Below are 72,089 nucleotides of genomic sequence, written 5' to 3' on the forward strand. Positions count from 1 at the left end.
TTGGACACCAGCAGTGTGTACGAGAATTCAACTCAATTCTGCTACTATTTGCGTGGAGATAACATCAGATTCCACTTGTTAAGCATCCAGTCCTACAAGATTGCTCCCCCACCCACAACTTCAGATGTCAGTTGCAAGCCCAGGGTATTACCTATGCTTCTGACCAACAGCTATAGATTGGAAGTGTCAACAATCTCCTGTCACAAGTCCAGGTTGTTACCTGTATTTCTGACCAACTGGCTATAAATCAGAAGTTCTCACAACTCCCTTCTTGGGGTCCATTAATTTGCTAGAGTGGTTCACAGAACTCAGAGAAACATTTTACTTACTAGATTACTGGTTTATTATAAAAGGATATAACTCAGGAATGGCCAAGTGGAAGAGATGCATAAGACAAGGAATTTGGGAAGGAGCACAGAGCTTCCGTGCCTTCTGCAGGCTTGCCATTCTCCCCGTATCTCCACATGTTCATCAATCTGGAAGCTGTGCACAAACTGCCCTTTGGGGTTCATATGGAGGCTTTATTACATAGGCAGGATTAATTAAATCATTGGCTATTGGCAATTGATTCAACCTCCAGCCCCTCTCCCCTGCCCAGGGATCAGGGGTAGGACTGAAATTTCCAACCCTCTAATCACATGGTTAATTCCCCTGGCAACTAACCCCCATCCTTAGGTAGTGTCCAAAAGTTACCTCATTAACATAACAACAGACATCTTTGTCACTCTCAACATTTAGGATTCCAAGCATTTGGGAGCTGTGAGTCAGGAACCCCGGATGAAGACCCAATGTATATGAAAAATATATTTTGGTCATCTGAATGACCAAATACATATTTTTCTCATAAATCACAATATTGCACCCACCAATGTTCTTTTTTGTTTCATTCTTGCTTTATTTTGAATGAATTATTTTTACAAGCTCTGTATAATTCATTTTCATTTATAGCACCAACAATACACAATAGAGAAAGGAGAGTATCTTCAATAAATGGTGTTAGGAAAACTGGATATCCACATGCAAAAAGATGAAACTAGACCACTATTTTATGCCATACATACAATTCCACTCAAAATGGATTAAAGATTTAAATGTAAGACCTGAAACAGTAAAACTCCTAGAAAAAAACATACGGGGAAATCTCCTTGACATTGGTCTTGGCAATGATTTCTTGCATATGGCACCAAAAGTACCAGCAACAACAGCAAAAATAGGGCAAATGGGACATCAGAAAGAATGAAAGGCAACCTATAGAATAAGAGAAGATATTTGCAGATCATATATCTGATTGGGAGTGAATATCCAAAATATATAGGAAACTCCTGCAACTCAATAGCAAAAAAAAACAAAAAATCTGATTTAAAAATAGGCAAAGGACTTGAACAGACATTTCTCCAAAGAACACATAGTCAAAGGTATAGGAAAAAGATGTTCGACATCATTAATTATGGGGGAATTCGAAATCAAAATGATAATATGTTATCCCATACCTATTAGGATGGCTATTTTCAAAAACCAAAAAAAAAAATAACAAATTTTGGCAAAGTTGTAAAGAAATTAGAACCTTTGTACCTGTTGGTGAGAATGTAAAATGATATAGCAGCTCTGGAAAACAGTACAGAGACTCTTCAAAAAACTAAAAATAGAAATGCTATATCATCCGGAAATCCCACTTCTGGGTACACAGCCAAAAGAATTGAGATAGGAATCTCGAATGGATATTTGCACCCCCATGTTCTTTGCAGTATTATTCACAATAGCCAAGATATAAAACCAGCCCAAATGTCCACCAGTAGATCAAAAAATTAATAATAGAACTACCATAGATCCAGCAATCCCACTTCTGACTCTATATCAAAAATAATTAAAGACAGGATTTCTAAGGGATGTTGGCAAATCCCATGTTCACTGCAGCATTATTCACAATAGCCAAGATAATAGAAGCAATCAAAAATGTCCATTAACAGAGGACTGGATAAAGAAAATGTGGCATATTCTTACAATGGGATAGTATTCAGTCTTAAAAAATAAGGAAATTCTAGCATTTGCAACAACATGCTTGAGCCTGGAGGACATTGTGCTAAGTGAAATAAGTCAAAGGAGGCAAAATACTGCATGATTTCACTGATATGTGGTATCTTCAATAGTCAAACCCATAGAAGCAGAGAATAAAATAGTGCTTACCAGGGCCTGGGAATGAAGGAAACGGGCAGTTGTTGTGCAATGGGCATAAAGTTTTGGTTATGCAAGATGAGTAAGTTCTAGAGATCTTCTGTACAACCTGGTACCTATAGTTAACAATATTGTATGCTGCATTTAAAAAATTGTTTAAGAATATAAGTCTCACATTAAGTGTTCTCATCAACAGAAAGAGAGGGCACAAGGAAACTTCTGGAAGTGATGGATATATTTATTACCTTGACTTAGTAATGGTGAGTTGTTCAATGGGCAGTAAGTTTCAATTATGCTAGATGAATAAGTTCGAGAGATCTGCTCTACAACCTAGGGTCTGTAGTTAACAACACAATATTGTGCACTTTGAAATTTGTTGAGAGGGTAAGTCTTATCTAAGTGTTCTTATTACAAAAACAGAGGAGATGCAAGGAATCTTTGGGAAGTGTTGGATATATCTGTTACCTCCGTCATGGTGATGGGTCATAGGTGTTTGCGTATGTCCAAACTCATCAAATTGTATACCTTAAATATGTAGTGTTTTGTATATCAATTATACATCAATAAAGCTGTTAGAAATTGTTTTTAGATTGACGAATTCTATTTTTTTCTTTATCATTAAAAAGGAGGTAAGAAAATGGCTGTGTGGTAATTCTAAAAAAAGTCATATGCAAACTGAAGTTATATTAGTTCCAAATTAAAAGACACCTTTTTTCTTCTCCATCCTTTTCTTTTCCTTTTTTCTGTTATGGAAGTAATTGTCCCTGTGTAAGCCAACAGGCTATAATATTAGATTCCATTGTAGCATTGACCTATAAAATCATTTTAACTCAAGCTTATTTTACTGCAGATTTAGAATTACCCAAATTCAGGGAGTTATTCAATGTCTGATTCTTTTAAGAGATATTGTAAGGAAAATCTCTGCCCTACCTGGTAGAAAGATTAAGCAGAAATGTCTACAGAATCTCGTTGTTTTCCCATCCTTATTTGTCTTTTTTATTCAGACCCTCATTATCTTATTACACCAGGCTTATAAGTTGCTTCCCTTCCAGGAGTCTATTCTCAACTTCTATGCATTGTCTTTACTTTTGGAGAAAAAATCAGAGCTGTTCATGCTAATCCTCTGCTTAGAACTCTATTTTTGAACTTCATTCTCCGTAGGAAATATCCAAAATCATTAACAGGCCAGCCAGTGCCCTTCACAAACTGGTTCCAATCTAAATCATCAAGTACTCTGCACCCTAATATTTTAAATTTCTTATACTTCCTGCAGAAAAGTTGTTTTATTTCCTGCTCTTTGTTTTGTATGAGGTATATTTTTCTGTGCTTGAAAATGCTTTCCATTTTATTTACTACCAAAAAAAGGAGACAAAATATTTTACCCAGTGTTTAATATGTCACATAACAGCATTTACATTTAGTATTTCTTGATCTCCTTTATTAGACAGGATAAATTGCAGCTTACTTGATTGCCTAACGTTAAGATGTTAAGGCAAAAGTCAACTGAGAAATGAGTAAACGAGGTCCCCATTATCAGTGGTATTCTAGCTCAGAGACTACAATATTTGCCTGGATTAATACCTAACCCAACACTTTCCCTACTCTGACAGAGAAAACAAGAAATTTCTGTTACTTCTGCTCTATTATACTACATTGTACTTAAACTACTTTTTAGGAAGTCTGTTATTAATGTTTCTTAATACTGGCAATTGATTCTACTCAAAATGTTAAAAATGGCTTTTCTTTTGATTTCTGTTATTATAATCATTTGAACCTCAAATTGAACCTACCATAAGGACAGCATTTTATAATCTACACTGTAAATTATAAATATATCGAGTCTACAGTTAACAGGTTGAAGGCTGATAAGACAGGTGATAGTAACAGATTTTGGGAATGTCGTATAAGCAAGGAACATGAATGAATTGGGAGAGATTCTCAAATTAAACTGGCATTTTTGAATAATTTTTCATAATTTAATTTCTTTAGGAGTACTATAGTCAATAATAATAATCTTGCAATGATTACTCATTAAGTGCACGATATTTAAATTTTATTTAGATACCTCAAAATCAATTGATTTTAATAAATACATTTAATTCTTGTGATACTTTAAAATGCTTCAAATCATTTAGCTTATCTTAATAAAGTCATATTATTTAAATGTCAAGTACATGAGTTTAAAAAAAGCTTTCATGAATAATAGAATCAGGGAATTAACTTTAGAAGTACTTTAATGCTTAAGTAAAATAATACGCATATACTTGCTAAACTCTCCGTTCCTGAATCGCCGTCTTGATTTAGGCACTTTCTGTGTAAGGTAGGATTGTACTTTATGAGCAATCATTTTGATTTTATCTTGTGGAAGTGATCATTTACCAAAGGTATGATGATAAACTCCAATTAGACTCTTATTCATGTAGCAATTCATTCAGCAATTACCTTGAATCATTCTGTTTCTCAAGAGTAACTAAAATCAATTAAATGGAATATATTTCACATGTAAAGCTAGCTCTACATTTTTAGAGAACACATGATATATCTTGACATGATGGTTGTCTTTCATCTTCTTTCCTAAGGAGCTGAACAGACACTAATGGCATTGTCCCAAGTTTCCTCTTACCAGATTCATGTATTTTTAATGATTGTCTTTTTATTGTAAATTCTGTTTGAAAATATGTGAGAAGGTTTTGGCATGACCCAGAACAGAGTTACCTTTTAAAATCAGGATCTAGCAATTCGTTCAGAACCTCAAAAGGGCATACCTTTACAACAAAATAAACTTCAAAATATCTATACAGTACAAGAGTTTGTCTTAAATAAGAGCAATTTGTATTTATATTGTCTTTGTTTTTCAAAATAAAAAGTAGGCTTTTAGGTTGATATATTATCAAAATATTCATTATTATAGTTGCATACCACATTAAATAAAATATGACTATATAAATCCTTTAAGTAGGAAGTAGCACAAAGAGTTCTCAAAGGGGAAACCTATGGATACACTGCCCTCATTCCATTGACTAAGGCTTAGGTAGAGTCATGAGGTATTAGAAGACCTGGTCTACTTGGCAGGGAGTCAGAATAAAACAGCTTGGTGGGTATGTGCATCTCCCTCTTTGGGACTCTCCATGAACTGCCCATTGTGACTATACTTGGCAAGTGAGTAGTAGAGAAGCCATGTTGAGTGAAGTGCCTGGATTGATTGGCCAGAGTGTGGCCTGACAGATTCATAAATCTCCAATTTAAGGTTAAAAAAAAAGTTGTCTAAAATCTTTGGACCTAGTTGTCTAACATCGTTGAGCTCCTAATTCTGGGAGGACTGAAATTTCAAGTTACGGAAGTCCTAGAGGGAGAAGTGTAAGAAACCAAAGACAACTACAGTCATTGTCTATCAAAACATGAGCATACTGTTCAAAAGGCCAATTCCAACCAGTTTCACAGTAATAGATAAAGTGAAGACAGACCTCAATTCCAAGGAATAGAATGGGTGATACAACCTAACCAGAAAACAACAGCAGGCCGAAGAATGAAATAAGGGTGTGGACGACAACCCTGGAAAAATGGATATTTACTCACAAGTGACTAAATACTGGATTAATATTCTCACACTTGAATTTAGCATAAATCTCTTAATTGGAATAAATTCCAATTTAGTGATGCAATAAGTTGCTGATCTAGATTAGCTGGAGATTTAAGATCTTTTATAAGACATATTTTTGCATTATACTTGTAAACACGTCATTAAATGACTGATTATACTTCTAAAAATAGCAAGTAATCTCTTGCCTCCTTTTATTTAAGCTCTGAAGACGGATGTTCTTCCTCCACACTTTGCTCCATTATTGGTTAGAGAAGTACTCATATTGGCCTGAACCACGGCAGCATTGTGGTGGATGTGTGAGAAATATGCCCCTCCTTTAAAAAATTCTTTCAATTCAATCTGCAAACTTTGAAATTCTTTACTTTTGATATGCGGGTCAAATATATATATGAACATTTCAAATTAATATACAATTTAAAAGAGAAAGTCTGAAGACAAAAATATTGCAATCTGTTTAGTCAGATACCATTTTAACGTTTCAGGACAGGTCAGTAAAAGTTGGAATCTTTCAGATATCCACACAACCAATTAGGAATAATGTTAACATGACTAATTATCTCTCATATACTTAATAGAAAATCATACCAAGCCTCTATTTGAATAACGTACAGTCATTCTTTGGTTTTATATATTCTAATTTTACATGCACGTCTTTTCATTTATACCCACTGTAATTTTTTGTCTATATAGCCAACTCTTTAAGGCAGTCAGTCCAGAATGAAGGGTTAATCATAATCAATAAATATTATGATTTTATAGATATGCTCCCTGAGTGGTGTTATACATGAGAATCTTGAGGACACAGTAGTAGTGTTGAGATTATGATATCTAAGTAGGGAAACCACTAATTTCAGAATTCTACCATAAATAGTTAACTTTTTTGAGTTTTCTAAATATTAAATGTATATTCTTCTGTTGTTTTAAATTCTCCCCTCATGGAAAGAAATAACATTTATTCTTTTGCCAGCAGAAAGAAGGTAGGCAGAAAGATGTCATAGAAAGAAAATAGAAAAAAAATAAGAGATAAGTAATGATACAGAAATAAAGACCCAGAGCCTTATAAATCAGTAGGAAAGGGAGGCGGGGGGGGGGGGGGGGGGAGAGAGAAAGAGAGAAAAATTATTTACAGGTACATTTTCAGAGTGATATTGAGATCAGACTGCTAAATTTTCCAGGTATTTTGAGAAATTCAAGAAAATCACATCATGAAGTAGAGGGGGCTGATGAAGTGTAGGCCCTAAGGACCTGTTGTTGTTGGATAAGCCATCACAGAACCAAACAAACTTTTGCAAAAAGGAATTCAGCTATACAAAGAAGGCAGTGGAGAGACTAGAGACAGCTGCTGCTCTGCATCCTGGAGGTCTTTCACACCTTGGGGCCTCTGACACACGGAGCTGCTGACAAAGATGAGAAGGACAGTGAACAAAAACACCACCAAGCAAACCTCGCCACTCTCTTTCTTGACAGCAGGGGCTGGAACAGAGTCCCTCCAACTTTTTCCAGCTCCTCAGCCTCCTGAGAAATCTAGCCGTGAGCACATTCTCACAGCTCAGACATAAACAAAACAAAGGGAAAAATACCAAACTGTGTCTGTATGATGCATACTTGGAAAGTAGACATGTTTACATCACGTGCCATTGTTATTTGAAAACTTACAGCTATTGCTTTTTAAAACTGAGATCAAACAGTGAATAATGATGGTAAGTAAAACGGAGAAGTAAATGTCCTCAGAAGGTGTTGTATTAAGTGATAAAATTCAATTATGTCATGCAAATTGCCAAATATTATTTATTTTTTATTACCAAGAAAGATAAGACCAGTCGCCAAACAACAGCCATAAAAGACCTTGGTCAACCATACTCCAAATGAACAAAACTCACAATCCCAGGAAAGACAAATAAAGCTCAGTAGCAATAAAAGCCGGTGTACCTAGGCATCCTTTAGATGTGAGGACTACATTTAAGAGACTCAGTTAAAATCATGAACTGGATCCTTTATCCACAAACTTCCTTACATGTTACATTGTAATGTTACATTTAGTAAACCTTATTATAAAATGTGATTGTGATAAATGATATAGAGTCACATCACTTAACGATGGGGACACGTTCTGAGAGATGTTATTAGGTGATATCGTCATTGCACAAACATCAGAGAGTATATGTACACAAATCCAGATATTATGACCTACTACACACCTAGGCTATATGGTACTAATCTTATGGGACCACCATTGTATATGCAGTTTCTCATTGACAGAAACATCATTATGCAGTGAATGACTACATTTTATTTACTTAAGGTGAGACAAGCCATTTCAATTATAGCAATTAGAGAAAGATGACAAATATTTTAATTACAAAGAATAGCTATTTTAAATATATCTAACAATGGGCCAGCCCCACGGCCTAGTGATTAAGTTCAATGTCCTCTGCTTCGGCAACCCCAGTTCAGTTCCCAGGCATGGACCTATACCACTCATCTGTGGCCATGCAGTGGTGACAACCCACATACAAAATAGAGGAAAATTGGCACAGATGTTAGCTCAGGAGGAATCATCCTCAAGCAAAAAGAGGAAGATTGGCAAAGGATGAAATGGCAAATGGCTCAGGGTGATTCTCCCTCAGCTTAAAAAAAAAAATCTGATAAAAAATGTGCATATGTTCAGACTAGTATTTTGGTACCTCTTTCCACTCTTGGGTAATTTCTTATCTGCTTCAATAATCTGGTAACAAAATCCTTTCATATATAGATGCACCACGGGTCTTGGTTGCAGTACCTGTAGTAGCTACAGAAGACAAAATCTCACCGTATGTGATGCTAGTGGATCACTAATAATCTCGATAAGAAGATCCAATTAGAAAACTTGGAAAGAAAAATATAACCATTCAAATTAAAAAGAAAAAGAAATGAAGGGGTACAAAGAATGAAGTCATGTATTTTTATAAGATAATATACTTATCCCCATTTATACTAAAAAAATATAAATCTACATTGAATTTTCACTCATCGTATGGGGAGAGAAAATAAAAGTGGTGACTTTGGTTTAGTTTATGTTTGTGGGAATGGGTGCTCTCATATATAGTGGATGCCAGAGTATATGAGGATTCAGCAATGTATCTCAAAATACAAATATACAAATCCTGATAGAGCAATACTACTAATAGCTGATACATACTGGATATTTACTAAGTGCTAGACACTGATATCACTGTAAAGGACTGGCACATATGTATGTATCTATTAAGTTGGTAGTATTTTTGTCCTCATTATACAGAAGGGGTAACTGATGCTTAGAGGCAAAAAAATGCCCAAAGTTGTATCAGTCCGTACAATGGATATCAAACAGCTGTGAAAATAAAAGAGAAAAGAATTCATATTCTTATATGAATAATCTCTAAAATACACAAAGTAAAACAATTAAAATAAATCAGCTTAGGAAAGACCATATATCTATGGACATATTTGCATATAAAAGGATAAATTCTCTCTCAAAGTTGACATGTAAGTGGGAGAAATTAAGGAGGTAGATATTTTAAGTATACCTTTTACATTTTTGTATTTAGAACCATGTAAATATTAGCTGTAAACCATAAATAAATGAAAATGATATCAGTTCTCCTAATTTTTCTTTTTAATAACTTTTTTTTTTTTGCTGAGGAAGAGTGGCCCTGAGCTAACATTTGTTGCCAATCTTCCTCTTTTTGCTTGAGGAAGATTGTTGCTGAGCTATCATCTGTGCCAATATTCCTCCATTTTGTGCACAGTTTGATGAGCAATGTGTAGGTCTGTGCCCAGGATCTGAACCCACAAACCTCGGGCCACCAAAGCAGAGTGTGCAAACTTAACCACCATGCCACTGGGCTGACCGCATCTCCTAATTTTTTTATTTTTTTATTCTCTTGTTACTCATCATGGTTTTATCATGTACATGTGAATCCTTAAAGTATTATTTTGTTTTGAATTTTGGACATCCTTTAAATGATGTGACAAAAACTGCTAACTGTCCTCTTCTTTCTTTTAGTAATAACTCCTCACCACCACATGCACACATGACACCCCTAAGTACAAACAGATCATAGAGACCACATTTGTGATTCTCTCTTACTACTACCAGTGACCCTGGAACTAGTTTCTCACCAGTGAAATGTGACTGAATCCATGTGTGTGCCTCATAACACTACTTAACAGAAAATTGCTTGATCTCTACTCACTCTCTTTTGCTTTTTCTGGGTGAGGAAAGACTAGAGAGCTTATGTTATGGTTGTATCACAATCTAGAAGTATAACCTCAAGGTGTAGCTCCTCTCTCTGCACTAATAGTGACAGAGAAATAAATTTTAAGTGTTTAAGCCTTCGTAATTTTGAATCTCTTTGTTACAAGTGCATAAGCCAGGCCCTAACTAATATTAGTGGTATTCTAATATATTCTTCTATTACTGTCCTTTGGATTCCACATTCCATTGTGAGATTCATCTATGTGTGTGCCTAGAGTTTCTCATTTTTCCTGCTTCATAACAATATTACATTGTATGGTTAAAAAAATACATGTTATGGAGAAGAATATCATGCCTTTCAAGTAATTCATGAGTTACAGAAAGATACATTGTGAAATTTGTGATATATTTGTAACTAATGACGATAACAACACAAATATCAAGACCTCTGAGATGCAAACCAAGTGATATTTAGGGGGCTATGTGCAACCTTACAACTACATCAAATAAACAATACTGAAAATTGAATTGTCTTCAACTCATGAAACAAGGAAATAAAAAATAAATTGAAACAAAGTAAAGAATATTAAAATTAATGAAAGAGGAAAAAATCAGCAATTATCCACAAAAACTTTAAAAGCATAAATCACTTAACAATACTGTGGGTTGTCTGATCAGAGAAAGAAAGAAAGAGTGAAAGGAAGAGAGAGGTACAGTGTTTGGTGATGCATATGAAAACCCTTGTAAACATTAAGTAATTGAAAAGAATTATACCCTCTTACAAATGAATACATGGAATTGGGCTAAGATAACATTATAATAAGCCTATATTTTATGTTTATTCATTGTTCACAACATATAAGTAGCAATATTAGAAATAAAAATATATACCTATATTTTAATTAGTGCGATTTCTATAGAATCACTACCTTATATAAAGCAAGGGCTTAGTATGCATATAGAATAAATGAATGAAGGCAAGATTGAACAATAAAGCCTCAAAATTTGTGAGTTAAATATTACACAAAAGTAACTGGCATTTTGTCATTCTTGTTATTGGTTATTTTAATCCAAATGTTATAATGAGAACTGTAGCCATGCAGTTTTACTACTTATGGTCCATCTACCTATTTTTGCTTTATTTCTCATTCAATGCCCCATTGTTCCTCTGTTTCAGCTGCTTTAACAGTGAAAAATCAGTGGAATTTAGCTCTTGGATATTTGGCAATCTTAAAAAATTAAAGGAGCAATAAAAATTAGGAAGCTGTCATTTTGAGCTTTGTACAAGATTTTGATTACAGACGTGAAAGAGAAATCCACAGGCAGCTGAATTATCTCCTTCATTACTTTTCAACCATATGTATGTGAAGGAGCATTTTATTCTGATACTTGCCAATCACGTCAATACGCTCAACTTGCGCATTTCTTTAAAATCCAAAAACTCTGTCTTCCTTGCTTTTTTGTAATGGTGTATGCATATATATGATTGCTTCCTGTTTCTATCTTCCTCTCAAAACAGGATAGGACACAGCATAAAAGGAGCTCGTATAGAAAAAGCTAGCTTATGCAAAGATGAGGAAAAAACGAAAAACTAGGGAGATATAATGGGGCGCATAGAACTTACTCCATCATAAGGCAACTGCATTTAAGCCTGATTGGGAGAACGTTGTTCAATTGTTTCCCGGTCACCACAAAGTAAAACTCAGCTTTAAAGCTTGTTCCTCTTTGCTTTGCTCCTTCGTGTGTCTCAGTAAATCTAATTCCACTGATAATTTGTTCCGAAAGTAAAGCTGAATTGCATGTCAGTAGGAGGATATTTGCATTCCCGAATAGGGAAAACTAACGAGAGTTGAAATACAACTTTCAAGGAATATATAGAACCTCCTTTCAAAATGTCACATTTCTGACAAGTCTGTAGATGAACTAGTTGATTACGGTGACTGATAATATGTATATACATTTTATATGTATATTTTGTATATATATGTAACTAATAGAATTTTCTCTACTTAAAAAGGTAAACATTATGAAGGACAGTAGTGTTTCAGAGCTAGATTTCATGGTAGTTTTTGAAAATAGCCTCTATTTGTAGCTGGAGGCCGAGGATTCATAGATGACTTTCAGATGTTCCTTAAAATCTTTAAAATTACATGTACCTTTTATCTGTGTCTCGGCCTATGTGTATTTGGGGAGCAGAGGATCTGCTGTCGTCTTCACACCTTCTGTAATCCAAAGTAGATACCTGATCACAGAACTACCACATTCTCTGGGAATACAAGTAAATACAGGAAATTTTAGATTAAGGAAACTGAAAAGTGGCAAAGAATTTTCTTTAATGTAGCATGTGCACAAACATCCATTGTCATAGAAAATTATTGCTGGCATGTTTAATGCATCCAAAAAGAGCGTTTTATGTTAATTTATGATACTTCCTTATGTTATCGAAAACATAAAATTATCTTATTGGGGTATCATGTTTTGCCGATCATTTGAAAGCTATTTATCAAATAAATAGAAGGAGTTCATTTCAAACAGATCCTTCCCTATTATCCTATTAGAGAGCAGTCAATAAAATAAATGTCTCAGTCACCGCAGAATTATCAATCTTATTGGGTTATTTTTTCTGCTTTGAATCAGCAAACAAGTCGGCAATTGGAGATTCCTTGTGACCTTTAAAATATCAATCCATTTCACAGCAAGAGGCAGGAAAAAGGAGAATGGAGCAGTTTAAGAACAGGCGCATATACACACACATACTTTGTGTATATACATTACACATACATGCAATTTTTCTGCTAAACTGAAATATAGAGTTTTTTCCACAAAAGTCCAATGGCATCATTTGTTTTTTCCTCTTTAGGACTGATTTCAAGAAGAGAAATTAGTATAACACAACAAGTGAGAAGAGAAAACAAATGTGGATTCATGCCTTCTTCTTTTGCTCTTATACGAAAACTGTCCTTTTTCTCCCACTTACTTCTTGCTGACTTTTTCTCTCATCCTTTAAGCTATGGAGACAGGCTATTTACCTTAAAATTGACCAGTGATGAAGTTTGGTAACTGCCATCAAACAAATTTGGCAAAGAAACATGTTTAGTGGTTAGATATTTTCACCATTCTATCACTCTACATTTGGCACAGAAAGGAGAAGCAAGAGAGATGTTACCTATGCAAATAACTGGGACCTATTAAGGAATCATTGATAAAGAGGAACAATAGGAATAATTTATTACCAACCTTCCAAGGAATTTTTCTTGCCTAGTCTGACTTTTAGAAGGAAAAGAATGTAATTTTATATAGTAAATAACCTTGTAGCAGTACTATTTTACTTTAACATTAAATAAACGTAATTTTTAAATAATTTGTACTTTTTATTATGACTTAATGGGTCAAATTGTGTTTTGAATAAAGATTGAAAGATATATGCATTTTTTTCTATACCTAGGAATAATTTGTCCTAGAAGACTGAAAATTCATTATGAGAAAATGGGGTCTGTGTATGTCACATATGGTTTATTGAACATTAATGAATTAAATACCCAGTTTTCCCCAATGCATTACATACATAAAGGAAAGAATATATAATTTAGCAACAGCTGTAGAGATTCAAAATGACTACTGGCAATATTAGTTCTTTTTCTCCTTTGCAATAATTATGTTACATTAAAATAAGCCAACTGGTACAATGATGTTATTAGGCAGAAAATACATTCATAAAATTTGAAGTGGATATACAAATACAATTATGATATCCGGAGGCACCGAATGGTAATGCAAATTACACTTTTTAATTTTAGACATAAACATTTAACACAAAGATGATTAATTTTGCCAAGTCAAGCAAAATTACTTTGTTCTTCATTTGGAAAAGCACTAATTTGTAGCACTAAACCATTTGTTCTAAAATTTTGTAGCAGACTGTTGAGTAATTTTTTCTCCATTTAAATTTTTTATGCAATAGTAAATATGTATCCTATAAATTTTGGAAAAGCATAAAACAATAGTTTTTTTTCCTTTAAAAGGACTGACAACCATTTTCAAGCTATTATATTTTTAATCTCAAAAATGAACAAAGCATCAAATTCAAAAGGGCTCTTTCGCTTAATACTTGATGTACTGAAACTGAAATTAAATCTGTTCGACATGTTAGAATAGAACTCTTAAACACTTATGGTAGATTATTGTTTGCTGGATGAAATTTAAGGACTCCATCTGTTGAGTTTTATGTGCAAATTTTGTAAGTCAAAATTTGTACTTAACAATGTGAAATAAAATAGATGTAGCATTAAATCATACTATTGCAAGTGAAGACAGATTATGTGACGTGTTTAAAATGTAAGACATTTTTATTTTATAACAATGTACTCAAAACAGGATGTTAAAGTGTCTTCCTGAAAGGTACCATGTCTCATTCAACTCCGTGGACCATAGCAGAGCGCAGAACCCACCGAAAGACCTAAATAAATAGTTTTCATGATGTAAAAACAAAAAATCATGTTTTAAATTTAAAAAATATTATTTAATTTGCTCAACATCAATTACTTTTTCCGTAAAAATCAGTGGACTAAAACAGGTTATTGATTATAATAGTGGTTTGGCAACTATATCTATCTCTACCTATCTGAGAGAAACAGAGAGAGACTGATTTTGCTTTTAATCTGAATCTTCTAGCTCCATGTGTCCATGGTTCTTAGGAAAGTAATGTGATTCATTTAACTAGCAATCCAGAAGATGCCAAAATGCATTATAACAATGACTCAAATAAATGTACTAAATGCTCACACATTACAATAATATAACGAAACATTACAATATTGTGCCACTTCTTAAAGGTGACCTTTCTAATCTAATTACCCTGTGATGCCCTCTCAAAGAACTTTATAGTTCCTTTTTCATATCCTGTCTAATTCTTGAAACTTCTTCATCAAAATCAGTCTTCCCCACTAGTCTTCAGGTCCCACGACCATGGGGGCGATGTCTATACTTCTCATCAGTTTAACCTCTGATAGTTATCCTGCAGTGTCATGTAAATATACACCAAAATTGAGTGATAGCACGGAATAAACATAGGAAATTCAGGTTGGAATTTGCAGGATTAGCGTCAGCTGAATTTGGACAATTACAGAATAATTTAAATATTCAAGAAGAGTGCAGACTCTGTTTTTTTCTTGCCTTGTGGCATGCCTTTAAGTTTTTTGCTGACTTCTAGACATGTTGTATTACATAACAAAGACATTGAGATATATAGTCTTTAGTGAGAGAATTTCTGTTGTTGGTTGGGTGTTGAGCTGTTTTAATGTTTGCCATAGAGATTTCCAGTTCCTCTAATGTACTTATTTTTGTCTTTCCTCTTGTCTTTGAGGTTCCCTATACACTACTCCTTAGAGTGATTCTGTTTCTTGTCTTTCTCCTGTAATCCGGTATTATTATACTGCAGCTTTCGTTGGTGTGGGAATAAAACATAGAGGAAGAACGTTCTATAATCTTCTGAATGAATTTCAGTCCCTGGCTGTAGTTTTCCCAATCTAGTTCTTTGAATCCAAGAGCCCTGTTGATTGTGTTTTTACCCCCATACGTGAGACAGAAAGGCTGGGCTGGGGGGACTCAAGTGGAAAGGAATTCTCTTTCCCCTGCTGGGATAAGTTTTCTGACAAAGTTCTTCAGCCTGGGAAGTAGGCGTTTGGTTTAGAAGAGCTCCCGTCTGTTTCACAGTACTTAGTCTCCCGCTCCACCTGCCAGGGCCATGAGGAGATCTTTCTTGAATTCTAACTGTGTGACCTTCCTGGAAGGAATGGCCAGTGAAAGTGCTGAGAGGGGAGATGTTAATGCTGTGCCACCCTAGGAGTTTCTCCCTCTCACTCTTGTCCATACTCAGCTTCCGGCAAGTGAAGTGTTCTTACCAGTTCATAACTCCGGACGTTTTTGCTCCAGGAAAGCAGATCTCAGCTGTGAGTCTCTGGATTTGCATGACTTTTCAGATTTGGGGGTGATGGTTTGCCTTGCAACCTCGTTCTCTAAGTCCAAGAAAAGTCATTGATTTTCAGTTTTTCCCATAATTTCTTGTTGTAAGGACAGGAATGATAATTTAAAATATCTTTACAGGCAGGAACTGAAACCAGAAGACTCTCTGCCAGGTTATTTTAAATTACTTCTTCATTTTTCCCTTAGAGAAAAATATTTTTGTAAAGTAACTGGATGTGCACTATGAGGTACTTTCTTAGTTGTGAATGAGGGATGGAACCCTACCTTCTATTTCTATATTCTCTGGCTCGCCTGACACATACTTCAGTTGGAGCACAGGAACACCTTCTGGACACCTATTATGATTACTATAAATGGGTTCTGTTATTGTGACTTCTCCTACATTTCAGGAGCAAATATAATAAGACTGTAAACAGCAGAGAAAGTGATAAAAATATCTCTCTATGCATATTCCAATTATCTGTTGTCCTGCTGAGCGTAATTACATCTTGCATGTCATCTGACTGTTCTTTGACCCAGGGGAACTGATTTTGTGCTGTAAATCTTGTCTGGCCTGTAGTGTACTTAGGAAAAGAGGGTAAGGGAGGAATTTTAAAAGGTGTATTCCCTTCAAGCAATTATAATCAACATATCTCTTTGGATAACCTCCCCGACTTGCCTTCACACTGGTACCAGGGGTGACAGTCAGGGAGGATAGAGATCAAGGCTTCTGAAAAGTGACTTAAATTGAGGTTCAGTAATACACTATATAGTGTTTTCAATTACTTAAATGTCACCATTGCTCTTAGGAATAATACTCATATATTTCTATAGAAAAGGAAAGCTGACAAAAGTAAAATCAAGATTTCTTTAAACATTTAAGATCTTGAATTAAACTATCAAGAGACAACTATAAGACAAGATCAGTCTGTGTTCTATAGTCAACACAAATTGTGAATGTATTAGTGCATTTTGAAGTAATAAGTGATAAACATGGTTCTGAAATGGAATTTTAAAAGAGGCTGCAGAAAAATATTTTTCAGGATTTCTGCCTGTATTACCGTGTGTGTGTGTGCGTGCATGTGTATTGTATCAATAAAGTGAAGCACTAATATTTAAATATGCAATTGAATCAAAGAATTCTACGGTGACACAAAATCATCACGAGTAGAGGTAACATGTGTGGTCATTTAAACTTGCATATTTGCAGTGGTGCCTCACTAAACCAGCAAGGATATTCACACTTAGGGTGAGAATGCCAATTTGCTCAGAGGCCAAATGTGTCTCACAAACAATGAGTTTTCTGTACATAGTGTTTTACGAACCTATTAGCTAGTTGTAGAAATATAAATAACAAATGTTTTATATAATTATTTCAATGTCCACAATTTGCTGTGAAGTAGATGATCTGTCAAAACTGCATGCAAGTAATTGCCTGGATCTGCTCTGGAGCTGACTTCTTTAGAATGGGGAATATGTTCTCCAAGGCATCGCCATAAAGTCCGAATCTATCTCACACAGTCATTGCATTTTCCAGCAGCCTGTAAATAACCAAGTTAGTATGGAGTGCACCCACGCAATGAAACTTCAGTAAATTTAAACAGATTAAAAGAGTTGCTATATTTTTCCATTAGAGGCACTTAATTTATATCACTAGGGTTCAGATAGTTGAATATAGAAAATGGTACGCAACAGACTTTTGAAGTGTTCTTTTTACTGCCGTACACATTTATTGTTATAATGCCATTACATTATAGTATATTACATAATAGTATATTAATGCTATTATGGAACACATTATTTTTCTTTATTCCAGTGCAATACGACATTCATGACTTATGTACCACAGCATATCAAAGTTGCCCTCTCTTTCTGACAAAATAAATGACTTGCTTCTCCTTTTCTTAATATACTGTTCTCACGAACTGGACTGCTTAAACATTAATCTCTTCCATAGCTATTAAATTACTACCCACCACTAAAGAGCCAGCCTAAACACAACAGTTTTCACGAAACTTTCACAGAAACACCTATCCCACTAATTATATGCTTTTAACTGAATCCATCAGAAATTTCCTTTGATTTTTTGACACACTAAATTTGACTTATATTTAGTAATGCTAACTTTTAAAATGCCCAAACAGGGCTTCAAGCGTCTCGACAGAGATGATTTTCTTTAAGACTATGTGTTTAGAGCAGTTTTAAGATCATAGCAAGATTGACAGGAAGATACAGAGATTTCTCATACAGACTGTGCTCCCACACATGCATAACCTCCCTCATTAGCAATACTCCCCACCAGAATGGTACATTTGTTACAATTTTTCTAGCTACACTGATATCTCAAAATCACCCAAAGTCCATAGTTTACATTATGATTCATTCTTGGTGTTGTACACTCTATGCATTTGGAAAAATATATAACAACATATATCCATCATTATACCATCACACAGAATATTTCAACTGCCCTAAAAATCCTCTGTGCTCTGCCTATTCATCCCTTCCCCGACACCAAAGCCCTGGGAACCACTGAGCTTTTTGTCTCCACAGTTTTGGGTTTTCCAGGAGGTCATATTTTGAATCATGCAGTGTGTAGACTTTTCAGATTGGCTTTTGTCACTTCGCAATATGCATTTAAGGTTTCTGCACATCCTCTCACAGCCTGCTATTTATTTCTTTATAGGATATCTTGAAGCTGGGTAGTGTTAGTCCTTCGATTTTGTCCTTCAATATCGTGTTGCGTATTCTGGGCCTTTTGCCTCTCCACGTAAGCTGGAGATCTCTTTGTCTATATCTACAAAATAATTTGCTGGAATTTTGATTGGGATTGCACTGAATCTATAGATCAAGCTGGGAAGAACTGACATCTGACAATATTGTTTTCGTACGTAAGAATATGGAATCTGTCTCCATTTATTTAGTTCTTTTATGTCATTAATCAGAGTTTTGTAGTTATCCTCATAAAAATCTTGCACATATTTTGTTAGATTTATACCTGAGTATTGTTAAGAGGGTAGATCTCATGTTATGTGTCTTTTACAACAATAAAAATAAATAATGACAAGACTAGGAACTTATTTCTGAGAAATAAGGAAAGGCCACAGAATTGGGGTGTAGTTTATCTTCGCGTTCAATAGGAAGTCAACTTCTAGGGAAATAACATGCACATTTAATTTCTTTCTATAAGAAAATATAGACATTTATTTATATAGATAGACCAAAGAATAACTTTGATTTTCTCCTGTGGCCTGATAACTTACTAATAGCTAATACTTATTGAAAGTATGCTATTGCCAGACCCTCTTATAAGGACTTTACATGTATTTTTCACGTGTTTACTACCTACCTTATGAGTTGTAAGTATTATCATCTCCAATTTAACTATATGGAAACTCATGCCATCTCTAGGTTTAAAGCTTAATCAAGGTCACTTGCTCAAGGTAACAGCTGAAGTCTGGTTCTGAAATTGAGGCTTTTAATGACTTTACTATTTTTCCTTTTGTAGTTCTCAAAATTTCATATTTTAAAACCATTTATACTAGATTTAAAAAGTCATATCATAGTTTATTTGATCAAAATAGACCATGGGAGGGTACTGTCCCACGTCACAAAAGTTGACGGAAATTAAGTGACATATACAAGTTTTTAAAGCTGGCTTTCTCAAAATACTATACTCGTAGAAGCCAATCTGCAATACAACACAAGAAGTGTAAGTCCTGAAATTAGGTTACGTGATGTTAACAAACACTGTTTACTGTTGTAATATTTCCCAGTGATACTTTTTTTAGCCTTTTTTCAATATCTTGGATTTTTCTTTCTTCTACCAAAAAAAATAACTTTTCAAAAAGTGTTCCTCTTCCAAACGTCCCCTATATTTTTAATCTATTCTGTCTTTCAGCCCCCAAAACCAAAATCTAAATTCACAAATAATTAAAATAAACTCTACTTTTCAAGAAATACTTATTAAATCATTATATTATTGTTAAATTATATGCTCTTCAGTCTAATCTAAGAGTATATCACTTATATCCACCTTGTTTAGGGAAAATGCACAAGTAGAGGTACATGGTATGTGCTGGCCCTTTAAAATTAGATTATTTCCTTCATATTTTGTACTAGGGTCAAGAATTTCTTTTGACACAGAATTTCTCCCCCTCTATTGAGACAAGCTTTTCATCAAAGATATCTACCCAAGGTAAATATCCAAGCAACTTACTATTTGCCACTTTATTTATAAAATAGGTAATTTAAGATTGTCTTTTAAGGCTTGAGGGAAAAGAATCTCATTCATTAGCCCCAAGGAAATTCTGTCCACATTATAGAGAGTAAAATGATTTTCCTCCCTCTGCAAAAGAAGCCTACCCAATGAAAAGAGCAAACATTAACTGAAAGCTTAGTATTTACCAGTGAATGTTGTAAGCAATTAACATGTAGTAACAGAGGAAGGAACTATTATACTAATTTTATTTATTTATTTATTTTGAGGAAGATTAGCCCTGAGCTAACTACTGTCAGTCCTCCTTTTTTTTGCTAAGGAAGCCTGGCCCTGAGCTAACATCCATGCCCATCTTCCTCCACTTTATATGTGGGACACCTGCCACAGCATGGCGTGCCAAGCGGTGCCATGTCCACATCCGGATCCGAACGGCGAATCCCCAGCCGCTGAGAAGTGGAACGTGCGAACTTAACCACTGCACCACTGGGCCGGCCCTATTATAGTAATTTTAAAGATGAGGAAATTGAGGCACAAAATGTTTGAGGGAATTGTTCAATGCCATACACGTGACAAGTGGAAGAACCAGGATTTTAGCCCCGGCTAACTGGTCCAGATTCACATCCATTATATTATCTCACTATTGTCAATTATTTTAAGAGGAAAAGCATGAGCAAATTCCTTATTTTATGCTTCTATCTATGCAAATACATCTGCAATCCAAGAGGCAGATGAAGAGAAATAAATAAAATACATTTAAGAAGAGTCATAAGGGAGATGTTATCATAGATTATTTATACGCACTATTGATTTTAATCCTTAAAATAATTACAATAACGACATTATAATACCTTGTATTCATGAGGCTCTGACTGTGGTAGACACTCTGAAAAGAAGTGTGTATATACACAAAATTTTATTCAATCCCTACTTTAATCTATGTAAATAATACATAGAGGCACAGACTACCTGGCCTATGCTATTGCATTGCCCAATGCCTCAAGGCCTCTCACTTGATATGTATACACTGTCTAAATAATTAGAGTTGACAATGAGTTTTATTACTAATAACTATAAGGAAAAGGGTATTAGTAAACTGTAGGAGACCATAATATTGGCATTATGGTTTGTTTGCATGGCCTTTCTTTATGAAATTCCACTTATAACTTGCTATATTAATATTTCCAAAGCCTAAGCAATAAAATAGCAAACAACAACTACATCAATTCATTTATCTCAACTGGTAAACACGCTAGATTTCAATCAATTTAAATTTTTATTGTAGACTCATTTCTAGTTATAGATCTTAGTGTTTGTGAGTTTCAAGGTTTTAGAGTCTCACGCAAACTAATTTAATAATGGTTATATAATTATAATTTTTATTTCTTGCTATTTCCCATGCTGTACCAAGTAAATTATGTAATGAATGTTTATAATGCCCCAGAGTTGTAATACAAATTTGTTGTACTGAAATTTTTTTTATTAAATTGACAAAACTTTTCAACACATAGTGATAATTAAGAAAATTTACATTCAGAACACAAAATATTTTAACATGACATAAAAATACATCTAAAACATATTATCATTAATATATAGCGCTATTTATACTGATTTATTTATATAGTTATATCTTAAATCATGTTTATTATCATTCATATAGTTTTATACAAACATGCAATCACTACAAACGCATACACTTTCCCACACAAAATAAATACATATTTACCCATACAAATATTCTTACATTTCAGAAATGTTGGGGCTGGCCCTGTGGCATGATGGTAAGTTCATGTGATCCACTTTGGCAGCCCAGGGTTCGCCGGTTCAGATCCTGGGTGCAGACTTTCACACTGCTCACCAAGCCATGCTGTGGCGGCATCCCACATAGAACTAGAAGGACTCACAGTTAGGACATACAACTATGTGCTGGGCCTGTGGGGAGAGACAAAAAAAGGAGGAAAATTAGCAACAGATGCTAGCTCAGGGCCAATCTTCCTCACCACAAAAGCATACCTTTAAAAAGACAAAGGAAGAAGAAATGCCCATTATCTGACCCAGAGGGATCAAAAATATACCTTGACCTTTGAGGAAGAAAGTCTCAAACAACACCAGGAAAACTGCCAGTAAAACAGTAATATTTCTCAATTTGATCCTCATGTACTAAGATTATAATAATAAAATTTAAAAATAATAGCCTCATAATTATTGTTAACTGTTTATGGGATTTTTTTTTTGTTTTATTGAGAAAAATTGTTCCTAAAGCTATTTTGTTGAGAAGATATGTAACTAGAATTCATGACAAATACTGACTCATGATTAGTTTTTGATAAATATCAGAATGCTAAAGAAGTATTTTTCCTTGAGTTGGAGCCACACATGGGAGTTACGTACTCATGGCAGTTGCTTGGTGGCGATTGTAAATAAATTATTCTTTTATTTACTCAGTTTTATTTCCCTTTCAATAAATTTCCTAAGGCATACAGACATTTTTAATAGCCATCTTTCCAAGCAGTATTGAACTTTAAGCTCAATTAGAGTGTTCAGAGGAAAACTCAAGATAAAAACATGCATTGAGATTAAGCAGAGCTGACAATTTTACAAACCACAAGAAGGGTTCTTTCCTCATGACAACTGTCTCTTGATTCAATTTGAATTCACATCCATATGATCTTTCTTTCTCTACTTTATACCTTATTCCTTGATAGGCATAAATATGAATCATGAGCCACTTGAATTTATTATTTTAAATTAATCATAACAATCTAGAAAGATTTTCAAAAATTTTGAAACACGCAGTATTTTTCCACTTAAAGAAAAATGCAATTACTTTCCTATCTTTATTCTGTATATAATTACCACAGAAATAACTTTTAATGTGAAATATGCTTAATACCTAGTTTTGAAAATATATTTGCTGAGTTAAATCAAACATCATCAAAGGAAATAAAAAGTATATCAGTATACAGATTGCACTTCTGTCTTGCGGGATCTCATCACAACATTTTTACTGATTTCTTTTTCTGTTTTAAGTCTATTTTTTCAAATTAAAGTTTAAGACGACCATTACTCTTCAGATCTCTTATAAAGCATGAATTACTAATTTCACTTTAAGTGGGCAAATATTTTCTAATGTTAAGAATTTGTATGCCTGGTCCTATGTTAATAATCAAAACCCTGAATTTGATCTAATGCTCATACTTTCCCCTAGCCCAGCCACAGCAGATGGTATGGCAATCTGTACCAGGTGAAGCGCACTGTCATGGGCTCCTCTTTCCCTCCCCGGCCCTCTAGAGTTTCTGGAGTTTCCCAGTAGGTATGGATGGTGGGAGAGGGAGGAAAGTTAAGGGAGTGCTTACTTGCTTGGTATTGTTGTGATATATGTCTGCTTTCAGATTCTGGCTGTGTTTAAAGCTGATTTCACCCTTCGTTGGGACTTTAGTAACTCTGGTGACCTCTTCTCACACATAGACATCATTAGAGAATTCTCACTTACAGTTGCTTTAAGATGGTTAGGTCTAGCCAATGGTGTGCTGGAGCTAGCATTTGCTAGCCCAGGAGAGACAATTATTAGGTTTTCAGGAATTTTGTGAGCAGTTTGCTAAACACTGACATTATTAAAAGTTAGAATATGTAAATATCAGATTTAAAATTATTTTGCAAAGATAAACATAGCAAATACTCATTACTTCCTACTGGTTTTACTATTTTGTAGGCTCTTAAGGTTATTCGTGGAGGCTGCTCCTGTTTGATGGAAACAGCGGTGTGCTACCGCACATCTCTTCACAAGGTGCTATTCAATGATGTCAACTTGGGAGCTTAAAATCTAACAGGGTAAAAGCATTTACAGGAAACAATATAAATCAGGGTTTTATTTTTAAATTGTCTAGATTTAATATGGTAATGGGTGAAATATTAATGCAGATAAAACTAAAAAGGGTGTCCTATCTATAGCTATTACCTTATGAATAGCTCAAAAACTGAGCAAATATTTTTTCAGTGTTCAAAAAGTATTGTAAGATGCAGCAAATAAGCCATTCATGTGATTGTGGAAGGAGTGAAGTTCATCGTTTCACTTTCATCTTATTTATTAATGTAAATTAAAATATTTACATTGGAACTATTTTATCAGTTACAACCACATTTTGGCTACAGATACAAGAGTTAGGCAAAAACAATGACAGCATCTTATAAGAATCAATGTACTACATGGAATTTATCAAAACAATATTGTGTATTATTTGTAAAATTGGTGCTACATGTCCTACACATCAGTATAATTTGTAATAAATTTATATGCATATATACATGCTGACATATTTTTCCCCAGAGAACCAGTGGTTAAACATTACCAGCACATCACTGGATACATTTCTATGCATATTCTGGCTGATGATTTATTCTTTCCAAATCCCCTAAGAATCCAGCTTCTCACTACTAAGCCTTAAGGACTTAAGACAAGGATGCAAGAAATGCCAAGTCTCTGTGAATATGATCAATTATGCACTCACTGGAAATATACATGGATCCTTTGCACAAAAAAATTCTGAAAATGCAAGTGGATGCTAATATTACAGCAACTTCACGTTTACTATTGCCATTAGAGAGGTTAAACTGCCTGTCTCTTAAGCTTTAGGTTTTTTTAAGGTAGAAATCAGAAACTAGCCTTTTCTCTCCCCAATAGAAAATGAATCCTATATTAAATATACCAATTAATGCCCAGAAAGTCCCCTCACTAAACTTTAGACCAATACAAAACATCATATTACACATATTCCAAATAATTCAACCTGAACAGTAGTGAGATATATAGTACTTTTTGTCAGCAGAAACCTCCCAGCATCATAACTAGTGATATATCGCTTTATCACTAAGGAAAAATTAAGCCACATAAACCAAGTGTTGTATATAAAGACAAGAATAGCACAGCATTACATTTCTAGGGAATTTTGAGTATTAAAAATTCATTTATAGGTGACATATCCTCAAGTTTCATGATTTTTAATGACACTACAATCTACTGGATATTTACTGTGTCCCACAAACTACACTAAGCAACTTATGTCAACTCTATAAGGTGAGAATAATCATTAATTTATATGCAAATATAGAAACAAACATGTATATGCACAAACATGCACAGACACATGCACAGCGAATCACATAGCAACTAGAAATGGAGCCAGAATTTGACACTGGCTTTGACCAAATTCCAAGATGGCTGAATAAGATAAAAGTTTAAAATTTAAAATACATATAAACATTTGAAAAGGAAACAACAACTTAAATCTTTGGAGTATTTCATGAAAGTAACTCAAATTTCATTTTCATTGGATTTTTTATCCACAGGGGAAGATATGTAGAAACACACAATAAACTGAACACAGATTTTTGAAGAGCCAAAAATAATATTAGATTTTTTTTTTCAATTCAGCTCTCTCGTTTTACAGATTAATAAGTGAAGCACAAAATGTCAGAGTTTGGCCTCAGCTCTAGGTAGTAGAACCAGAAACTCTGGCTCTTAGAACATTTTCTTAAACCTAACTTAGAATATGACATTAAGGGCAGCCCCAGTGGCACAGCAGTTAAGTTAGCACATTCCGCTTTAGTGGCCCGGAGTTTGCCAGTTTGGATCTGCTTGGCATGCCATGCTGTGGTAGACGTCCCATGTATAAAGCGGAGGAAGATGGGCACGGATGTTAGCTCAGGGCCAGTCTTCCTCAGCAAAAAGAGGAGGATTGGCAGCAGATATTAGCTCAGGGCTAATCTTCCTCAAAAAAAAGAAAAAAGAATATGACATTAATGTCATAAGTTTTATATCAAGTCAATATAGTTTTCAGTTATGTGCCAGGGGAAAAAGGATACTAATATAATGACCTTGTTTAAACTCTTCTTGTTGAACGATGTTTATATTTATTTCATTTTTAATATGGTATCTGGTCTTGTTCACAAGGAATGTAATGAAATGTGAAATCTATTCTGAAAAACACAATTTTCATAATGTGTTTAAAACTACTATGAATATGAACTATGATATTTTATTAAAAATTCTTGTTTTTAAATGGTGTTAGAGGACAAATTTACAGATTATAGTAATTCTTTTGTATTAAAACCCAAGTTAATGACTAGAATTTGGATACTAAAAAGTTGAATTACACAATTGAGTTAGAAATGGCCACTAAGGCTTTTAGCCACTCTCCCCAGAGAGCAGGAGAACCAATTTAATCAAACCGTGTGAAGAGAGTGACATATGAAAAGCACATCACTGCCAATAGGCCTGGCACGACTTGAAAGATGAAATCTGTCACAATGAATTAGAAGCACAATGTGAAAGGGAAGCAGACACAAAGACCTGATTTACATGCCGGCTCCATCAGAGCAAGGATAAAGATGGCAGAAGGCATCTACTGGAAGCACTCTAGCTGTAGAGCAAGCGTGTCAGGACAGCACAGCCCCCAGACAACAAAACGGTAGAAACTGTCTAACTTTCAACCGTTAGCTGAATCACTTAGACTGTAGAATGATTTGTGAAATATTTAACATAAAGGAAAGTTTAGATGCAGCACTTCAAAGTTGTTGAGATTTTGGATTTTCTGGATGACTTTTAAAATTCCATTATAAAATTGTTGAAAATTATATCATTGAAGTGCACAAATTAGAAAAAGTACATGTCCAATTTATATCTTCTTATCTATACTTTGAGTCTTTATAATATTGGTAAAGGCTCACTCATCACTAGACATCTTATTTTTTAATCATTGTATATAAAAAGTCTAAAGAAGAGTGTAAATCGATCTCTCACTTTTCCTATGAAGTCCTTTTTTTTTTTAACTCTGAGGTGTACTTAATATGCAAAAAGTTGCACATATGTATACATTTGAACGAGTCTGGAAATTGCATACACCCATGATACCATCACCACACAAGGTAATAGAGGCATCCATCAAAAGGCATCCACCTTCAAAATATTTCTTGTGTTCTCTTTCTGTGTTTGCATGTGAATGTGCTTGTGTTAATGTTTTGCATGAGACCTATCTTCTTAACAGGTTTTTAAGTACGCAATACTTGTTAAGTATAGACCTCTGTTGTCTAGATCTCCAGAACTTATTCATCTTGATAACTCCAGCTTTATACCCATTGAAAAACATCTCACCATCTTCACCTTTCCCTCATCCCCTGGCAACCATCGTTCTATTCTCCGCTTCTATGGGTTTCACTACTGTAAATACTTCAAATAAGTGGAATCATGCAATATTTATCCTTCTAGGACAGACATTTCACTTAGCACAATGTCTTCAGGTCTACCCATGATTTCCCAAATGGTAGGATTTCGCTCTTTTTAAAAGCTGAGTAATATTCCATTGTATGTATATACCACATTTTATTCATCTGTTCACCTGTCGATGGATATTTGAGTTGTTTCCGTACCATGGTTATTGTGAATAATGCGGCAAGGAACATGGAAGTGTAGATATCTCTTCAAAATTCTTTTGAATATATACCCAGGAGTGGGGCTAATGGATCATATGGTAGATCCATGCTTTAATTTTTGAGGAAATCCTAGACTGTTTTCCATAGCAGCTGCACCATTTTATATTCTCACCAATGGTGTATAAGGGTTCAAATTTCTTCACATTTTCACCAGCACTTATCATTTTTTTTAATAACAGTCCTAACTGGTATGAGGTAATATCTCACTGTGGTTTTTCATTTGTATTTTTCTGATGATTAGTGCTTTTGAGCACCTTTTCATATATCTGTTGGCCATTTATATATCTTCTTTGGTTAAATGTCTATTCAAGTCCTTTGCCTTTTCTTAATTAGGTTATTGGCTTTTTTGCTATTGAGCTCCTTATATATTCTGAATTGTAGGAGTTTCTTATCAGATATATGCTTTGAAATATTTTCTCCCATTCCCAGGTTGTATTTTCATTCTGTTGATTCTTTCCTCTCCTGCGAAATTAAACTCACATTTTTGAACAACCAATGGGTCAAGGAAGAAATCTAAAGAGCAATTCAAAAATATCAGAGATAAATGAAATGGAAAAACAATATACCAAAACTTATGGGATGCAGCAAAATAAGTTCTAAGAGGGAAGTTTATAGCGATAAAAATGCCTACATTAAGAAAGTATAAACATCTCAAACTTCCTAACTTTGTACGTCATGGAGCTAAAACAAAGAATAACGAACTAAGCCCAAAGGTATCAGAAGAAGGGAAGTAATAAAAACTAAAACAGAAATACATAAAATAGAGACTAGAAAAACAATAGAAAAGATCAACAAAACTGAGTTGTTTTTTGAAAACATGAACAAAATTAATAAACCTTTAGCTAGACTAACCAAGAAAAAAAGACAGAGGACTCAAATAAAAGTCAAAATGCAAGATGAGACATTACAATTGACTCAACTGATAAAAAAGTAATACAAAGTCTCATAGAGACTATCATGAACAATTATACACCCCCCAAAATTGGACTGCCTAAAAGAAATGGATAAATTCCTAGAAACATACAACCTACAAAGACTGAATCATGAAAAGATAGAAAATATGAACAGACTGATTATTAGTCAGGAATTTGAATCAGTGATCAAAAATATCCCAACAAAAAACCAGAGGACCAGATAACTTCACTGGTGAAATTTACCAAACATTTAGAGAAGAATTAATGTCAATCCTTCTCAAACTATTCCAAAACTTGAAGAGAAAGGAACAGTATTATGAGCTCAGTATTACCCTGATACCAAAGCCAGAGAAGATACCACAAGATAAGAAAATTACACGCTGATATCCTTGATGAACATAGATGCAAAAATCCTCAACAAAATTCTAGAACACCAAATTCAACAGCACATTGAAAGAAACATACACTACAATCAAGTGACATTTATCCCTGGGATTCAAGGATAGTTCAACATATGCACAATAAAAATGATCAATAAATTAGGTAAGGAAAGGATGTACTTCAACATAATAAAGGCCATATATGACAAGCACACAGCTAGCATCATACTCAATAGTGAAAAGCTGAAAGCTTTTCCTTTAATGTCAGGAACAAGAGAAGGATGTCCACCCTCACCATCTCTATTCAACGTATTACTGGACATCTGGCTAGAACAATTAGGCAAGAAAAACAAAGAAAAGGCATCCAAATCAGGAAGGAAGAAGTAAAGGTGTCTCTGTTTACAGACAACATGATCTTATAATAGAAGACCCTAAAGACTCCCCCAAAAATCAACAACTAGTAAATGAATTCAGTAAAGTTAGCAAAGTTGAAGGATAGAAAATCAACATACAAAAAATCAGTTGCATTTCTATGCACTAACAAACTATTTGAAAAGGAAATCAAGAAAATAATCCCATTTACAATAGCATCAACAAGATTAAAATATTTAACAGCAAACTTAACCCTGGAGGTGAAAGATTTATACACTCAAAACATTGATGAAGGAAACTAAAGACAAAAATACATGAAAAGGCATCTTATGTTTATGGATTGTGAGACTTAATATTGTTAAAATGTCCATATTACCCAAAGTGATCTACAGATTCCGTGCTATTCCCATCAAAATTCCAATGGAATATTTTGCAGACATAAAAAAAATTCTAAAATTCCTATGGAACAACAAAAGACCCAGAATAACCAAAGTAATTTTGAGAGGGAAGAACAAGCTAGAGGGGTTACATTTTCTGATTTAAAAATATATTACAAAGCTATAGTATCAAAACAGTATGATATTTGCATAAAGACAGACATATAGACCAATAGAACAGAACAGAAAACCCAGAAATAAACCCAGACATATATAGGTAACTGATCTTTGACAAGGGTCCGAAGAATATACGATGGGGAAAGAACAATCTTTTCCAGAAATGATGTTGGGAAAAGTGGATTTCCAAATGCTAGAGAATAAAATTGAACCCCCTTCATACAGTATATACAAAAATAAACTTAAATGGATTAAAGACTTGAACATAAGACCTGAAACTGTAAAACTCCTAAAGAGAACTCATGGAAAAAGCTTCGTAACATTGGCTTTGGTAATGATTTCATTGACATGACACCAAAGACACTGGCAAAACTAGTCAGGTGCGACTACATCAAACTAGAGGGCTTCTGCACAGTGAAGAAAACAACCCCATAAGGTCTTTGTCAACTCCACCTTTATTTGTGGAGTCTCTATTCTTAGTCTTTTCTTCCACCAGCTAACTCTTGTCTCATTGCCTTTTTCCTACTCTCACAGACTGCACATCCCACTTCCTTCTAAATTATATAGACTTATAGTTAATCATTTTAATGTGGGGCTTGATTCAGGTCCTTGTGTCCTGTCCTCAGAGGACAGAAATGAAGAAGAGAAGATATACCAATTAAGTTTCAGACTACGATGTCTGAAGTAAACTAATTGTCCTCTTGATAATACTGCAGCTGATTAATCTGTCATTAAATTTTCTAATCATTACTTAAAGGCATCTATCCATTTTTTCAGTAATTCTTAAGGTTATTTTCAATGATCCTAATTTAGTTGGGTAAAGAACTTTCCAGGGAGTTCTTGCTCCAGGATGTTGATGGGATGGGTGGCATATGGTGCTCTCTGTTCTGCCAATAATGTGATATTATCTAAGTGTGGAATATCATTTCACATGTGTGTTTTTGGCTCTTTATGAATAATTGCCAATTTACATATTTAAACATACACACACAGATCTTTTGATATTGGGCAAGAAAAGAAGAGAGTATCTTTTGTAAAACCTACATCATGGGTCTGAGTTCTCAACTTTATTTTTGCCACTTTACTGTTATAAGAAGTAAATAAATAAAATATGTTAAAGAACAGACACTTGCAAATTAATTTTGATATTATATAAATTATAAAGAGTAATAAACTAACAAGAGTTTCTGGGTTTCCAAAGGACTTCCAGCATTATTAGTTATTTCCCAGGAAGTAACTCATACAGGGCTGATTTTCCTTAAAGACAGAATGAAGAGTCAGAAGGCAATGAATGCAGACTGAGAACAGGGATTTTATTATCGAGGAGAAAGTTAGTGGGGCCTTTCATTTTCATCCATGGGAAAACCAAAAGGACTTGGAAAAAAACACCAATGGACTAAATGATGAGGGCTGAGACTGAGAGATAAAAAACTCTTTAGGACCCGGTCTTAGAGAGCCCCCACCCACATACAAACCTGCATGAGATTTACCTCCAGGAGCCCCACTAAATTCTCATGGTGAATATTTGAGAAAAATCCCCTCCTCCTCCTGGCAGGCGGAAGGGAAATGTGATCACTTTAAAACAGGCCTATAGCATGCTTTTCCTTAACAAAGGCCTGCTCCTACAGGAAGCCATTGTATTAGAGCCTTATCAACTCGAATTTTACTGGAGCCTAACTCACCTGGGGGCAGTGAAATGTCTAACTCCAGCCCTGGCTAGCTTTCCTTTTTCATGTAAAAGTATGTGTTGCATGGGGAAGTTGAGAAACACTCATGGAGGTCACAGCCCAGGAGCACAGATTCAATCAAAAAACAAAACTTAATCATAGAATTACAGAAAACTTTCTGCCCTGCCTTCCCAACTTTACCATGATATCAATCAGGCTCCTATATAGTTACAGGGATTACAACTGAAAGAACTGAAGGGCTTAGACACTATTTAAGAAGGAGTCACTAGGGAAACACAAAACAACAGAGACAAAAACAAGAACTCTAGAGAAGATTTTAGCCTCTGATACATACATCTAGAGGTAACAGTAAATACAGCTTGACTCCTAGCCTAACTCATTCTATGAGTTCAACATTATCCTAACACCAAAACGAGATGAATATATTATAAGAAAGGAAAATTATAGACCAATAGCTCTCATGAACATAGATGCAAAAATCCTCATCAAAATATTAGAAACACTATAGTCATGATTATGTGGAATTTATTATTTATTCCAAGTATACAAGGCTAGTTCAACATCGATACTGCATTTTTGATTGCTAGCATTTCCTTTTGATTCTCAGAGTTTCCATCTGTCTGCTTACATTACCCATTTGTTCTTCATCATGTCCACATCTTCCATTAGAGCCTTTAGCAAGTTGCAGTCTAAATTCCCAGTCTTATAATTCTCAAATTTCTTCCATATCTGAGTCTGGTTATGATGCACGCTCTATGTCTTCAAACTATTGATTTTGTCTTTTTAGGCCTTGTAATTTTTGTCGACAGCTGGACATGATGTACTGGAAAAACAGAACAGCGGCAAATAGGCCTTTAGTGTGAGATTTTGTTTTTCTGATTAGAAGTTTGGCTATGTTTACTGTTTGATATAATTGTATGTGTCAGATTCTACATTGTCCTTTGATGTCCTTGATTTGGCTGTCTTATTATCTTTGAGTTTCCCCAGAGATTTCTTTTTAAATATGATCTAACACATGCAGTTCTTTCTATTGTATTCCCCTGTTATGTTTAGGGAGCCCTGTTGATTTGGTAGTGATGTCTAGGGGAAGAGGATATATTCCATAGCCCTATAACTAGATCAAAGTCTTTTGGTGAGCCTAAGACCTAGATTAGGACCTTCACTAGTGTGTCTTAGGTGATTGGTTTTTCCTCCCTTCAGTGTAGTAAGAAAGCAAGAGGGGCATAGAGGTGGGTATTTTCTTCCCTTAGATTTGGAAAGCTAAAGGGGGTTAGAGTTAGATTTTTTTCCTCTCCCCAGACAAGTTAGGCTACCAAAATCCCATCAAGTTAGGACTTGTTAAAATAGTGTCCCTTGAGGATGGTCCTTTTAAAAAGAACAGAATACTCTGGATGTACTTTAAATGGCTACTTTCCCCTTCCGCCTGCCAGAAGTAGTGGGAGATTTTTCTCCAATCTTCACTCTCATAACCTGGTAGGTCTCCTAGAGGTAAGACTCATGAAAGTGTGGAGGCCCTCTAAGACTGGCCCCACTGGGATTTTTGACTCTCAAGCTTGTCCACACTGAGCCTCCAGCAACATGTCCATTACAATTGAAGTTTTCCTACCTGCCTACCTGTCTCTCCCGTTTTTCAGGCAGCTGTTTTTCCTGTGACATTAATTCTCTAAGGGATCTAAGAAGAACTGTTGATTTTTGGTTTGTTCAGCTTCTTTCTTGTTGTGTGGATAGGGAGTGAGGACTTCAAGCTCCTTACATGTCAGACCAGAAATGGAAGTCAGATCAAATCTTTTTTATTTAGAGGCTCCCAAGAAGAGAAAAATGCAAATATGCTAGAATTGTATTTGAATAATTGTTGAGAATTTTCTTGTTAGAAAATAAAATATTTTATTCTGAAATGTTTCTTGGAGTGACAATCACAACAAACACACAAACTCCTCATAGATAAAATCCCCTATCCCAAATAAGTGCAATTAAAGAACATCAATGACAATGATAGACAAAAAAATGCAAAAGTCTTTCAAAAATTGAAAAAACCTCTGTGTCCGGCCAGGTGGCGCAGCAGTTAAGTTTGCACATCCCACTTTGGCAGCACAGGGTTCACTGGTTCAGATCTCAGGTGTGGACCTACACACTGCTGTTAAGCCATGCTGTGGCAGGTGTCCCACATGTAAAGTAGAGGAAGATGGGCACAGATGTTAGTTCAGGGCCAGTCTTCCTCAGCAAAAAAGAGGAGGATTGCTGGCAGATGTTAGCTCTGGGCTAATCTTCCTCAAAAAGAAAAAAAAAAGATAAAAATTGAAAAAATTCCAATCATTTGCAAAGAAGTGAGAACTATATCAATATCGCATTTTTCAGAAGCAAACAAAGATACATGAAGATAATGGAGTAATAGTGCAAAAGCGTTGAAGGAAAATAACTTAGATCTCATAATTTTAATACCAGCTAAAATATCATATAAAGGCCAGGAAAAAAATAAACATGCCCTCAGGCAACCATAGGTAGCATATCATAAAATAAGTTTCCGGAAATGCTTTCAGAGAAGTACTGCATCAGTATGAGAAATGAACTCACAAAAACTTAAGATATAGAATATCTTTAAGTAAATAACAGTAAATCTCACTCTTGCCCAAATAAATAAGTATCAAAAACAAAATTCAATGTAAAAAACATAGAGTAATACCAAAATGACAAGCAATGATGGAAAAGAGAGAGACTGATGAGGTCAAGCATATCTCTTCGCTCTTCAAGGAGAAGATATAGATACTGTTAAATGTAAAGTTCCACAGAAAAAATAGGTATAAAAATGAGGATATTTCTTTTTTATGCCTTATAACAAAAGCCTGCAGCCAGAACAGCCTCAGGAATATTATTTCAACTGATCACAAATTCAAGGATCCAAAAATGCTTCTATGTGGTTATCTTGCTATTTCCACATCAGCAAAAGGAGTTGTAGCAGATCCAAGTATCTTGTCCTCAAAAAACATTATCCAAAGCCAAAAAGTATTGAGTTACAGCTACTTATGAAATTTTTCCCTAGCACCATTTCCATCTCTCCATGTCGTCCAAGAGAGCTTAACATGAACATATCTAAAGCAATCACTGGCAAAGAGAATGGAATTACCATGATTGGTAATCAATGTTCAGTCAACATTCACTCCTTAGACTTGGAGTGGGACCCATGAAAACCAAACAACCGAACAAAATAGGAAAGTATGCTAAGAACTTAGTGTGTTTATCTCAACAAATAGACTGAACTATCTGGGTAAATGGTAGACTTGATAGATTAGAAAACTGATAGTTAAGGGTAAGAAGTACCTGCATAGAAATAAGTATGTTTATGGCCAACAATACTAATGATGAAATGAAAACTGGGAAAATGATTAATTCAAAATAGCTCTTCAATGAAAAACATATTTATTGGCCCTGCATTATAGTGTTTACACAGTTATAATGATGTAAGTATCTATTTATGAAGTTAAATACAATGATATGACAGTACTGGAGGAAGGATAGATCATAAATAGAGGGTGTTGAATATTTATAATATTTTCATTATTATTGTAGGAATATGCTATATATTATTTAAACCAGATAAATCAAGAAATAGGAATATAACTGTACTATTTTAAAATGTAGAGTTAATTACCAGGGTAAAAGCAGCTTAAGGAGTGTGAAGATGATAGTGGAGAGTACTATCTATCCACCAGATCTACTCTTCTCTTTTTCCACAGTATCAGCACACCGCTTCCCTGTTTGAATCCATTTCCCAGCCTCTCTTGAAGTCACGTGAGGACAAGCACTTGCCAATGGAATGTGAGCACCCGTAAAGTGTGTCGCTTTTTGCTCTTCATCTTTAAGTCACTGAGTGTCCCTCCTCTAAATATTCCTTTCCCTATCACGCTGGCTAGAGTGTTTTGGTGGATCGTTCCCTGCAGGATAATTGGATAATTTTCCTGGTTTCATGGTTTTCTGGATCTTCCTTGAGTGTTATGTCTGCTTATATTGTTTAGGACTTTGATGTTTTCAATGAAGAAAATTGATCTATTAAATAAAGCTTTCACTCATCTTTTTCTTAAACTACATACATGAGTTACTTTTCTAGACATAAAAAAACAGCATATATATCAATGTTAACGTCTGAAACTAGCCCCTCTCCAGGAATCAACACTTCCTTTATTCTAGGATGGCTTGCCTACTCCCTCGTCCCCAACCAACTTCCCAATAAACATACCAAATGCACAGTGGCAGGGAAGGGGACAGTCTCCCCGCTGGAGCACTACCCACCTACCCCGATTCAAGTGCACAGCGCTGTCAGATGATGAGGGTACAAAGAACTGCATGAGTTCCTCTGACCCGCTGCCTCTAAACTTCCCCACTAAATCATGCTAACAACTGCACCATGTGTCATTAGCATTGTCATCCCTGGTTTCTGAACCAGATCAACAGATTACATATTTCATACCAACACAATGATTACCAACATTATAAGAAACAACAAAAGAAGGCTTAACTGTCTTCCATTATGACTCCAAACAATAGGAACCGATAAAGACATTTAAAATAAAGTGAATGATCAAAAAAGAAGATGGAAATTCAAGACGTTATTTGTTTACTTCAAATTTACACATTATAAAATTTATTAAACATTGAATTCATTTTTTAGTCATAGGTGCCCAATATTTAATCAAAACTGAAGACTACACGTTATATTCTAAATATGTTGAAGTTAACATTTCTTATCTATAAAATGGGGATATCTAAATACGCCAACTGTAAATACTTTCCCAATAGATGATTAATTTTTTGGACTTAATTAATGGACAGGATGGGTGCTAAATAAATTATTTTCACATGTCTTTTCCAGGTGGAAGCAATAAAGGGAAATGTCAGTCAACATTTTATTTTAGTTTTCTAAAATGTAAATGTAATGCTTAAGAATCTGAAATGTCATAAATTTTATGACAAAAAAAGATTTGACAAAGTCAACAACACAAAAAAATGTATTTACTGCAAAAGGAAAAATAGTCTGTTATTTATACCCAAGCCTTTATACCAGCGGGGAGGCAGTAAGGCAGTGAGATTATAATTATGTATTTCAGATTAAAACATAATTATATTTTAATCTGATTTATAACACTTTCCTAACTGTGTAACTCTGGGCATGTTACTTAAAATCTGAGTCTCCAAGAAGTATATAATAAAGGTAATAAAAATATCTAATGTTCTCTGAGTGTATACTACATTCCAAGAAAGACTCTTTCATGTTGGTACAATTATCATCATCCCCATTTTATAGATGAGGATGATGAGACACCAAAGAACTAAAAATTTGTCTAAGATCACACAGCACCTCAATCTGTCAGTTTGTCTCCAGAGTCCATACTCTAAACCACAGCTATGCCGCCTTTTAACAAGGCGTGGAATGATTATTGGGAGAATGAAATAAGATAATCCAGTAATTGCTCCATAAATGTTAGCTTGCATATTCTTTTTGTTATTTGCAATTAGAATTCTGAATTATTACTAATATTCACATCATTTTTGTGTTAATGATGTGCACATTTAAATATTATAGGCTTCATATAATATCTCTAAGATAAAATACTTGGCATTAACATTGTAAAAGGTGCTTGACAAAATTGTACCTATTGTTAGGACTTGATTCTGTTCCTTTGCCTGTGTGTTATTGTGGATTCTTTTAGAGAAAGGTGACAAATAGGCTTTTGCCAAAGTTGAGTTCAGTAAGAGTAGGGAGTAGGGACTGAGAGAAGAGGGCAAAGCTGTGAGCTATTCAAGAAGCAAATGGACAGGGCCAGTGATAGATCGAATAACCAAAGTAAGGGAGACTGAGGAGTCTGGGATGTATAGGATTTCCAGGATAGCATCAGGTTTCTGGCTTGGACAACTGGATTATTGGTGCAAATGGCTGAGAATGGTGAGTTTAGTTTTAGACAACTTGAATGTTTTGTTGCTTTGAGTATATAAATGGAAATAGTTTGGGGCTGCATGATTGAATTTTTGGAAACTCAGGAAGGAAAAGTAATCTTCATGGTAACCAACATATAAGTTACAGGATATTTTAACTGGACCCAAACTAGTACCCCTGTGGGTCTCCAGACCAGACGAAGACTCTTTATCACAGAATACTTAAGGACAAACAAATATCCCAATTTATGTGCTTGGAACCTAGAGAAGGGATGTGGGTTCAATTTTAATCATCTCCAAATGTGGAGTACAGACATATATGGTGGGATTCTGGTGGAGTGATACAATTCAGGTTAGAAAGAGAAACAAACAAACAAAGAAATCAGCATAAGGAAAAAGAATAATAAATGGCATGGACTTAGGCTTATGGCCAGGAGGCAGGCAGAGTAGGATACCAACCTTTAAAAGTAAACATAGAGTAAACTATAGGTCAGTGGCAGGGACTTATAAGGCATTTTTAAAATTCTGGAAATTTTATTACTTTTTCACATAATTATTTTTTTTCATGGACTATCCATTTTCTTTCATAACTCACAGCAAAACTCTTAAAAATAATTGCAGGCATATGTACCGCTTCATTAGAAAAGTAAGGGAGGCATATTTAAGGAGTTTTTCTTCTCCAGATACAATTTTGAGGAGAGAAGGATCTTAAACAATAAAACAAATATTAAAAAAATGGTATTTTAAAAGACAGTTTCTCTGTTTTTATTTCTTTAGACTCTAGAATGAAATAAGGATCCAAAAGCATAAACTGAATGGAGATCTTCTTCTTTCCACAATCTGCTTTCACATCCCTTTTTCTTTGGTGTGAGATTATTTTTGCTCCTCTAACACAGAACTGATTAGGTGTGAATTCCAGCCTGATAGCTACGTATTCACCCTTCATAAGGGTCTCCATGCGGCAACAGAAAGTATTCGTTTTAGCCTAAGGGTATTCTAAGAGTTATGAAGGCTTAAGAAAATGGGTTTTCCTGCAAACCTGAGGGGTTTATTACTATTATTATTATTGGGTCCCTCAGCCAATTGGTATCCTAACAAACTTTAAAATGCCACCAGAGGTATTTTGTAAGGTTTCCCTGCCCCCATGGTGACAAAGAGGAGGGAGCGTGGATAAAAAGAAAATTATAGACAGTATCAACGTTTTTTCCCTGTTTTCCATATACATACATGTAGATTGCAATAAAAAATATATATATATATATGCTTGTATGCAGTGAGGAGCTGATTTAATGATTTTATATTGCTGCATAATAAATTACCATATAAATATAGCTTAAATAACAGGCATTTATAATCTCACATTGATTATGGGTCAAGTCTGCACACAGCCTTCCTGATTCCTCTGCTGGCGTCAGCTAGACTCCTCTCTCATGTCGAGGCTGGAAGAATCCTCTTTAAAGCTTATTTAGGTGGTTGGCAGACTTCATTTCTTGATATGATTAAGGGCCCTGGCTTTTTGCCAGATGTTGGCGAGAGGCTGTCCTCAGATCTCAGAAGCCACTCGCAATTTCTAGAGCCTGCCCTCGGTTCCTAGCCAAAGTGGGCTTTTCCAACATGTTGGCTTCAGTCAATGAGGCAGCAAGCAGCTTCCCTCTCTTCAGCTGGAGCCCAGACCTTCTTTTAAGGGCTGATTGAGTCAGGCCCTTGCAGAATCATCTCCTTTTTTGATTAACTCAACTGAGTTGGGATCTTAATTATGTCTGAAATATCCCTTCACTTTTGCCTTCGTTCTTCACCCGCCTGGCTCCAGATAAAGATATGAAGCTGCCTACTGCCCCACAGCTTAAATTATTTATCCATGTTTAATTTGAACTGTAATTTCTTGATGCATATATATATTGAATACATAATGCACATATAATGTATATATATATATGTATGAAATGTGATAGGTTAGAAATAAATTAACCAAGCTGGCTCTTGTACACCTCCATCTGAGAGTCCCGTAGGAAACTTGAAATCAACATAAGCCAAACTGACTTTTTTTCTTACTTTGAAACATGATCCCCCTATTTGCAATGTTCTACGTTGGTTGGTCGTTCTCACATCCTCCAGGAAATTGAGTTATTCTATATTAAACATACCACTGTGCAGTTATATCTCTAAGTTCCTTCTAAGTAAGTTGTTCTGAAATAATAGCATGTGGAGGCTTGTTAAACAGAAGTTGCTAGGCTTCACTCCCAGAGTTTCTGATTCAGCGGGTTTGGATTGGGGCCTAAGGATTTCCATTTCTATCAAGTTTCCGCATGATGGTGACGATGCTGGCCGTGGAGCCAGCACTGCAGCTCCCTCTCTATGGCCTTGAGCCAGGAGAATCCTTCAACTTAAGTTGTGCCACTGATGGGGAATACCTGGTTAAAATGAGGCCAGTTAATGACTTCTCAATGGTCAGGTACAGGACGTTTTCCCAGCAGGATATAGCAGTGAGGAGAATGAACGAAAATCTCTCGCTCATGGAGAATTTAAATGTTAGCAGTAAAGAAAGAGAGTCCCAACTGATAGCAAGAGCACAAACTGACAGTGAGAGAAACAGCAAGGTAAAGAATCCGTGAGGCCTCAGTAGTCGTCAATAGGAGAATTTCTGAAAAATCATAAGCCGAAGGATACCAGGTATGGGAAATCTAGGTAGTTGGTAATAGCAGCAGTAGGAGAACCAGAGAGAGGGAAGAGCTACCAGAATACTAATTAGTGTTTCAGGAAATCTTTTCCGAGTGTGGCGGGGAATGATGGAGAAAGGTGGATAAAATGAGTTCCTAGAGATGTGAAATCTTCTGAGTTACACTCTAGCCTTCAGGAGGCCCAGCTCCGTTGTGATCCTTGTGTTTTCCATAAAGGTTTACCTTAAGTCTTTCTTCCATGTTCCCCTGAGTTCTATCTATTTTATCAAGATTCCTGTCTTGTTACAGTTGTGAGATAAATTTTAGTACACAAGCTCAGTCCTAGAATAAATACATGGATATCTCAATACTTTTTTCTACTACAGCACTTTCTAATTGTCATATTAACATAAACGCCTGGATTAATTTCTGTTCATTGTAACCTGAAGAACCTAACACACTCTCTCAGCCTCACTCATCTGCCCTAATATCAAGTCTTTCTCTGGACTCACTCAGGCACATTCATGTTCCATAGCAGCCTCCATGGCACTGGCTGGTAATAAAAAGATGGAAGCATAGCAGGGGTGGTGGGATGCACCCTTATACCCATTCTAAATATCCTACTAGTAATTAGAACAATGTTGGAGCCAGAGTTTAAAACAGCGCAAAGTGGTGAAATATTACAACAAAATCTAAAGTCAGGCCAGGATTAAAGTAAAGGTGGAGGAGTTCTCAGGCAGAGGGAACAGCCCAGGCAAGTGTCCTAAAGCAGGAATGTGTGAGAGGCTAAGAGAGCTAGCACAGCAGAAGGGATGAAGAGTGTAAGGAAGGAGCTAAAGAGGAGATGTGTAATGAAAAAGAGATGGCATGGGAGCTTGTGGGCCATTGTAAGAACTTTTTGGCTTCTACTGTGAATAGCAGGGCAGTGATGGTGATCTTTTTAGTAGAGGAGTTACACAGTCTGCCTTCTTTTTAAAAAGATCATTCAGAATGTAAAGAGGACTGGGATTGCTTATGAAAAGAACATATTTTCTTCCTTTAAAAGTAAGAGAATATTTAATGAGATGGTTGTTAGTAAATGTGTGATCTAGACATGCGGAGTTATTATGAGGATTCATTAGCCAGGACCATTAGCTAATTACAACTAGATACTCTCTTTTCTGTTCCCGGGATTTAGCAGCCCAAAAGATTAGAGTTTACGAGTCAGAGCAACCTCAATGCTGAAGGAAATGCAGCGCTACCAAAATTACAGGCGACGTTCAAATGTTTCTCTCTCTAGTTATCCTCTTCTCGATTCCATGCTGTGCACTGTCGACATATTCAAGACCTTGAACTCTAGCTTTCTTCTTATTCTTCAAGTTCTCCCAGTTACAGACCTGCATTGTCATGCCTCTCTTGCCTGTTCTTCAGTCTACTATCATGCTTAACTCCCACCCAACCTGCATAACACGGGGTCAAATAGTCTTTTTCTGAAGTTTTTTGAGAACTACCCTAGTCAGATACAGAGACTCCTTCCTTTGCCCATGTCACATATTTTACATCCCAGTAATATAAGCTTTGTGACATTTAACCTTATTTGTTTGACATAACCATGAATTCCTTGAGGGCAGGGGTAATGTCTTACTCAAATTTCAGAAAACTCCAGGGCTACAAGGCATGGAAAATCATATTGTGGCATTTGCATGATACTGAAATAAATATTTGGAACAGCTGAGGAATGAACATCCATTTGGTTTTTCATGCTGATGTATTCAATGACTTGGATTTCATCACCTTGTACTTGTCCAGCCTTGTCTCTTTTTGTCACTGTAAATTACTAAATGCAGGGCTGCCCCATGGCTGAATGGCTAAGTTCGTGCACTCAGGTTGTGGGGCCTGAGTTTCCCCAATTTGGATCCTGGGTGTGGACCTAGCACTGCTCATCAAGCCATGCTGTGGCAGCATCCCACATAGAAGAACTAGAAAGACGCGCAACTAGGATATACAACTATGTACTGGGGCTTTGGGGAGAAAAAAAAAAAAGAGGAAGATTGGCAACAGATGTTAGCTCAGGGCCAATCTTCCTCACCAAAAAGCATACTAAAAAAAAAAAGAAAGGGCTCTGGGGTCATCCTCAAATCCCAGCCTTGCCGTTAAAAAAACAAAAATTACTAAATGCAGAGGGAGTTCTTGTGAATTTTCATGCCTCTTCCCAATATTTGCTCTTTGTGCTATAAATGTAGCACAAAGAGTTACTTTGAGTTACTTACATCAAAGAGACTAATGATCTTATTAGAATTTCTACTTCTCTCTGGAAATATTTAGTGCAGTGTTCCATAAAATACTTTATAAAATGTAAAACATGATACAAATGCATTATTCTTGATTTTATGATTCAAAAATTATAACTGCTGATTAAAAATAGGGAAGCCATTGATAGAAATCAACACATTAAAACGTGAAGGCTGACAAAAAAATTAGTGGATGACTGATCAATTCTGACAGTATAGTTCTTGAGACTCAACAGCAAGCAGAGCTCATGTAACTTCTCTGAATGATGAAGATTTATCAAGAAACCATAAAACTGTATCAAAATACTCTGATTAATAAGGGAGGGCATCGTGGTATATCAGAAAGTCTGCCAGCAAAATATAATTTCATTATTTCTGTTATAAAAGTGACATGTCAAAAAAAAGCATGCATGTAGATATTTTACTAATGTTGTATTCTGACTTTGATATTGTGTACTAAAGAATCTAAACAAACTTGCTATAAACACTGACAATCACTGCTTTGTCGTCTTATAATCCAAAAAATAATAATAAAAATAAAAAAGTGTCTAAACATCAATCATCTATTGCCATAAATAAAAAACTCAGAAAATCCCTCCTTCAGGCATAAGAAATATGTAGCACCTATTGCTGATATAACTGGCTCTTACAGATGTTGTTTGCACCTTTGGCATGAAGCATATGCAACATCTAAAAACATGTATTCTTTAAAAATATGGAAATGCATTCATTTATTTTTCTTTCTATCTTTTTTTAATCTTTCTTCACCCCACAAATGACTTTGGCTATTTTTTTTCCTAGAGGAGAAAATGTACCTATCATTTTAAATAAGAAAGAAACACTTCCCCATTTCATTATTACACACACAGAAAGGAGTTCAAAAAGTGAAAATCTAGTGAAGTAGTCAAACCTTAATGAGTATTCGTAAATATGTCTGTTTTCTGCTTTTGTAATTTAATGAAGTCGCAGATTAGGGATATTAAGCTGGTTATGCTCTGCTGCAATTGAGACAGAAACATATTTTACCAAAACGCAAAGGCTGAGATATGCGATTTTACAAAACTGCTTCAGAAAACTACATATGTTGTATTTTGATTAATGTACTTTTTGCCTTTGGCATGTTTTCCTTTGTTACTCTATTTTTCTTTTTTATAAAATTGGCCATGCATCTGTTCCTTTTTTAAAACACAGGCTACTATAAGCATTTTCCCCATTGTCTGATAACCAGGTACATGTAATGAATTCAACCTAGTACTCACACTACCATTTTCTCTTTACCTTTTTATCCAGTGCACCATAACAATATTGACTCAAGGAAATATCTAAACTCAGTTGGAATACACAATACTGAAAAATGGGAGGAAGAATGGGTCATATAATGAAATTGTCTAGAAGAGAACAGTTTAATTGGGCTCCCAAAGTGAAATGTTATAAACATACTAATAATATATTCGAATATTGACTATCACTCTAAACTTTAGCTTTGCAATTGCTAATAGATTAATCACACCGTAAATAAAGAGTGCTACAGTCTTAAAACTGACTGAAAAATATTTTAATACGCAAAATATTTTTGAGAAAGACCAATTTTATAATCTCATAGAACTGCAGTAAAGGAAACAATTCCACAATAGGAAAAAATTAAATGAATAAAAATATCCAACAACTACAATATATTGATGTAATATTGTGTAAAACGTGATGGCCATCACTTCCTTTGCTTATTCTTCCATAATGGATTACTCCAAAACACAGTGGTTTAAGACAACAATCGTGTTATTATTTTCACAAATTTGTGGGTCAGGAATTTGGGCAGGGTTTGACTGGGCAATGCTGCTCCATGTAGCGTGGCAAGGGGGCTATCTCAATTGTAGTCAGCTGTAACTGAGCTGATATGGAGTGTTCAGGAAGCCTTCTCTTGCCTACTTGTTTTTTAGAAGGAGCATCTGCAAGGCTGAGCTCAGCTGAGTCTTTCTCCCTCATCTCAGGGCTTCTCCAAGTGCTCTCTCCAGAAGGTCATTAGCTTCCTTACATAAAAGTTCAGAGCTCCAAGATGAAGAAACAAGAAATGCCAATTTTGTTAAAATCTAGGCCAGTGTTTGGAATTGTGTCATATTCACTGTCCTCTGTTAAATGGGAGTCATAGGTCAGTGGACTTCAAGGGAAAAGAACATAGATTCCCTCTCTCAATGGAGGAGAATTAATGGATTTGCAGCCAATGTTAATCTGTCACAAACATAAAGTCTCACATTACATCTTGGCTTTTTTGTTTTCTCCCTGTTTTCTCTCTCTATTTTTTATTAAAATTAGGAAAACAGCATCAAATTAAATATTTGTGCATGTGGATAGTATATAGTCTGTAAGTACTTCATAATTTCTTTTAGTTTTTTTCTTGAGGTTCTCAATCATTTTGATGAAAACCAGCACCCCAAAACACACATTTTGAAATAAAATTAATTAGAATTTGGATCTTTTATTACTTTTGCATTTCTATGTCCAGATGTGGCTATCAAGAGTAAAAGAGGGGCCACCCAGGTGGGGCAGCAGTTAAGTGCACACGTTCCACTTCAGTCGCCTGGGTTTGCCGGTTCAGATCCCGGGTGCAGCTGTGGCACCGCTTGGCAAGCCATACTGTGGTAGGCATCCCACATATAAAGTAGAGGAAGATGGGCACAGATGTTAGCTCAGGGCCAGGATTCCTCAGCAAAAAGGGGAGGATTGGCAGCAGATGCTAGCTCAGGGCTAATCTTCCTCAAACCACCCCACCCCCCCAAAAAAAGAGTAAAAGAAACAAACAAATATGTAAAAACAGACACAATGGAGCAGAATCAAAAGAAATAACCCCATTTATATGGAGTCAACTAATATTTGACAAGGAAGTCAATAATACTTAATGGAGAAAAGATAGTCTATTTAATATATGGTGCTGGGAAAATTGGACATTCACATGTAAAAGAATGAAACCAGACCGCTATCTTACACCACTCACAAAAATTAACTCAGAATTGATTGAAGGCTTAAATATAAGACCGGAAACCATAAAATTCCTAGAAGAAAACATAGGGAAAAAACTCCTTGACATGGGTCTTTGCAATGATTTTTTGCATATGATACCTAAAGCACAAGCAACAAAATAAAAAATGAACAGGTGGGATGATATCAAACTAAAAAGCTTCTGCACAGCAAAAGAAATGATCAATAAAATGAAAAGACAACCTACTGTCAAATTAACAAACACAAATCTCATTAAATTGGAATCAGGAGATCAAAAAGGGGAGCTCTCACACCTATGTTTATAGCTGAGCCCAACAGGAAGAAAGATTTTCTCTTCTTGACTGGCAAGAAGTACAGCCAATGAGAGACTGTCACAACTCAGCCAGTATAAAGCCACTACACGCTGAGCTCTCAATTCCTCCAGTGGACTCTTTGTTTACAAAGCCCTCCCAACTTCTTCCTCCCCTCCATAAAAACGTTTCTCTTCCCTTGCTGCTGGGGTACTTGCATGAGGCTTGCCATGGTTGTAGACCCTGAATTGCAATTCTTTCCTGATTCCTAATAAATGCATTTTTGCTGGAAAAATAACTGGCTGTCTATTTGTTTAAGGTCAACACTACAGAATGGGAAAAAAATATATCTGATAAGGAGTTAATATTCAAAGCATATGAAGAACTCATACAGCTCCACAGCAGAAAAACAATCCAAATAAAAAATGGACAAAGGAACTGAGTAGACATTTTTCCAAAGAAGATACAAGAATAGCCAAAAGGTACATGAAAGTTACTTGACATCACCAATCAGTAGGAAATGCAAATCAAAACCACAATGACGTGTCATCTCACACTTGTTAGAATGGCTATCAACAAAAAGACAAGAAGTAACAAAAGCTCGCTAGGTTGTGGAGAAAAGGAACTTTTGTACACTGTTGGTGAGATTGTACATTGGTGCAGCCACTATGGAAAACAGTATATAGGTTCCTCAACAGATAAAAAATAGAAATACCATATCATGTAGCAATTCCACTTCTGGGAATATACCCAAAGAAAATGGAAATAATATGCCAAAGAGTTAGCTGCACCCCCATGTTGATAGCAGCATTATTTACAACATCTAAGACTTGGAACAACATAAGTGTCCATTGATGGGTGAATAGATAAAGAAGCAGTGAGATATATATATATATATATATATATATATATATGTATATATGTGTGTGTGTGTGTGTATCACTACATATATATAATGGAATATATATAATGGGATGCATATATATAATGGAATATTATTCAGCTATAAAAAAGAATGAAATCTTACTATTTATGACAATATGGATTGACTTTGAGGGCATTATGCTAAGTGAAATAAACCAGACAGAGAGAGACAAATAATGCATGGAATCACTTATATGTGGAATCTAAAAAAAAAAAGCAAACTCATAAGAAAAGAGATCAGGGGCTGGCCCCGTGACCGAGCGTTTAAGTTCACGTGCTCCTCTTCGGTGGCCCAGGGTTTCATCCGTTTGGATTCTAGGCACAGACAAGGCACCACTCATTGGGCCATGCTGGGGCAGGGTCCCACATGCCACAACTTGTAGTTGTGAAAGGACCCACAACTAAAAATACACAACTATGTACTGGGAGGCTTTGGGGAGAAAAAGGAAAAATAAAATCTTTAAAAAAAATTAAAAAGAAAAGATCAGATTTATCTTTATTAGAGGCAAGGGGTAGAGGGTGGAGAAATTGGATGAAGGTTGTCAAAAGGTACAAACATCCAGTTATCAGACAAATAAGTACAGAGAATGTAATGTACAACATGATAACTATCACTAACACTACTGAAACAAACAAACAAACAAAACCCCTGAAAATTAGAAGGGAAAATAAAATTTTAAGAAAGAAATTGTGATAAAAATTCAGAAGTGATGTATGAGACCACGTATGTGTGTGTATTTGTATGCTGGGTTATATCTGAATGACACATAAATAGCAGTTCCGAAGAGGAAGAGATGCACAAAAATAAAAGATACAGAGAGGAAAAGGTGCAATGCAAGAAGAAAAATGAACAGAAGCTAGAAATTATGGATTGATGTTTGGGATTTCTCTTTTTTCTCCATGTGGTTGGCTGAATAATTTTCTAGTGGACAAAATACAAGAAATATCCCAAAGTCGTGGTCAATGTTCTGATTGCTCCTCAAAGCAACAATGCCCCACTGAAGCTGAAAGAGTCATTCAAAGAGATCCCCTCACTGAGTACTGGATGTTACAGACAGTTCACTGGATGCTGAACTTTGTGTTAAGAGCCATGGGCATCTGGCCCCAGTGAGGTAGAAAAAATAAAAGTACAGCGAAATTGGAGATGTAGGCCGTGAACCAATTCTTCCATTAGAGATCAGTTCACGTAAAAGAAAAAAAATATATGTGACAACTTGCCCCTAATTTGGCAGAAAAATGTTAACTTAAAGACCCAAATGAGCAGATCTTAAGAGTTGGCAGCTGTCTGTTTCTGGATCGCTGAGGAAGAAATAGCCAGCATTACTAATTGAGGGTAATACTTTTAAGTATCAGAAAGTAGCATAGATTAATTGCTAAATGAGTGGTGTCTGCAAACCTTTCTCCGAGTTCAGAAGAGAAACAAACTAGCAATAACTACTGCATCATGCATGGGTTTCCTGAATGTAATTATTTTGAAGTAGACCTTAAAGAGCAACACTTACACAGAACAATCTGGAAGCCTATTCCAGCTCAGGAGGTTAGAATTACAGAATTTTGCTGGCTCCACCTTAACTTACTATGTAAGTAGTTTTCCGTTATCTGTTTGGAAGTCAAAACAGTATCAAATATTTTTTGCATAATATTTAGTCAGTTAGAAATTGCTAATTGTTATTCAATTATTTCATAAATATTGGCAAATGCCAATTCTTTATGAGCCACTGTGATAAGTCCTGGATTGCTGGACTGGTAAAAAAAAAAAGAGTAAGAAAAATCCCTGCCACCAAGAGGCTTACAGTATAATGGGGACCATGAAAAGTGAAACTAAGGGTTGCACTGCCAGTAAAATTGGCTATACAATATAACAAAGGAGTGGAACAAATATTATTTCAGCAGAGGGGATGTTTGTTTTGTTACACATATGGAGAAAGGCGGGGAGCAGAGGTGATTTCTGTGGTTTATCGCTAAACTGCAGGATCCTAACAGTTCCAGGCACCTAGCGGGCGCTCACAACGAGAACAATGAATAAATGAATACATGGACAACTGCTAAATAGGAGAGTGGAGGCTGAAAAACATTTGTACTGGTAGAAAAGAGGCATAGGGTGGGGTATGTGAAAGAATACTTCTGCCAAATGAACACATGTAAAGAGGCGTAACAAAGACAGAAAGTTCACGTGTGTGGGGAACAGCATTGGAGCACTATTATGTGGTTAAAGTACTCATTTTTTAATTGAGGAGTAGAGAAAACGTAGCTAAGAGGCAAGAATGCAGAGGGCCTTAGGATCCAGACTTGGATTTTGGATTTTTTTCCCCTGAAAGCAAAGGAGAGCCAGTGAAGGAGTTTGAGTGCTAAAGTGACATGATCCGATTTTCAGTTTAGAAAGATCCCTGTGACAGTAATGAAGATAGTAGATTGGAAGTTTTCAAACCTGGAGGCAGAGAGAAAGGCTCTGCACAGTTATAACAGTGCAGATTAATAATGAAACCCAAATTATCAGTGACAAAGAGCAATTAAAAGAGGGAGGATGAGTTAGAGTTCATCTTGTCATGGGAAATGAGGAAGTATTGTGATGCTTATGTACTTCTGATTCTGGACCCTGGGCGGATGGGTTGCCTTTATTCAAGATATGCAGAAGATAGATATTAGGATTGAAATGTTGGGGTTGGGGGTAGTTTCATTTTGAACATAATGATTTTTGGGTGCCTGTGGACATCCCAAGTGAAGATGCATGGTAATGCCAAAAAAAGAGGATTTGGAATTCAAGAGACAGACTTTGGTAGAGTTATATAAATCTGTGACTCACCAGTGTACAGCGGAAGTCTTGAGCTGGAATAAAATCTGAGACAGTGTATAAAATGGTAAGAGTTATAAAAACAGAATGCGGCAGAATGGAGTATAAAAATATCAATGTTTCAGGGTAGTTAGAAGACACATTCATGAAAAATTGAGTCAGTTGAGTGTGGTTATGGAATTCAAGAGGAGAGAGAAAACCAATCGAATAAAGGAACAAGCGTTAAATGGCCCAGACATGTCAAGACATAAGTTCTGAAAGCTGTTGATTCCATTTATGTGGAATTCAAATTACAGTGTGCAGAGAAATTTTTAAAAAATGAAAATGTAAAACAACAAGGTAAGATAATAAGATAACCAATCTGAGACACTTGTCAAAAAAAAAGAAAGAGAGAAAGAAAGAAAGAAAAGAGAAAAAGAATAGATAAACCAGGATTTTGTTTTATTACTGGGGGAAATAAGTTATAATAATGGATATATATATAACCATAATATAACTGCGCACAATATTTAAAAATATGGTAAACATATCTGGCATGTTTTCATATTGTGAATTAAAGTTTATGTTCTATCTTATTATTTAAAAATCCAACTAATACATAGGTTAGCTTTTAATAAACAGAAATGTCATCCAACCAAAAGGCCACATTTTCAATGCTTTAGTAATAGAATTCACTATATTTCATTTTAAGGCATTAATTAAATGCATACCATACACAGTAGAAGATTCGTTATAATTAAGCATCTTCATGAAGAACTGTATATTTATCTTAGTATTAATGACTGCCAGGACTGAAACACTGTTGCCAAGACTGACAAAGATACATTGTAAGAGATTCATCTTTGAAGACTTTCCATGATTAGAAAATAAATGCAAATAGACTAGAATAGTTTTCACAAAATGATAATCTTATCAATTCTATACGACATTTTCTATTTAGATGATTTCTACTACTGGATGATTCATTTGCTTCTCAATGATATCAGGATATAAATATACACAAACATATGTGTAAAGTACTGTACCAAGGGTTTTCCCAAGCTTAGCAAACATGATGTTTTACCATTTTTCTCACACTTGATTAAAGCCTTACATCAAGCTATTAGGACTCAAGAAAGGTGAGCTACAGCTGAAGCATTGTCTTGTGAACATAGAAAACTTAAAGTGCCATCTTATTTTTCAAGAGGAAAATAAAGATTACAATAAGGAAATTCTTCCTTTGAATTTCCAGAATTTTTTAGATACTGGAAAGGACAAAGCCAAGTTATGAGAAATACAGGGGGAAAGGAGAAAAGATTAAGTGCAAAACCTAGGAGCTCCAGAAGATAATCATTCTACTTTAAAAACATTTTAAAGAAAAAGAAAAAAAGACACAATAAACTAGTGGGAATACTTTACATTTAGGATTAAGTTTATTAAGGGTGCACATTCTAATGACAGAAACGCTCCCGAGATGAATCCATCACAGCTTCTCTTTCGTATTGGCAGATGTCTTCCTCTCCTGGGACAGTGTCCTTCTAACATGAATTAAATTAAATCAATTAAAAAGTCATCCTTACCTAACCTAATTAATGTGGTGGCACAAGCAAACAGTAAACCATTGCTTTTGATTTTAGTTTTTAAGTGCTTTCAGAGTAAATTTCTTGCATTTTAAATGGAAGGATACATTTAACACAAAACAAAAATCTGACTTCACAGACGAAATATAAAATGTGCTTTCCCAGTCATTAGAATTCTGGTGGAGTAAATCATTTGCCTTTTCCCACTGACAGCATCACCCCTCTGTTCTTAGGCCCTCAGCAAATCCTTTGCAATATACAGAGTGAAAATTTCTTTTGAAAGAAAAGAATCCACTCTGAAACATTCGTGTCCAGCCCACACAGGCGTGGAGAAAGAAGAAACGCCCCAGACAGACACTTCTGAGTCAGTGCTTGTCACCAAATCCTGGCACTTAGAATTCCTTAGAATTCTGTTACTTGCTCCCAGTGTATTAAGGTCATAAGATTTACATAGGCCTGGATTATGTTAAAATTTTTCCAAAAACGCATTGCCTATCATGGTTTCCAGGCATGTGTTTATCCATCAATTCTTCATATCAAGATATTATTTGGCCCTGAAATTAGGCAAGCCAAAATAACCAAAATGCCTATTCATTCTTCCTGCCTCCGGAGAGATAAAAATACACAGATAATCAACACAGCTGCATGTACCATCACAATCCATGGTTTTGTTTGTGTAAAAGTTCACAATCCTTGTGTATTGTGTATCAGTGGATCGACCTATTTGGCTCAGTGCATGGGCTCCAGCATTCACTACAGTGCTCCCTCCATAACCCTCAGTTGATTTGTATTGTAAGAAGACAAAATGGGAAAACTTTTGGAAAAGATAAAGGTCTACTGGATACCTGAGCTAATGTCTGAAAAAAAGATATGAAAAAGGTACCTTCTCCCCTTGTTAGATTTGCTTTATTAGGAAAAGAGAGGCAAGTGAACAGATGAGACAATGGAAAGCATCAGCCAGGCATCTAGGCTGAGATCAGGAGAGCTTTCCAAAGATGGTAACAACCGAGCTAAGATTTGCAGGCTGGTTTGGAGTGCACCCAGGGACTAATGCAGTTCAAGGGCACTGGGGGGCTTGACAGAGACATGTGCAAAGGCATAGACATTTGAACAAGGATGGTGTGAAGAATTCCAAATACAGATCAAAGATCTCTTATCCTAATAATCCTTACCTCAATCCTAATACCCCTAGAACAGAATCTGTTATTGTTCCACTTAAACTTGTTCCTCCCACACTGTTCTCCATATTAGAAAATGAACCTATCATCTACATCTACCCTAAAGCAAAATCTGAGGAATCAATCTTTTTTTTTTTTTTTTTTTGGTGAGGAAGATTGGACCTGAGCTACCATCTGTTGCCAATCTTCCTCTTTTTGCTTGAGGAAGACTGTTGCTCAACTAACATCTGTGCCAATCTTCCTCTGTTGTGGGATGCCACCACAGTGTGGCTTAACGAGCGGTGCTAGGTCCGCACCTGGGATCTGAAACTGTGAACCCTGAGCTGCCAAAGCAGAGTGTGTAAACTTAACCAGTACACAACCGGGCTGACCCCAGGAATCACTTTTAATTCCTCCTTTCTCTCATAGCCAATGCATCACTAAGTCTATTTGTTTCTGCCTCCAAAACATATCTAGTACTTATCCACATCGCTCTCTCTATTATCCATCTAAGCCAGGTCACATTCATTCCTTAATTCAGTAACTGCTATAACCTCTGTGTGGCCCCCATGCATCTACTTTTACTCATCTACGAATTATTTTCCATGAAGCAGCAAGAATAATATTTTCAAAACTTAAATAAGGTCATTCCTCTGTTTAAAACTCTTAAATGGCTGTCCATTCCACTAAAGATAAAATCTAAACTCCACCTCTTTGACTTCTTATCATATCACTCCCTCCCTCATTTATGATTTAACTATACTTGTCCCGAGTGGCTTCCATTAGTCCACGAAGCACTTGCCTGAGAACTTTGCATTTGCAACTCCACCCCGCCTCAAAGTCCCTGCATTGTAGTGACGTCATCCTTCTTTGAGACCTTCAGTTAAAAGTGACCTCTTCAGTTCCACAGCAACTCAACCCAAAATAAACCCTTTCATTCCTGCTCCTCTCCCTTCTCCCCACTGGCTGTTACATTACTGCTTTTGTTTCCTCTACAGCAGTTATCATTATCTTTATATACATAACCACAGATATAACTATGAACAACCACAGAAAATATTTAGGACTAAAGCCCTAGCTAGGAAGAGAAGTGTATATTCAGCTACCATGTCCAGTATCTACATATTTTACTCCCAAGCCTTCTGTAAGTCTTCATGGCCATAGTAAAAATTGTTTCCTGTTTTATATTACTTCCCTTAAAACCCTTATGTGACGATATTTTTATTGATAGAAGGAACAGTGGAAATAAGAATAAAATGTTTAAAAAAACTCCTTGATGTCCAGCAAAACACTCAATTTGGAAAACTCTCATGTAGAGAAGACCTTGTTAAGACGATGACTGGAAAAGGAAAGAGTTTGAAAATATTCTGTCATGAAGAAATTGACCTTTAAGTAATGGATAGCACACTTAGTCTAGATAAGAACACATCTTTCACACAAATATGCCTGATATGTCACAGCTGAGTAAATGCTGAAGTGTTACTGAATGTTTTATTGTGAAAAGATGTTATTAGAGGTTAATTTGAAAAGATTTCCCAAGGAGGTTTCTTTTCTGTTTTGTTTTTTGTTGTTGTTTTGGAGAAGGATGTAAATGATGTGAAGGAAGAAGGAGATGTGGAAAAGAGAAATTATTGGAGGGTAGATTTAAATGATAAAATGACAGGGTCCCGCCTGGCAGCATAGTGGTTAAGTTCCTGTGCTCTGCTATGGTGGCCCAGGGTTCACAATTTGGGATCCCAGGCATGGACCTAGTGCCCCTTGTCAAGCCATGCTGTGGTGGTGTCCCATATAAAACAGAGGAAGATTGGCACAGATGTTAGCTCAGCGACAATCTTCCTCATACATACAAAAGAAGAAGAAAATGACAGAAAATCTTGGAGAGGTCAGCAAAGAGATTATAAACTGTGATAAGTAAATTAGCTGTGAGGACCACAATATCCATTCATTCAGAACGAACATGCTGTAGTTAGGCACTCAAGTCAAAGCCTGCATTAGATGACCTCTCAAATTTGTGCTCTTAGTTGTAGGGAATTTTACCATTAGACTTACTGTCAGCCTTAGTCAGACACATTGAGTTGTAGTTACGATTTGTATTCAAAGCAGGTTTCAACTGCAGCTCTCATAACAGCAATAAAGGTTGCCAGGTCAGGATGTTTCATCTTAATGAATAATTTATATTACACTAAGTCACATGTTGCGCTGTGGGAAATACTACTGTAGGTGAACATTTTAGAATATTATTCCAGTTTTAAATTTCCACTTTCTTCAGTTGAAGGAAAAAATATGAGTTTAGTTTCCTTTCAAAGGAATCAGGAAGACTTTGAAAAAGATAAAATGACTCCCATGACAAGTGCAGAGGATTTCATTTTTATAGTATTACATCTAAAAAGAACAAAAATCCTAACGGAAAAACAAAAATTTAAAACATGCATTAAATCTAAGAATTACATAAAATTTCTGCTGAAAGCAGAAGTCTATTTTAAACTAGCCCAGGCTAATAAAATATAATTTTAGGATAAATTAGAATTTCTGGATTCTCTCTGGTCTTAAACCAGGAAATCACAATCTACTGGAACAAAATTGTTGAACAACCAAGGATCTTGCTACTATTGAGATATTCAACAAGAATGAAAGCTGTCTATTTATCAGTATCTACTTCCCTGATAGAGAAAAGAGCTATATTTTCTCCTTCTGTCCCTAGCTCAGATATTTCAGTCATCTCAAGGTTCCAGAGAAATAAAATGTAACCACATCTGTCAAGAATATTAGGAATATCTGCTGTACGTGGTTTACTTCCACTGCTGGCATAGTAAGTACACAATAAATATTTACTGACATGAATTTATATATTTACACATATACACAATAAATAAGACATCTCCCCTAATGCAGAGGTGATTAGAAAAATAATAAATAGCTAACATTTGTGGAGTGCTTAGTAAGTAAGGTACTGTGCTAAATTATCTTATTTCCATAACCTAATATGACCTGGACAAACATAGCAAGAAGGGTATATGGCCATGTGAGAGATTACAGCGCTGTGGTTTACTGATATCAGGCAACTTGCCCAGGACCACGTTGTTTGTAAATAGCAGAGCAGCAATTTCTATGATATGTCTGATCAAGAGCCCGTGGTCTTAACTACTTATCTCATTTTGTCAATCCTAAAAAGAGACAGAAGGGAGAAGCAAAGATACGTGATGTCAAAATATCCTCTATTGCTCTCAGCTGTTGACCGATTGGAAGAACCCAGGCCTGCTATCAGATTCTCATGAGACTTGGTTTTATTAGTTTTTATCCATCCCTGGACTTCTTATGGTCCTTGCTTATTTTCATTGAGGTTTAGATGAACTTTTTAATCTCCCATGATGTCTTACAGTATGTTAAAGCATTTTTATTAAGATTATAATTAGGAATATAAAATAAAAAATATATTTCACAAACATCAGATGTTTCACAATTTATAACTAGCAACTAGTATGCTTCGTTTTAAAGGAATCCTGCATTGTGTTTTTATTACATTATAACCAGAAGTTAAATGCAAAGTTTCGGATTTCCTTGTCTAATTTTTCTTATTCTGCTCCATATATTTTGTAATGTAAATGGAACCATATGGCACTGATAACTTAGTATTTTTACTTTATTTTTTTTAGAGCAGTTTCAGGTTCACGGCAAAATTGTGAGGAAGGTAGAGATTCTTCCATATGCTCCTGCCCCCACAAATCCATCGCTTTCCCCTTTATCAACATCCCCCACCAGAGTGAATGGTACATTTGTTACAGCTGATGAACACACACTGATACATCATAATCACCCAAAGTCCATCATTTACATTAAGTTTTGGTGTTGTAAATCCTGGAGATTTGGACAAATGTATAATGACATGTATCCATCATTAGAATATCATATAGAGTATTTTCACTGCCCTAAAAATCTTATGTGCTCCAACTATTCATCCCTTTCCCCCACCTGTTACCCCAACCCCTGGCAGCCATTGATCTTTTTACTGTCTCCATAGTTTTACCTTTTCCAGAATGTAACATAGTTGGAATCATACAGAATGCAGCCTTTCCAGATTGGCTTCCTTCACTTTTAATGTGCACTTAACATTCCTCTATACCTTTTCATGGCTTGATAGCTCATTTCTTTTTAGCACTGAACGTTTTTATAGCTGAAATTTTAAGAACATTGTTTGCATGTACCAGTTTATTTATCCATTCACCTACTGTAAGACACCTTGGTTGCTTCCAAGTTTTGGCAATCATGAATAAAGCTGCTATAAACATGCATGTGCAGGTTTTCACATGGATGTAAGTTTTCTACTCCTTCAGGTAAATATGAAGAAGCATGATTGCTGGCTTATATGGTAAGCATATGCTTAGTTTTGTAAGAAACCATGAAACTGTGTTCCAGAATGGCTGTACCATTTTACATACCCACCAGCAATGAATGAGAATTCTATTACTCCACATCCTTGTCAGCATTTGGTGTGGTCAGTGTTCCAGATTTTGGCCATTCTGATAGGTGTGTAGTACTATCTCATTGTTGATTGAATTTGCATTTCTCTGATGACATATGATGTGGAGCATCTTTTCATATGCTCATTTGCCATCAGTAAAACTTCTTTGGTGAGGTGTCAAGGTTTTTCAGCCCAATTTTGAATGTTTGTTTATTTTATTGTTGAGTTTTAAGAATTCTTTGTGTATTTTGGGTAATAGTCCTTTATCAGATATGTCTTTTGCAAATATTTTCTCCCAGTCTGTGACTTGTCTTCTCCTTCTCTTGACATTGTCTTTCACATAAGATTTTAATTTTAATGAAGTCAAGGTTATCAATTATTTCTTTCACGGATCTGAAAAGTCAGCAGCATACCCAAGGTTATATAGGTGTTCTCCTATGTTATCTTCTGTGAGTTTTATAGTTTACTGTTTTATACTTATATATCTGATCTACTTCGAGCTAATTTTTGTGCAGGGTGTAAGATCTGTGTCTATATTCATTTTTGTGCATGGGGATGTCCAGTTTTTCCAGTACCAGTTGTTGAAAACACTATCTTTGCTCCATTGTATTACCTTTGCTCCTTTGTCAAATATTAGTTGGCTATAGCTACGTAGGTCTATTTCTGCACTCTCCATTATGTTCCACTGTTCTAACTGTCTCTTCTTTCACAGATACCACACTATCTTGATTACAGTAGCTTTATAGTAAGTTTTCAAGTCGGGTGGTGTCAGTCCTCCAAATTTGTTCTTCTCCTTGTGTTGGCTGTTCTGAGTCATTTGCTGCTCCACATAAACTTTAGAAACAGTTTGTCAATGTCCACAAAATAACTTGCTGGGATTTGGCTGGGATTGCATTGAATCTCTAGGTGAGGTTGAGAAGAACTGTTTGACGATATTGACAATATTGAGTGTTCCTCTCCATAAATATGGAATTTCTCTCCATTTACTTAATTCCTCTTTGATTTCATTCATCAGGGTTTTGTGGTTATCCTCATATAGATTTTATACATAGTTTGTTAGATTTGTACTTGTGTATTTCATTTTTTGGGTGTTAATATAAATGATATTTAGTTTTAATTTCAAACTTCACTCATTCATTGCTAGTGTAGGAAAGCAATTGACTTTTATATATTAACCTTGTATCCAGCAACCTTGCTATAATTACTTATTTGTTCCAGAGTATTTTTTTTTTCTGATTCTTTAGAATTTTCTACATAGACAATCAAGTCATCTGTGAAAAAAGACAGTTTTATTTTTTCCTTTCCAATCAGTATATCATTTATTTCCTCTTCTTGTATTATTGCATTAGCTAGAACTTCCAGTAGGATGTTGAAAATGAGTGATGAGAGGAGACATCCTTGCCTTATACCTGATCTTAGTGGGAAAGATTTGAGTTTCTCACCGTTAATATGATGCTAACTATATGTTTTTTGTAGATATTCTTTATTGAGTTGGAGAAGTTTACTTCTATTCCTAGTTTACTGAGAGTTTTTATCATGAATGGGTGTATGATTTAATTTTTCCAAACAAATACATAGGCAATTAACAACTATTATAGCTTATGTTTCACAATTGTTGGAGTAGTAATCAAGAACCTAAAACAGTAAGTATATATATATATGTATGTATCAATTGTGATGCATGCATGATTCTCAGGGACACAATTTGATGGAGACAAAGATCTACACTCTGGTACCAAACTCATCTGCACTTGAAAACTGGTTTTGCTATTTGTCATCTGGGTGACTTTGCACAATTTATATAGCTTTTTTTAAGCCACAGTTTCCTAAACTGTTAAATGGTGATAACTTTGGTACCCAATTTGAGTTGTTAGGTGAATAACTGAAATGTCATATGCAAAGGTCTCCATACTGTGCCTCACTCAAAATAAATACTCAAAAGTTGTTAGCCCTGATGAAGAAGACGGTGGATCTCCTTGAAGTCTAATGAGATTAAAGAAGTTATTTTTAAAACAGCCCATTCAATAATGACTGGAAAATGGTATCTGTTTCTTACTCTGTTTCATATTATATCATGTGTCCTGTTTCTCTCTTTTCTTGCAAGACTATTTGTTTAGGTCCCTGGTTGAATGCAGCGCATTTTTATAAGCTGAGAAGCCACTTGCTTAATATCTAAATTTATTTTCTATCTGGCTCTTATACCCACAAATTCTCGCCCTAATATTCAGATGAATAGTGCTCACAAATAAATACTTGAAGAATGTTTCAAAATGATAAAGAGTGGAATTGCAAAACACTACAACTTCTATATTGTGCAACTCAGAACTATATAAAAAGAAGCATGGAGTAGAATTATTTTACTTATTATACATAACTTGATGCGAATCACTGACCTCCAAGATAGTCCCACTAATACCATTATCTTTGGCATTTTAGTGATGCGTAGGTCATTTTGCTCTTGGCTTCCACAACACTAAAGCATAAAATACATGTGGACATCTTGCATAATTCCAGACTCTAGGTTTTCCATAACCATTTTGAAATAGTAGCTGAGCTACTGTCTCAGGACATTGTGACATTGTGGTCAATTACATGACAGGCCAAATTTCTTAAGTGCATACATTATCAAGTGAGGCAGATGGGGGAGGGGGATCTTGATTATCAATAGAATGTGAAAATGTTATTGTAGGAAGCTCCTTTTCTTAGAGTCACATATAATTTGCCAATGACCAGTATGTTGGGCAAAACAATGCTGTTGTTTGAAGTAGAGCCCAAACAGTGTCAGAGTGAATAACACCCTGACAGACTACGGCTAGGAACGTGAGGAAGGGTAACTCGGGAAACAGCTGAAGTTTGTTTGTTTGTTTGTTTGTTTGTTTACTCTGTCAGTTTCACAGCAGCAGGCTATGTAAATGGGAATGGCTTCCACATGTTTTCATGGGATCACAGGCTCTTCCTCTGGGAAATATTAGGAGAGAGAAAACACAGGTTACCATGATTTCATTGATGTTGTCCCACTTGACTGACTCTACACGGAAGGAAAGAAAACAAATATTGAGGGAGGATTTTTCACACTCTAAATCTCCCTGCTTACAAAGAGAAGGATGGATTAAAACAACTTTTTAAATGGCATTGTAGGATTCTAACTCTTTATTTGCATAAACCTGACAACCTGCAGATCATAGCAATTAATTTCTGCTTAGTTTTAGCCTTATTTAATAAATGCAAAAATTATCAAAAGAAACTTAGTTGGAAGAAACATAAAGTCCCTATCCACCTAGAATATTAAGAATGACATTAATTGTTATGTTTTACTTTTTAGTTTGACAACAGCAAAATTGATTTTTAAATCAATTCAAAATATGGATCAAAGTAATCCCATGATACACACACACACACACACACACATTTTGTTGAACTAATTAAAATGTTTCAGTAAAATGGACATTCGTTTATGGGCAGAATGCTCTCTCATATAAAAAATGAGATCTGAATGCATTGTTTTATGATAAATGTTTAGGGGAATTGAGGAGGCAATTCTGAAATGTTACATTGGCTAAATGAGACTGTACCATAATGTTCCTAATCCCTGGGTCCTAATAAACTTGAAATGGTGTTATTTTGTATGAAAGCAAAAGAGAAAATATACAAGCAAATGTTTTACTTTGTGGTTAGCAGGCTTAAAATGACAAAATTGCCAAAGTGAAATGCACAAAAATAGTGCATAGGGAGTCACAGAAGTATATGTTTCACCTGGATTGTGGTTTGAGTTATTGTGACCTGTAAACTACATGAGCCTGCACTGCTTGGTATAGTTCCCTATAAATACCTTACCTTTCCAAAGATCTGTAAATTTCTTGGCAAGAAACATTTCTTATCCTTGTTTTATATTCTACTCAACGTGAAATTAGGCCCTCCAAATAATTTTTAAGTATATGTTTAATGGTGAACAACCACTAGTATGGTAAATAAAAGAGTCCACTCTGATACAGAATTTAAATTAAATATGCAAAATATTTGTGGAGTTTTTATCTACCGTATGCAACACATCTAATATTTCTAAATAAATGAATTCCCCATATTATTGAGATGCAGCATCAAATAACCAACTACATTTTTCTCTGTGCATTTGGATGAATTTATAGAGTACATTTTCAGCCATTTTCTTTCTCTAAAATGGCAAGCATCACATCCGAGGTAATTGAATGAAATTGTTAAGTATTTCCCTCAACGATTGCTTTCAAGTACAGCAACAAATTGCAAAATGTGATGCACTGGGGCTTCTTTTAAACTATGTTTCGTGTGTTTGAAATATTTTTTTCTGTCATCTGAAAAGAAAGATTCGTACAGCTTCAAACTGATTCAGCAAATTTAGGAATATCCTGCAGGGAAATAAAAAATCCTCAAAGTAGCACAGAAAATCCCAATAGGGCCACTTAAGTAAAATGTGTCAATGGCTTAGTTGTTCACAAGTTATAGAAACATCCTGCTTCAGAATACACAAAATCTATTTTTTCCTAATTCATACAAGTAATTTAAAATCTAAATGTATGTAACACACTATTAGATATTCTTATTACGATTGACACATTTTTACTGAAAGAAAATAAAATTGATAATCTCATCCCTATTCTTTTTTCCCTTGAATTGTTCATTAATCTACTATTGAATATTTTATTAATGAATGTTCCATTTAGTGTACTCATAAGAGTTTCCTTCAAGCTATGTTAAAGACACAGAAAAGACGAGGCATATTTCATCTGCCCCACTTTTTGAAGCTTTCCAACATCCCTGCTAGTTTTCCCTCCTCTTTACTTCCAACCTCTGACATAGTAACTTCACTATTTGTTTCGTTCAATTTTTCAATTGCTTGGCCTTCTTCTTGTTTCCCACCAGCCCATTAGTTACTCTTGTTTCCCTGATGTTTCTCCATTCAACCATACCCTCAGACACTGACTACTATGCAATACCATCACTTGGTTATCAGCAGTTAATGCAGATATCAACTTTGTCTTGTGATTATATTACAGAAAATGTTTCCTATAGTACTTTTAAACTAGTAGAGCAGTTATGCACTGTATCGTTCTTTAAGTGTGAAAGATAATGATTCTTTTAAACCCTAGTTCAATGAAGTGACTGACTTTGGAACTCTGAGCCACATCCAAGAAATAGAAATTCCTTGAAGAAATTTCCTCAAACCATCTTAAGTCATAGAAAGGAAGAAAGTCTTCTTCAGAGACTAGGTATAAAGTATTAAAACACTCCTGGGAAATGGAATGGAAAACACAATAGTGACTCATAAGAGATCACCATTTCTTCCTATTAGTCATCTTCAGTACTAATTCAAAGGAGGAAAAATGCCTTTGGAAAGTATGCTGTATTATTCACCCTTTTATCACTCAATCACTGACTTATTGAGCACCTTTTCTGTGCCAGATATTATTTGTATGTTTTGGGTATACAGCAATGAATAAAACAAAGTTGGCTATCATGTCAGGGGAGGGGTACATACAATAAGTGTCTAGTATAAGATGTGGTAAGTGGGATTGATGCGGGGACGGCGAGCCGAGGAGTCGAAAGAAAGATTTCTTGGACTCTCAAGGTCTGGCAGTAGTGCTCTTTTATTTAGAGAATAGTGTGGAATAGCATGGCGACAGGACCCATGGGCAGACAGAGCTGCTGCATGGGGACAGGACCCACGGACAGGAGGAGGTGGTGCTGCCTGGCCGCTGCCACTGCAAACATGGGTGGAGAGTAAGGCTAAATTTAAGGGATAGATCTGGGAGTTATCTCCTTACAAGACAAAGGAAAGAATACGTAAAAAAGCTAAAATGGTATCACTGCCATCAGTGCCGGTAGGGTCTGGCCATTGGGCAGTCCCACACCTTTAGATAAGAATCAAACCAGATTGAGTAAATGGCAGAAGTCACCGTTTAAATATTATCTTCAGCTAAAGACAAAAAGGATTTGGTGGGGGGGGGGGGGGGGTAGTCAGTTACATGAGGTTGCCAGACAGTAAACAGCTTAAGTCCTTGCCTTCCCCATTAAGAGTTTCCAGAGATAAGGCCATCCGCCTTCTTCCTGGCACAGAGAGGGAGGCATCTTTACAGATGGAAGTTTCCCTTACAAATGTAAATGTTTCCCAACAAAGGGCAAGCAAACTCCAGTCCTAGGAGCCTGCTTCTCATCTGCAGTTTTAAAATTAAACAGCCTAAAATCCTCATCAGGATGAAGCAAAGTTAAGTAAGGGGAAGGTGATTGTATGGAAGAGTGGAAAATATTGGTATAGAGTGGATGCCTTCCCCAATAGGATGACATTGAGGGGGAAGCCTGAATTAATTGAAGGAATAAGCCAAATACTCATCATGTGCGGTGAGAATGCTGGCTAAGACCCAGGAAAGAGCATGCCTGATATATTTCAGAAAGAATACAAGGTTATAGCGGCTATAGTCAAGTGAGCTGATCAGAAAATCCTCTCTACAAAAAGCAATTATAAAGCTGGATAAAATTGACAAAAACAAACATTTCAGCTCTCTGGAAATGGCTCAAAGGCATATAATAATCACAGAAGCATTTATTTTTGAAAAAATGCCGAACTTGGTGGAAAAGCACAGGGAATCTGTGGTCTTTCTCTCCTTAGGCTTGCTCCCGTTAACCCCTGCCCTGCCATGCCCCAGGGGGCTCAGTCCTTGAGGATTGGCTTCTCTCCGCCGTGGTCTATGGAAGCTCACTCAGCTTCCAGCATTGGTTGATGCATCAGGAGTGTCCTTGGAAGTGATGTTTTCACAGATGAGTGAGTAGGAAGGGCCACCAGCTCTACTGAAGTTTCTGTCTTGTTTGGGGCAAATATATGCTTGGCTGAGGTTGTGCACCCCCATGGGGGGACAAGAGAGGCTCAAATTAACCCAGCAATCCTGGCCAACTCTGAAGCTGCGCTTGTGCTCACTGAGGAGAGGCAAAGAGGTCCCTGTGAAAAGGACAAGCCAGGGAGGCCATGAAAACCCTGAGGGCACTTCCTTACCTGCCCAGAGCCTCACCAGATAAAGGCTGCGTTACTGGATCAAGGCATTTGAAAACAATTGCTGTCCAAATACCGGCTGACCATTAACACAAACACAGAGGTACACTCTGGGAGACAGGCTTAAAAATAACATCAAGGAAACACACAAACAAAAAACTAAGGAGAAATATCAGCTGCCAAACATTGCAGGGGAAACTGATTTCACAGATCCAGCCTGGGGAACAAGTTACTAAACAAAGAAACTACAAAGAAACATTCAGCAACAACAGCAATCTTCACAGGATGAAAAAAATCAATGTTAAAAACTTTGCGCTTGAGAAGATACTGTGAAGAATCGTAGTTATCTTTAGTTTCTCTGCCTAGACCAAGTAGTGGCTCCCCATAAGCTTACAGGAGTCTTCGGCATTCCTTAATGCTGCCACTTCTTGTGTATGAGTGACCTATGAGGAACCGTGCAGAGTACGTCTTACCAGTGGCATAAAGTCTCATCTGAGTCTTGGGCTAGAATTGTTCACGTCTGTTCTCTCCTTTGGCCTGGATACGTTTGGGATTGCTAAATGTCTTTTTTCACCTGTGCATTTTCTATGACTTTTATTCAAATATTATCTGAAAGTTAGACAACGGAGCACCAAAGTAGGCAGGAGAGTCTTCCAATATGGGTGCAGGCACTAAATGGGAAGATTGCCTACAAAGAATTTAAAAGCAACAATAAAACTGACCAAAAGTTAGTTTGTTTTGTGATCACCATTATCCTCCGGCAATTCTAAGCAATGACAGTGATAAAATACTCAATAAAAAAATATATTGGTTTAAATTCTGAACAGTTGCCAGTGGTAGAACTTGCACTTTTGGACTCTGGGGATTTCCAGGGAGAATGACCGGACTCCTAGAGCCTTCAGTCACCGTCCAGGGGATATTTTTTTCACCACAAAGGATAATTTCTGAGCCATCCCTGCTGTGACTCAGCTATGACATTGGACCACAAAAGCCAGACAGAAAAAGATAAAGTCATCAGACTCCTGCTCACCAGAGAGGGTAGCTTCCACCAGAATTCACCTCTTCTCTCAGCACAGACTCCACAGAGATGACCACTGGCTCAGGCAGCAGCCCCCGCCTGGCCCCTGATGAGAACGCATTTCCCTTTGCCCTCTACCCCGTTTGCCAGGACCCATCAGAACCCAGGGCCCTCTGCTGCACCACTTGTCCCTCCGAGAAGATGAGGAATGGTAAGGATCAGAGCTGCCCCAAATGCAGAGAAGATGACTCCCAATCTATAAGCCCAGAAAGCCTTCTGTCTTAGTAGAAGTTACGTTGACAAAGCCAGGAAAGGGTATTTGTCCATTTTCTCTATTTGTCAAAGGTGGAGGCCAAGGAAACAGCTGCCTGTACAGCCCCTGGTAGGCACTTCCCTCCTTGTCTTGAGCAGGGACTGAATTTGGTTTATACGCGGTGAAGAGACTGATGGTCAAAGTGGTGATGCAACTTATCTAAAGCCAGCTGGCTGATCTGTGACAGATTAAGGGTAAGAACAACAGTCTAAATTAGGCATGTGCAAAGTACAGCCCGTGGGCCAAATCTGGTTTGCCATCTGTTTTTATATAGCCCAGGAGCCAACAATATTTTTTATGTTTTCAAATGGTTTTAAAAAATCAAAAGAGGCAACAAAAGCAAAGATAAACAAGTGGGACTACATCAGACTAAAAAGCTTTGGCACAGCAAAGGAAACCATCAACAAAACGAAAAAGCAGCCCACAGAGTGGAAGAAAATATTTGCAAGTCATATATCTGATAAAGGCTTAATATCCAAAATATATAAGGAAGCTCATACATCTCAATAGCAAGAACAAAACAGCCCCATTGAAAAATGAGCAGAAGATCCAAACAGACATTTTCCAAAGAAAACGTACAAAAGACCAATAGGGTATATGAAAAGATGCTCAACATCACTAAACATGAGGGAAATGCAAATCAAAACCACAATGAGGTATCACATCACACTTGTTAGAATGGCTATTATCAAAAAGTCAAGAAATAACAAGTGATGGTGAGGATGTGGAGAAAAGAGAACCCTTGTGCACTGTTGGTGGTAATGTAAATTTGTGTAGCCAAATATGGAAAAGAGTATGGAAGTTCCTCCAAAAATTAGAACTGGAAATACCATATAATCCAGCAATTCCACTTCTGGGTGTTTATCCAAAGAGAACGAAAACACTAACTCCAAAAGATACAGGCACCCTCATGTTCACTGAAGCATTATTTATGATAGCCAAGATATGGAAACAACCTAAGTATCCATTGATGGAATATTATTCAGCTATAAAAAAAATAAAATCTTGTCATTTGTGACAACATGGATGGACCATGAGGGCATTATGCCAAGTGAAATAAGTCAGACAAAGACAATTACCATATCATCTCACTTGTATGTGGAATCTAAAAAGAACAGAAAGAAACTAAAAAATAACCTCTTAGATATAGAGAACACATTGGTAGTTGCCAGAGGCTGGGGTAGGAGGTAGGATAAATGGGTTAAGGGGGTCAAAAGTACAAACTTCCAGTTATGAAATACACAGGTCATGGAAATGTAAGGTACATCATAGTGACTACAGTTAATAACACTATGTTGCATATTTTAAAAGTTGCTAAGAGAGTAGATATTAATAGTTCTCATCACAAGAAAAAAAAATTCTGTCGCTACATAAGGTGACAGACGCTAACTGGGCTTATTGTGGCGATCATTTTGCAATGTATACAAATATTGAATCACTATTGTACACTTGAAACTAATATAATGTTATATGTGAATTATACCTTTATTAAAAAATAAAATCAAAAGAAGAGTGATATTCTTCATTACTAAGTTTTTATAATATAATATGTAAAAATCAAATCAACACACTTTATCACTTATCTTTAAATATCATTTTATTCTGCACATTAATTTTGAGAACTTATGTTTACGTAGTCACTCTTCAAAGAGGTAGACAGCCACATGCATTTCTTTTGAGAATCACTTTGTACCCCTCAGAATCATTTGAGTTCGCTTGGAGTGTACAGTTCTTGAGACTTTTTTCTGTGTATACATATTATTGCATTTCTTTTTCCTTTTATTTTTAAATGAAATTGTATATATTTAAAGTGCACTACATGATGGTTAGACATAGGTATACAAAATGAAATGATTGTTACTGTCAAGCTAATTGACATATTCATGTCCTCATATATTATTGCATTTAAACAGTAGCTTTGAAATAAACAATGACTGCACACTGATTTTAAAGACCAAGAAACAGAGCTTCAGTTACTTCAATCCTGTCATTCAATGTAGCTACTTATTATTTTTTAAATTGTTGTGTTAGGCAGAATAATGACTTCTAAAGATATGGACCTTGAGGGTATTATGCTAAGTGAAATAAACCAGACAAAGATGAACATGGTATGATTTCATTCATACAGGGAAGATGAACAAACACATGGATAAAGAGAACAGATTAGTGGTTACCAGAGGGGAAGGGGGGTGGGAGGAGGGCAAAAGCAGTAAAGGAACATGTATGCATGCTGACAGATAAAAACTAGACTATTGGTCTATATAGAAACTGACAAATAATAATGCACATCTGAAATTTATACATTTTATAAGCCAATATGATCTCAATAAAATAATTTAAAAAAATAAAGCAATCCACACTCTAATTTCTGGAACCTGTGAAAATGTTACCTTATGTGCCAAAAGGACTTTGCAGATATGATTAAGTGAAGGACCTTGAGATGAGAGATTATCCTAGATTATTCAAGTGGAGGGAATCTAATCACTTGTGTCCTCAAAGGAAGGAGATCTTTTCCTTGCTGAGATTAAAGGAAAAAGTGAATGGTCAGAGGGCTGCAGCATTGCTGACTTCGAAGGTGAAGGAAAGGCACCACTAGCAAAGGCACGTGGTGGCCTTTAGAAACCAAGGAAACCAATTCTCTCCTGGAGCCTCCACACAGAAACATAACCTTGTTGACACCTTGATCTTAGCCCAGGTTGACCCATTTGGACTACTAATCTCCAGAACTGTATGTAAGATAATAAATGTGTGTAATGTAAGCACCTAAGTTTGTTGTAACTTGTTACAGCAGCCATAGAAAACTAATATAGCTACGAACATATTTGAAAGCCACACAAAATGGTACCTAACAAACAAAAACTTGGTGTTTTCATTTTTGAAATGCATTGTGAAATGACATTTTTATGAATCTTTGCTAAATTTATCCTTTCATTACTGTATTTTCCTATTGCCAAGATTTTATTAATTTTAATTTCCAAAAGGTCTTGTGTTTAAAAGAGCAAAAATGACTCTTCACTTCATTGAGAGTAAATATAAATTGACAGATCTGGATATACTATCTCTTGAAAACAAATTTGTTAAGAAGGTCAATGCTAAGTCATTGGTATATTTGCAAATGTAAAAAGTCAAAAACAGAAACTGCAATCTTATTATCTATTACCAATATAGGTCTAGGATCTATCCATTTCTTTCCAAAGAAAATACATTGAGGTAATTAACACGTATTAGTTGAACGACTTTTCCTTTTTTTACCATACTACTAAATTTTACTTATTTTTAATTTTTACTGTTTTGATTATACATATACAGAAGTCAATATGAAAAGATTTCTCTTCCTGCGTTTTTTCTGGCTATACATATTATTTGTTTCATTACATAATTATTACTTAAAATAATTTTGTCATTTACAGGAGAGGATGTTAAAAATTATCTACTCTGTGTGTCAAACATTCCATATGCACCACTGAGATTTGGCCAATCACATGCACACACATGCGCAAAAGTTTCTTTCCAAGTATTGTACATTTTGTAAATGACTCTTTGTTTATTGTGTGACTCTTCCTGTTTAACACTCCCTGTAGTCACACCTCTATCTAGTAATATGGTAAAATAACAAATCAAGGAATGAGAATAAATACGACCTTGGATGAGATGCTATAGTAATAAAAATTAGGTCAGAAGAGTGTATTTGAATCTATAAAAGTCATTCAGGATTGCTACTTCTTTTCTAGGAATGCTTTATAATTAACACAGAGATAAAAATGGTATTCCTTAAAAAATGTATTAAAGACTATACAAAAGCAGAGTTTTTTCGATGGAGACTGATATTTTACTTTATATCCATGCTTAAAATGTCATTCCAATTTCAATTAGGAAAGTTTGCCATATAAACTAAATGATGATTGTGGATAACAGTGAAATGAACGTGGGCACGCAGATATCTCTTTGAGATCCTGATTTCAATTGCTTTGGATATACACACTCAGAAGTGAGAATGCTGGATCATATGGTAGTTCCATTTTTAATTTTTTGATGAATTTCCATACTGTTTCCCACAGTGGCTGCCCCAATTTACAAAAAATATAATATCATTCAGCCTTAAAAGAGAAGGAAATCCTGCCATTCACGACAACATGGATGTACCTGGAGCACATTATGCTAAGTTAAATAAGCCAGGAATTGAAGAACAAATATTACATGATCTCACTTATATGAGGAATCTAAAATAGTCAAACTCTTAGAAGCAGAGAGTAGAATGGTGATCACAGCGGCTGGAGGGCAGGGAAAATAGGGAGGTGTTGGTCAAAGTGTACAAAATTTCAGGTATACAAGATGAATAAATCATAGAGACCTACTGTACAGCACAGTGCCTATAGTTAACAACACTGCATTGTACACTTAATTTCTAAGAGAGTAGATCTTAGGTTGTCTTCCTATCACAATAAACAAATAAATCAGGTGGGGAGAAACTTTTGGAGGTGATGGATATGTTTATGGCATTGATCGTGGTGATGGTTTCACAGATGTACACATCTCTAAATTCACCACGTTGTATACATTAAATATGTACAGCTTTTTACATGTCAGTAGTAGCTCAATACGGTGGTTTTTTTAAAAAGTCACATATTTCATTAAAAAGCAAATTGTGAGTCAGCCCCTTGGCCAAGTGGTTAAAGTTCTGTGTACTCCGCTTCAGAGGTCTGGATGTGCAGGTTTAGATCCAGGGCACAGACCTACTCCACTCATCAGCCATGCTGTGGAGGCATCCCACATACAAAGTGGAGGAACATTGGCACAGATGTTAGCTCAGGGCTAATCCTCCTCAAGCCCCCCCCCGCAAAAAAAAAGGGAGATTGGCAACAGATGTTATCTCAGGGCAAATCTTCCTCACCAAAAAAAAAAAATTAATATTAATGATGATCTCTAGCCTGTATTAGTGCATTGAGTCTTCATAATAGAGAACTAAAGTGCTTTCTGCCATGCCAGGCATTGTGCTGATTGGATGCAGTGCCTTCTTTTGACTTGTAACTGCAGTCTCTCATCCATCTTCAGCCTTATCGTGTTTTCATGGATAGTGTTTTGATAGTGATAGAACTGGATAGTGTTTTCCTCAAGAGTAGAAAATCTTTTAACCCTCCATTTCTAGCAAACGTTGATTCTTGAAGTTTGTTGGATGTTGAATAATCTTAAAAGCATTTTGAAAATGTCTCCTAATTGACAAATTCAAAATTTACGTATAAAACATTTAACAAATATTTATTATGTGCCTACCAGGTGTAAGTCAGGTGGGTAATTCTCGAAATAAAAATCACTGACTTCAAGGAGATGACAATAATATTAAGGATGTATATCTACAATAATAATAAGTAAACAAGGGAAACTTTAAAAAACCTAACAAAACTAAACTAATGGTGAAGCAAAAGTTGTGAAGGAAATGCACACAGGGAATGCAAAGTAGAGAAACTTTCCCCAAATTGTGAGAAGGGAGGTCGTCAAGGATGACTCCTGAGAGGGTTTGCTTAATCAATTCTTGAAGGGTGAATATGAGCAGAACAGGTGAATAGCTTAGGGGACACGTGTTCCTGAGGAAGAAAGCAGTATATTTCAAGTCACGAGTTGAAATGACCGAACACCTACAGTTCCATTAAACTGGCTAGAGCCTTGAGGATAAATGAGGAAACTCCAGAAGTGAGGCAGGCGAAACCAGCAAAAGTGAAATAATCTGAATTAACTCAAGGATTCTTCTGTGAAGAATGATTTCAACCACTTCATTTGAGCTTTTTGCTACTTTTGTACTTTTAAAAAATATGTAGTCTAATGTTTCATGTGACTGACTATCTTCTGGAAAACATTTAAGACTATTTTTCCTTTTTAATTTATATGACTCCCTCACCATGATATGAAATAAATGTTGTTGATAGATTTTTACCAGGGAATTTTTAAAAAGATCTTTGTCTTTCAAGTAATCCATCTACTTCACAATTTGAGAAACATTGAGAATTATTTTTTTGTGATGATTAATCCGAGACTATAGTGAATTCTTCCTGTTACTTTATAGTTAATTTATTAAAAGTTTTCCCAAATTTCAACATTAATCTGTTTAGAGTCTCCTAAAATAAAGCTCATTTTAAAATTGATGGCTCATGATGAATGTTTTAATATACTCTAACAATAATAACTGTTATTTATTGAATGTTTACTGTGCTCCTGGTAATATATTGTAGGTGCTTTAAAAGCATTACTTCGAATAATTCTGAAGCTAACTCTATGAGATGGAATATTATAATTTCCTTTTTACAAATAACAAAACAGAAGTATAGAGAGGTTCAGTAACATATTAGGAGCATCCAGAACAAACGGAAGAGTACAATTGTTTCTTGGACACTTAAGCTTATATTTTTGTTTTTAACATTGTGCTGCACTGTGATATTTGTAGTTCCATAATTTGAATAACTAATTCAGTTAGTATTCTTAATTTTGAAAATGTGGTTGGTTATTTATAACAAGGGACTAAGCTGGAGCTATAGATCTAGTCCTCTCTCGGGGTACCTGGATGTTTGTGCGCACACGTGTATGTCTTGTTGACATTTTATGACTATATAGTTATATATAATGCAGCACTTAATTACTTGCTATAGCCATCATATTTTAAGAGTTGGCACAGTACCTTAGGTGCATTTAGCAATAACCAAGCACATGAGACTGGATGTGTAAAGTCAAAAGGGCAATGTATTAATTTGCAAGAAACAATAGAATTGATGCCTGGAGTGGAATACATGTATTGGCACGATACTATTTATAAAGTTACTTACAATGTCAAATCAAATCAGTTCCTGGATTTACTCATTTTCAATAAGAAATATTTTAACAAGGGTTAGCGTACGTTAGTACACATGGACAGCCCATTCTATCTTGATAAACAAGCTTAAACATGGGAAGATAAATGACCATGCAAGTATTGTTTATTTCCACGGTTTAAAGGAAGAGCAGTCAAGTGGCTCACATAAGTGATGGTGTCATGCTAGGATAGTTTGATGAATTTATCTCATAGTGAGAGCTCAATTCTAGAAATGTGATTAGAATACAGCAAGTTGATAAGCTACAACTTAGTATACCGTTTCCACAGTATCTAAACACTTGGAGTCTATT

This window comes from Equus asinus, chromosome 11, assembly GCF_041296235.1.
Source record: "Equus asinus isolate D_3611 breed Donkey chromosome 11, EquAss-T2T_v2, whole genome shotgun sequence".
NCBI classification, from domain to species: Eukaryota; Metazoa; Chordata; class Mammalia; order Perissodactyla; family Equidae; genus Equus; species Equus asinus.